The sequence below is a fragment of the Vanellus vanellus genome, assembly GCF_965231255.1.
Source record: "Vanellus vanellus genome assembly, chromosome: 9".
NCBI lineage: Eukaryota > Metazoa > Chordata > Aves > Charadriiformes > Charadriidae > Vanellus > Vanellus vanellus.
The window spans coordinates 23,216,824-23,288,912 of record NC_138914.1 but is presented as its reverse complement, the minus strand read 5'-3'; the positions used below and the strand labels follow the sequence as shown (position 1 = coordinate 23,288,912).

General features: G+C 36.8%; 1 protein-coding gene across 1 annotated transcript; it reads right to left on the bottom strand.

The window, feature by feature from the left end:
- Nucleotides 1–35,077: 35,077 nt before the first annotated feature.
- PPARG (peroxisome proliferator activated receptor gamma) lies at nt 35,078–61,263 on the bottom strand. Its single transcript, XM_082487681.1, has 6 exons — nt 61,038–61,263; nt 59,032–59,201; nt 57,966–58,104; nt 47,211–47,410; nt 42,932–43,382; nt 35,078–35,536 (listed from the first exon to the last, which is right to left on the bottom strand). The coding sequence occupies exons 1-6, from the start codon at nt 61,255–61,257 to the stop codon at nt 35,289–35,291; spliced, it is 1,428 nt and encodes a 475-aa protein (XP_082343807.1). The 5' UTR covers nt 61,258–61,263; the 3' UTR covers nt 35,078–35,288.
- Between the last annotated feature and the right edge of the window lie 10,826 nt (nt 61,264–72,089).

Sequence of the window (72,089 nt, the reverse complement as noted above, 5' to 3'; positions counted from 1 at the left end):
ATACTCAGCTGAATTATTATGTTGCTCTTTATTAAATTAAGGTCCAAACCAATGTCAGCTTTCTGAAAAGACTAATATGACCCTCTTTTCCAAATCATGGTGGGAACAACTTCGTTGTAACCCTTCAGTCCTAGAAATGCATTGTCTTAAACTATGACACAGTTGCCTTTGCTGCACAATTCTCGGTTTTCCATTGCCTGACTCTCAATGTCCCGATGTTTACATTGCCATCCCCAGAATTTCCTACAGCATGGTCCCATTTTCGGACACTAGTGCATATATAGCAGTCCCTCTGAACTAGCAGTATGTCTTTCCAGGGGGAAGTTGCTAGCTTCTGCTATGTGTTGTTACAGGATTTTTCAGTTGGTGGTAGAGGAGTAGAACTGAAATATGGTTACAATGGAAAGACATGCTCTCACCATCAGGCTTATTAAACTCTTCCTGTGACCAAGTACACAGTAATATCCATTTAAATCTACATAAGCATTTGCAATCATATACTCTCAGCCTTTCTGCGGTTTATTGTGTCCTTTTACAATAACTTATATTACAAAGTTTGTCTGGAATCATTTAGATGAAACATTCTGTTTATACAATAAAAGCTCATTTAACATTATATTAACTAATATTTAACAGCTAATATTAACTGATTTTCATGCTAGGAAGATTCTACTGCCAGTAAAATTAAGTAGCCGTATGCAGGCAAGTGCTAAGGAGTTTTGTTATCCAAGGTGGTTGTTTTCTGGATGTTTTCTGGATGTTTATAGGGAGAGTTAATTCCCAGTCCTATCTCAGCCAAAACATACAGGCCAGGTACTCTTTAAATACATATTTTAGATTCTTGGGCTTATTAAAAGAAACAGAAATGTCTGCCTGTAAAACTATTTGCCTATGTAGCACTCTCAAGGACATTAGTAATAAAATCATAAAAGAATGACCTATTCTTGTACTGTCTTTAGGTAATTTTGGATTGCACACCAAAAAAAACCATTTCGCGTAGAATCCCATGAAATTCAAGTAATGATTCATCATTAGGTTCATTTCTATCTCTGGTTTCCACAGAACGTTCCTGTAAAGTTTTCTTATCCCATACTAGTTGTAGTCTGCAAAATAAACATGATTACACTTTCTTTTCAATAGAGCCCATTCCTTTCTTACAAGGTGATCTGAACAGTAGTTGGAGGATGGGCTGTAGTTATTTACATTAGCTAGTTCCAGTTTCCCCAGACTGACAGAAATTCCCATGGAAATTCTGGTTACATTAACTTTGACAGAGATACGGGACTGTTTTTGGAAACTTAAAAAAAAAACAACTAGGGAATAGTTTTCATTTTTATTAATATGCAGTATCTTCATTTTGTTTATTAAAGAAATAAATCAAGGTTAGTTTCTGCTTAGTTTCAGATGTTTTTCACAGGAGACAAAAAAAGACAAGTCAGACAAATATTGGCCAAGCATCAACCCAGTAAGAAATCCCATAATAGCAGAAATCCCGAGGTGGACAGCAATAAAATGAATAGCATGAGAAAAGAGAGCATTAAAAATGTGTATGTAGTTGGCGTACTTACTTCAGACACGGAAAATGATTTTGTGTTCTTGGAGATTAAACACATTTTGATAAGGAGTTCTTAGAGGACTGTTTGATCCAGCTGACATCCCGTCACGTCAGTGTCTTTCTGCAGACATTGCAGTGCACAGTGTCACTTTTTTGTCCTCATAGCTAGCTCTCAATTTGTATTACAAACCATATGCATTTGAAAACCTAAACATTAATTTTCGCTGCATCAAAGCTTTCAACACCCCTGAAATTGTCACTTTCCTTCTCCCCATGGAAACTAATGCAAAAGGTCTGAACTTGCAAATTCGGGGGAAATTACGGGCACTTACAGCCTCAGATTTTTGCCCATCCCTTGAGCTCCCGTATCAGATCTATTTACCTTTTGTTGAAGAAACTTGTTCTTTCATGGGTCATTAGTTTTTCTGCTTCATCAATCACCTAGGTAAGTGTTAAATGACGCACAGCTTGTGTTTCGCCAAATTCTGACTGTCACCTTCACCTCATGCAACTAAGCAATGAGCCAGGCAGTGAAAAGCAAGGACAAAACTCCAGGCCCCAGCAAGATAATCAGTAAAAGTCCATTTCATTTTTTTTTGTATTTCCATTGGAAAGAAAACTGTAATAATTGATGTCTCCGCTAGATGTCCACATTTCAGCAATTTTCAATTACAACTGCAATGAACGTAGCTGCCCTGTGCAAAATGCATAAAAAATCCTATGCTCCATTGAAAGATGTAAATACGAGATAGATTTTCACATTAGTGAAGTTGTGCACCTGGCTTTTTGTGTAAAAAGGCACCGGATCTAGTGCAAAACACTCAAAAACCACCTTTCGTTTTGTACATCTTATACTGTCAGAAGAAAGTCCTTTAAGGCTAGCAGATTTTTCAGATACTGAATATTGTCTCTCTAGTTGTTTACAATCTTGCTTTTCTTATTATTTCTCAAATTATTATGTGCTTTGTATTAAATTGTAGGAATAAATAGCTGGAAAAATCTTTCAAGATTTTGAGTGTTTTTTTTTGTTTTTTTTTTCAGTTTGGCATCTAGTTTTTCTATGCACAGTTCTTTTTTGCATTCAGATGCGTGCAGACTCCTAAAACAGTGGCTCAGATTTTTAGATACTCCTGCATAATTGTTAAATAATTGCTTTGCTCATTACTTTTCTCTTCAAATATTGATGACTAATATTTACCTACTTTTCTGGTATCTAATGGATGTTGGGAAGCACAGTTATGCTCATGTGCACGTAAGTACGGTGACTGAGAACATGTTCTTTTTTATGCTCACTATTTTAAATAAACTGTATGTAGACAGCCTTTTGGCCTTGGTATTTGTTTGCTGAAGATGCTTTTCACTGCTTTGGCTGGGCAAGGGAACCTTATGGAAACTGTGAAGAGCAAGGTTTGCACTCCATTTTAAGTGTGTGTTCATCTTCTGCCAAAGTGGTGAACGTCATGGCACGGGAAGCGCCAGCCTACAACTCCAAACATCTGTTTGTATGCGCTGGCAGAAGAGTGTCTCTGTCATCACTCTGCTCATTTGCCTCAGCAAATCTGGAGTCATCTTTATCTTGCCAAATTGGTAACATTCTTACTCACTTCCTTGCTTACCTGTAATATGGGAAACAGAGATACTAGTTTATGCCCTCTGTGATGTTTTTGTGATTTGCATACCCATTCATTAATAATAGGTCAGAGAGAAGCGATTTAATTCAAATACTAGGGAATTCCAAGGAGCTGAAATGAAGGCGTTATTTAAGATTACTGAATTCCATTCAAGGAATAACCCAGAAGAGAGACTGTTTTCAACCTTCTTCTTCTGGTTTCCCAGGCATTTTCAGTTTTGTTAAAGGTAAGGATAGAATAGATTTTAGAGAATGCTATGTGCCAGACCATTTTAAGCCAGCTTCCAGCACCAGATGCAAACTAGGCACTAGTGATTTATAATTCCCATAGGTGTGAGTATAACATCTAAAACTGAATTTGTCTCCAACACTTTACCTCATTTACAATATTAAGGAAACGGAATAGTTTTTTTTTATTATATAACAAAATGAAAATCTGGTGTCACTCCATTTAATCTAGACCATGCCTGATGCAGGAATGTGCTTTAACATGGCTGTCTGCCTTTAAGCACATAAACAATCCTACTGGATTCAGGCATTATCTGAAATGTGTCTTAGAGCTCATCCTAAATGCTGTCTAGGTTCATGTGTCATAGTTGACAAAAGGACAAAATGACAAACAAATCAGGATAAATCCTTAAATCATCACATTCTAAGAACTGAAATAAAACAAATAAATCAATTTGTTGCCAAAGCTATATAAATTTTTAAATACAAAAAAACCCACCCCAGAACATCCTCTTATGGAATATATCCCAATCTTGACTATTTACTTTCCGTTTGTTTAATAACAGGAAAAGGTTTGTAGCTCTTTTGTTGATTTTTACGTGTCAGCATCTTAATATTCCTATGGTATTCTTAAAACTTTTACCAGGAAAAAAAACAGTGCCATGGCCTATACTAGGAAATGTTCTGTTTATTTTAAATGCGTTTATGAGCATACAAAGGCAAACAGTTACCTATCATAAACCAAGGGAGCAACTTATAATGGCTTGGTGTCTCATTTGTACTTCTTTATATAGTTCCTTGGCTCATTTGTCCCTGCCCTTCCTGTGTTCTGCTCATTACCTCTCTCTCCACCTTTTGAACTCAAGTGTAGATGAAATCCTTTTTTTCATTTCCCCATTACCTGCTGGGCTCTGCTTCTTTTGGTGTCTCAGCCATAATGAACATTGGGCTAAAGGTTCATCATACATCTCTTACTGGATCCATAGCACAAGGATTGTGACTAGCATGAAAAAGGGAATCCTAAAACTGAAGGGCTGCTTTTTGAGTACATAGCCCTTAGACTGGACCCTGAAAGAAAGTATGGCAAATAGCTTTCAAAGGTTGTTAGACTTCTTACAGAAGTACTTTAACCTATTGTGGCCTTGCCTGTGCTATTGTGGCAACTGCAATAACTACAGCAAATTTTGGCCTAATCATGTTAAAAAAGCAGGAGAGTTCTACCACTGTAGGATAGACCAAACTATATCAAATAGGCTAGTTCTCTTCACATAGTTATAACATGATGTGGCCTTGTTTAAACAATGAGTAAGGTACAAACAGCGAGTGGCTAGATTCCCTAGGAGTATAACTGTGGGCACAGTAGTGTTTGAAATCCAGGCTTCAGATAAAAAAAAAAGTAAATAACTCATAAAAGGAAGTGCAAACAGTAGGGAAATCTTGTTTCCATCTGTTAAGCTGCATAAAGGATAGTCATAGTGGCAACAATGGTTAGCTTCATGGAGGCTACTGGGGCTTGGGCATTGAGGACATCTTATATACTGGAAGGAGTTGGAGAAGGATATGTGATCTTCACCCAGTTTTTCTGCATCTTCACTAACTTAGCTACACAACAGATCTCTGGCACAGAAACCAAAGTTTCAGAGCTAAACCTCAAGCTCAGAGACCCAGGCTTCATTGATCCTATCCATCTCCTGATTATTGTCACAAAAGTGAGATTCAGCAGAAAACTAAGGTCATTACAACTCCTTTAAAAATGACTGGTCTCATAGTCATTGAATAAAAAAGCAGTGCTGTTGGTCCAAGGTAGTTTACCAATAGTTTATCTAGGAAACACCTTCATAATTCAGACAGCTATGATCAGTTATAACTAGAATGTATCATGCTAATATGGGCATGCTGCTTCAGCTAAACTGGAAGGCTTTATAGCAAGATGCTAAGTCTATCAAGTGGAATTCAAACAGTATTTAGTAGTGAGGGCTCTGTAAGCAAGACATCATTTGGAAATCTGGGGATGAAAAAGAAGACGGTGTTCCAGAAAGACTTTCTACGTTATGCTAAGAATTGAAAAACATAAACATATTAACCCTGATCATAAGCATGGTCACTGAAAGAAGTGACTGTGTTAGTATGAATATGTTAATATGATACTAATAACATGAGCAAATTAAAGAGGTTGGCACAGGACAGAACTGGTTGGTCAGGAGTTTTCTGAGTTGTACGACCAGTCAGCAATACTTCAAATCCCAGAGGATGCATTGTAGGTTGAAAATGACCTCTGCTAACCTGTTGAAAGAGTGGCATTCTATGTGGCACTTGACTTGGAAATGGATGAATACAGAAACTACCATATTACAGAAGGCTTTGTTTTCATTGCTCAGAATGCAGGCTTTTACACCTTGGAATAAATAACTGTTGGAACTATTCTGAAGTAAAAAGTGAAGACTAAGCACTTTATTTTTAGCATGATTTAACTGTGCTATTATCCAAGCCCACACTTAGAGCTGACCTTGGTGTATTCAACTCAAGACTAAACTGAAATGCTTGATCTTCACTGTCCTTTTACCTCAGGATTGCTTCTGCACGTTAGTTGCCACAAAGTAAAAATCATAGCTTTTTTATCAGCCAGTTGTGTGTTTCTGCAAGGTTATTTTCACACATGATAAAATTTACAACAAGCTACAATTCTTTTGCTTCTTATATAAATCTAGAACGGAGACATGTGGCCAAGCAATATGGGTGGCTGTATTTGAATATGAACAATCTTGCCATCACATTGCAGCATGTTATGAAACCTACTGTGCAATTTATAACATGATTGGATTTCATATCACAAGGGAAGAAACTGATTAACAGTCACATGACTACTAGATATTGGTATTCAGATTTGTAAAACAATACATACAAAATGTAAATCATACACATCTAATTGAAAGTCCCGGCAAAACTGTACATAAACACCCGATTTCTCATATCCTTTCCCTGACAACAGCAAATAGAAATTACACACATAATTTACTGATCTAAAATGTATTTGCTTTCAACATCTATCATATTTCTTATAAGTGGTTTCCATTCTATTGTGTCCTGAAACATTAGAGAAAAATGAGGGATATTTGAATTGTTTAACACCTTCAACCTGTCACAGATGGAAAACTGCATCTATAGATGAATATGTTCCATTCATTGTATTATACCCACAAAGTCCCGTAGGAGAATCACAATTCTGCATAATGCCTCTAGGGCACTGGATTATATATTTGGATCTTGGATTAGGAAGATCAGTTGTAACCAGAGAGTACCCTGATGAATACACCTCTGAGAAGGCTCACATTTATGCTTTTTTAAGTGTTTAAGGTCTGGAACAACTTACACTTACTCAAGTTGTTCTAGATATAATTTTATGCATTTAATATACAGGCTGCCTAGAACAATGGGATAAAACTTCCTGGTTTGTCACATCATTGTCCACCCGGGGTGAACAGAGAATCATTGTGTGCTGATACAGAGAACTTAATCCTTTGGGGAATGATAATAGAATAATGTGAACGGACAGTCTCCAAGACACATGTATTTCATATTTGCATTTTGCATGTATTCATATTACATGCAAGTTGCTGTTAAGGGGTAGCTGCAATTTTGGACCCTAATTCTGCAGTCATATAAAGAGACATTCGTTACATTTAACAGACCACAGTCATGTAATGACATCTGAACTTCACTACCTGTATTACAGATGGCTGAAAACAATTCTCTTTAGTTTTCAGATATAAATTTCTGTGCTTAGTTCTAAAGAATGTTACGGTTTAAACCATGCATGCTTTCCTCACTCTTTTACCAGATCCTAGAGGTCTGTAATAGCTTTTTTCCTGAAAACTGCTTCTTTAGCTTTCTTTTCACTTTGAGGTATAAGTTTTCCAATTGTGATTGCTTACTGATACAAGCATTTTAGATATATTGACCTTTGTAAAAAAATGTTTTTCTATAATGGTTGAATTGTGGTATAAATGGCTATATATTTCTTAGTAATGTAAGGGTTCTCATTCTTTATGTTCTTCATTCACTTATCTTATAATAGCTACTCGTGTCTTGCCTTAACCTTTTCTAGGGCAGGGACTGTTTTCAAATGCAGCCATAGAGCAGCAAAGTAAAATCTTGTTCCTGCTTGAATCCTCAATACTGCTTTAATGCAAATATTGTGGCGGTGCGTATAATTTTTTAAAGCTAAAGTTACTCAGTGGAAAGTCTCACGGGTGCCAAATTAGCAAAACTTTTGTAAAGTTCATATTACTAATCTATGGAATTTATAACAAAGGTGTTGAAATCACTTACGCTTTTGCTGACTCATTTCCCCCACGGGATAGCTGATGACCCTCACAGAAGTTCAGGGCACATAGTTGCCATCTGTACCATAAAGAACATAATGAACTCTCAACTCCAGTTCATCTTAAAATTTTTGCTTAATATACCTTACTGCACTGCAAAACCAAGTCTATTTCAAATGCCATTTTCTTTTATAGTCTGTTCTGACTCAGATGCTAAGTTAGTATGGTATTTACAAAATATCTGTATCACCATGAATTTATCTTGCCAAGAGAAGTTAAATGGTAACATATTAAAAAGATTTTATAAGCATGATATGCCACAGTAAACATTAGTAAAAGCTGTTCTAAAACTATTTCTGTCCTCTGTTGGGAAACAAATTATTGAGGCTTGAAGGGGAAGAATGCTTAGTAAAAGGAAGGAGAATTAAACATACTGAGGTTTTAAAGGAACTCTGGTTTGCTGATTAAGTGCTTTCCACTGAAATGCAACTAATGTTTCCTTCTTTTTTAATTCTTAAATCAGGCCCAACTGCCAGTAAATGACTTTCTTTACTGTGGGTGGAGGTTTATTTTTAGTCACAAGAACAGTATAGATTAAGACAGCAGGCTGAAAATCAAGATGTCTGCATGCTAAATAAACTACCACACATTTGAACTCTTGGTGTCAACTCATTCATCTCACTGTGGCTCAGCTTAACGTTCTGTTAGAAACAACTTTTCAATAGCCATCTGCCAAGGCTATAAAGCTGCCTTACATCTGAGTCCCTTTTGTTATCTTTCTGAAAGCATCTTTCAGTTGTTAAGCTTCACGCCTTTGATTTTACTGGGGTTGAATTTTGCAGTACTTTGAAACTCAGAGTGGAGCTGGAATTTCATCTTCTTGTCTATAAACTTGCCTGTCAATCTAAAAGTGGGACTGCTTGGGAACTAGTATTTTTCCCTTTGGAAGTCTGATGAGTGGTGGGCACTATAACCACTCTGCCCTTTTAAAACAAAAATAGTACTCTCTATGTGTGATAGATAAAATAGTGCAAAACAAGTCTGTCATGAAATGTTTAACGTCACCAGATGACAACCTGGTAAGCAGCTGGTAAAAGACAGAATTAGATTTTTTTAGATGCCTGCTGGGCTGTTTGTGCAGTTCTTGTGAGCGGGTTATGACCACCTTCTAACTTGAGAGATCCAAGAGATCCAGCTTTTAAATGAATGAGTTTCCTTTGCTCTTGAAGGTATTTTTTTACCAAACTATAGTTTATGCTGAGATACTACTTTTCCCTCCTGTTCCCATCTTGTTGAATGTAAACATCAATAGAGAAAGTAATTCTCATACAGTCAGCATAGTGTTCGTTAGCTTATTAAAGAACAGATCATTCTCATCATGTCATCTAGCTTTCAGAAGTGTTGAAAGACTAAATTGGTTAATGCTTGAGAAGTTCCCTGAGATCCATACATAATCTCTGGTAAATATGCTGTTTGGTTTAAATTAAGTACAACTCTACTCTGAAAATCAGAGTGCACACAGTGCTGCTTCTTCTGTAGAGTTGTACTTTGTTCATATCAGCTGACTGGTTAAAAAACTTGTTTTTCTCACTCCTCCTCGTCCTGTAGAGTTAACACAACTCCAAGCGAGTAAACTGCTGATTACAGTTCACCTCCTGACACTTCAAACAGAATTGTTTACTGAGTTTCAATCACAATTACACCTATACAAAGTCATTGTAAATGACAGGTGAGGGCATAGTTTGCTGATATGATATATAGCATGGATGAATTTGAAGGCCTAATCTGACCTCTAGAACTTTATGCTTTTGGACACACACAAGGAACCTGAAAGACTCATCTTGTGTTCCAGAACCCAAGTTACATTTGCCAGGCTTGTAGTTAGCAAAAAATGTTTCTGCGATGTCCCCTATCCTAGCAACTGTAGTCGGTATAACTTCATATACACATAATTCTCCGTGCCTGTTGTCCTCAAACACATGATAAGGTCATATGCATGTATCAGTCCTCGTTGCTTGCTACTGAAGTCACACAAAGTAAATACACATGGATTCTTGCAAAAATCTTAGGATTTGAGAGTGCTGGATACTATATGTACTAAAGGCATGGTTATCCAATGACAGCCTGATGTCAGTAATGTATATTAATGGAAAGTCTTGAGACTACAAACTATTAACACAATGCATTGGAAGACTGTAGCACGATTGCATCAATTCTTGCAATGGGTGTATGAATCCCCTGAGTCAACACTGTCTGATTAAAAAATGACTCGTGGCTGGATTTGAATACTTGGAATAAATAAAACAGCAACTGACTATTATGCAAGGTCTATATACTTTCCCCATAGACTTTCACAAAAACGCCACATTTCTGACACCTTTCCAGCAGGCTATTTAGAGGCACCATGGTCTAGGCAGACAGGATGCTAGACTACAAATATGAGTACTGAATATTCCCCATTCTGACATGCACTTGGCAAATAGCACATCAGTTGTTCAGTATCCCTCTTTCCAAAACAGAAAGAAGCCACTTACATACCACTTACTTTGATATTAATAGAGAATGCTACTGTTGTTTAAGACCTATTCTTTCTTATAATTCCTTTTAAAAATCCTTTAAAAGTAATTCTTTTACAAAAAATCATTTAAAAATGATTATATATTCATAGAAATTGTAGCATCTATCTAAATGCAAATTTACTCCTTCATCCTATTAAGTATCTATAATGCATGTTTAAAATCTCCATAAACCTCCTTATTCCACATGGAATATTCTGGTCTCATAGGTGAGCAGCAGGAATTTGAAAAGGCTTTCTAACACACACTCATGGTCTTTATGCAGGTTGCAGCAAATTGGAAAGAGCCAGAAAATGGGGATTAAAGTAAAACTGCTCTTAAGGACAGAATTTAACTGTTCATTCACCTCTACCACTCCGAACCAGCAGTAATGGCACAAGTTCAGATTCTGAGCCATAGAAAGGCCCTCTTCATCACATCTGATAAAATGGGAGTCTTGTAGGTGTTCATGTAACATCAGTTCTAGAGGGTCTGAGGACCATCACTTGTTCACATCGCTGAGGAATTATTATATCAATTAAAACATGAAAGGTATTTACACAAAATTAATTCCTTGCTTCTGCCTTCTATTGTTTCTGATTTTACATAGTCAAGTAACATTGAATCAGAACAGAGAGATGAAATAAACCCATGCTCTGTTAACCAAAATCTTCTCGTGTAAGTCCGTACATATTTTTATGGACAGCAAATTTAAGTATAAGTATACCCTAATGTGCCAGAAAAACAGTAATTGCTAAACTGTATCAGACCCCAGGTGCTGTCTTTTCAGAGGTATGCAAAATAACCACACACATAAGTGCTGAAAGGCTAAATGTTATTCAGGTCGTTTCTACCTCTCATTTTTTAAATAAAAGGTTTAGGATTAGGAAGGATCTGGAGCTCATCATTGTAATTTAGACTTCTGCACAGAATATCTGTGTAGATAAGTTCATCAGTGTTTCTTCCACATATCAGAATCTCAAGGCAAACTCAACTGTTTAGTCTCTGTCACATTGCTGCAAAGTTAAATAAGGTCAATGTACATAAATAACTTATATATATGTACTCTGCTACATACAATATAATAACTTCTGTTTGCACCACAGGATACCTAAATTCAGGCTGCTATGTGCTATTTGAAAAGAACAGTTAAGAGGTGTGATCTATATTACGTTTCTGTGAGGCAGTATGTATTCAGAATTAGCAGATTCTAATTATCAGTGAAGAAAGGAGGTAGTGAATATCAACTTATTTCATAAGAAAAACAGGAGTCTGCTATATCTTATCATTGTATAGCCAAAACAAAAAGGACATGCCAAACTACTAGCTTTCTTCAGAGATACTCCACTGCTATCTGTCTAGTGCCATTGAACAAAAAGATCCAATGTCATTTGGGTCTGACTGTGGTATATAGTATTTTGGTGACATTATAAGGACATGTAACTCTATGGAAGCCAAGGGGGTTCATAATTTACTACCGGTTTGCAGCCACTTTTGGGAGAAGAATTTTCAGTAGCAGTCAGTTCATATTGGCAATGAAACAAAGGAAGTCTTCTCGGATGAAGGGAAGCTTCACTTCATCAGCTGCAATGGAAAATAAAGGCAGACACAGTAGAATTAATATTTTAAAACTGGCTAGGAACAATGTTAATATCATTAATTCTAGGAGGTTTTTTTTCACATGACTGGCCAGAATCTTCATTTTATGAAACCAGTACTACAGTGTTCACAACCTTAAAAAGAAGTGGAAGGGGTAAAACGGACTGTTAGCCCACACAGAATTGTTTTCTACAGTAAAATTACTAGTATTTTATTTAATCTACCTTTAGGTTGGTACTGCCAGTTATTATTAAGTACATCCTCAACCTAAACTTTCTGATGATCCTGAAGTAAATTCCTCCATTAAGTTTCAGCTGTCTATTAAAACTGAGAAAACTTTGGGTTTGAAAGAAACACCACCCGAGTCATCTCCCAGTCTGCCTTTGTGCAACATTTTTAAGGTTCTTTCAAGGCTAGAAAGTCCACAGCAGCAACTTTGATTCAAATGGCTGAACTTCCCATAAAGCAAGAACAATAACCTGTAAAATAAACCCTAGAAGAGCTCCTCATCATAAAGAGACAATCAACAATTCAGTGTTTCTTAAGCTTTTTAGAATTTGTTCCCTTCTTCCCCATAATAACGTGACCCAGGCAGACAGTCATGGCTATGCTGTGTATTGTCTAAGCTTGCAGCCTTTGGTCTCCTTTACCCTTCCTGGCTCAGAGACATTAATTCACTCTTCGCATGGTTGCCAGAAAGGAGAGAAGTTTCAAAGGGAAGAGAAGTGGGTAGAGAAAAAAGGGGGAAAGAAGAGGGACAAAAGTCAGGACTTCCTGGCAATTTGTCACATTTGTACTCCTCCACTCCTTACTCCTCCACTAGGGTCTTCCCTGGTTTTGAGAAACTCTTACATAAGTGAGAAAGAGGCCCCTCAGGAAGATTAAGGTACTATAAATACTAGGGTAAATTTGCTCTTAAGATCCCAAGAAACGGAACTTATCATGGAAAAAATATTCTTCCATTATGGTCTTTCAGTTTTCCTTAATCATTTTACCAAAGTTCTTTTTCTTAATTGTGTTCCACTATTTCCAGTTGCAAACACACCACCTGCTCATATGAATGCTCTCTAACATCGTAACATAGACCATTTGATCATCGTACTTCATCCCCATCACTTTAAAGGCGTGTGAAGGGCACCTAGGGCAAATAGACAACAAGCAGGTCTTCCCGTTGCAGAGTTGTGCCAAATGTCTGCTGTTCATGAACTTCATGTGGCTTTGTCTGGTACTGAGATGAGGTGAAACTTTTGTTGCCTTTTTCAAACACAGGCCTATTGCAGCACTGCGAAGTCCTGTTGCATCAACATAAGGTTTCAAAATATAGTAAAACCAACTTGGCCCTAGATTATTTATTTATTTATTTACTTGGTACTAATGTCTAAGAGAGTAGCAGCATTACTGACAGCAAAAGGATTCCAAGCATCTGTCCTTAGCTTTCCAGTGACCCTAGGGAAACAAACCCATAATCCGCATATTTTAATTGCCACAGGGGTTTGTGGGCTGTGGAGGGGTGGGAATGTGGGCAAGCATATTTCTGGAGCTATAATTAATCCTACTTGTTGTATGTGTGTGATTTATGTGACAGCCTCATCATTGCGGGAATAAAGAAGTTGTTATAAAGAGATGTGGAGGTATATTATTTGAAGGAAGAGGAATATATAGCAATTTCACTGTCTTTAATAAACCATGCATATTGGAAAGGCTCTCTTAAAATACATTAGCACACTGCCAAGAATTATCCTTTAGTTTTCTACAGCCTGAGGATTATTCCAAGAGCGTCCCTAGAGTTTTTTGGCTACTGAGATCAGGATTCACCAGGAATTTGAATTAAAGGCTGCAGCAGAAGTCAGAACTTGCTAAATGACACAAACTGGGCCTTCCATATCTTCTGACAAGAAATGTAGCAGAAGCACATGATCCCCTGCTCACCTCTGCTCCTTCACAGAACACTCTGCCGTCAGTGTTTGCCCCACTCTCCCAAAGGAGCACAGAAAGGAAGTAACAAACCATTCTGCCACAACTTTTTTTCCACTCTGGCATAGGCAGATAAGATAAAACCTGGGCATTATTTAATGCACAATCTCTTCTGAAACTTAGTCATCTTTTAAAACAGTATTGGGTATTTTAAAATTTTCCTGTGCTAACTCTTCGGTTTCATCCAGGATGATTCTGCGTTAATACAGACTCTGTATCATATTTCAGAATAAGTTATTGCACTGAAAAAGATCAGCATACCAGAAGCATTCTTTTGTCACAGCATAGAGGTTTATGCACATGCTGACCCACACATTTCGTGTGACCAAAAGCAAATGTTTCTACAGAAGTATATAATCTGACATCTATATCTTTTTCACCCCCATCACTTCCTCTTTTTACGTACTGATGCTATGAGATGATGCCATGCTGAGTCACCCATGTGATGACAAGACACAGCATATTGTTAGTAAACAGGTTTGACTTACATAATTGCTTGTAAATGATTAATTTTAATTTCTAGGTACACGATATGGACCAGTTGCAAAAGATAATCCTTTTCTATGGCTAGTCAGAATACAGTAATTTCTTTGTCTGTATTCTTTAGAAGAATAAGATGACTTACATCCTCTGTATTTAAACTGCTGGGTAAAATGTAAAGGAAAGAGATTTGTCATTTCATTCCCTCAGTTAGCATCCCCACACATTGCCTCGTAGTTCAGGCTGTATTCAAGTTACTAATTTGGATGTGAAGCTACCCTTAACACAGTTGCATACAAATTGATATCATTTGCTCAGACAAGAAATTACTCTATTTCTTCTCCTGTGAAAGCATAAAAATTGCTATAGAACTTTTCTGGCCAATATGTAATTATCTATAATCATCAGCAGCTCAGCTATGGTATTATCTGCAGCTTCTAGTATACAAAATTTCAGGGTCCAAATTCAGTGCTAGTGCAAATGCCTATGGTTCCCATGAGAGTCTGGTAAGCTGGTAAATGCAATACTGGCTGTGTTCATTTACAAAAAGATTTCAGAAATAGCACTGTGTTAAATTACAGTAATTCCAGAACTTAATCCTAATGTTAGAAAATATGGTAATGCTAGCACAGTTGAACCTTGCATCGTGGAGCAGGTGTTATTTTTGCTTTATACAAATGTTATGTTCCTTGAAAAATATTTTGTATTGAACACAAATCAGAACTTTTGTATGCATCAGCAAAACTATCGAAAAGCGCAAAGGTAATGGAATACGGAGAGAAGCTGTATGTATTGCATAGCATTTTACAGGAAATAAATTGGTTTTAGCCCTGTTCATGTAGAAAAGGACCCAGTCAATTAGTAAGCCCTATTGTCAATTACCTCAGCAAAGATAAGGAGTGAATGGTTACAAATGCGAAATTAAGATGCACCCCTAGACATGGCTTTGCAGGCTATACTCTGTAGCCATGGGTGACTTCACAAACAGGTACTTACAGTCTTGCTGCCAGAATTGTACCCTTCTGTAGGTGAATAGACTTTATTCTCCAGAGATTTGATTTATCTCATATATATAAACAGAGGAGGAAGTAAATGAGTAAAAAAAACCCTAGTAGGATTCCATAAATCCAGCCATTTTTTTCAAAATCTTGGAGGAACGTGACAGAGGAGCAGATGATACAGGCTGTTGATCCTACCTATTACATTTCATAGAGTTACTGCTTGTGAAAATAAAATAAAAGTTCTTTCTATCTAATATCCCAAGCTACCGGGTGATTGTGAGGTAGAGTCAGGGTATTAAATCTGACATATGAGATATTAGGTATTAGACTCTCTGTCAAAGATGTGGCTGCCAGCCGCAAAGGGAAAACAAGAGAACTCTGCATATATCCTATGGTGGTACATGTGTAGCCATTCCCAGGCCTAGGCTGAAAATATCCCTCATGCCTCCCCTGCCATTTCAGAAAGCTTGCTTATCAATGCTGGCTCAGACCAAGGGCCAAAACCCAAATTCCTTAACAGGAAGGACCCTGTACACTCCTACCTTTGAGCAGCGATCGTAGGAAAAGGTGCTGGCTCAGAGGCAGTGTGGACAGCACAAGAAGTTTAAAATGAGTCGTAATTTTGTTGAATTAGGAAACATAGCAAATATTTCATGAAGTAAATGATACTGTTCTCATCTTCATGAACAGACCAGTGAAGTATAGCCATAAATTCAATGGTACTCACTTTTCAATAACTGCAGGGGCTTTTCCTGTTCAGAGGCAGCCATAGAACAAAGTTAGACTTAATGATCAGCCACCAAAAATTCATAGGCCTCCGAGACAAGGAGGCAGGCATGGAAGTCCAGGGAACAGAACAGTTTAGCCCATTTAAGATTTTCGGATGTCATTTAGCTGCTTGCTGAAACAACTGAGAGTGAAAATGAACAGTCACAAGTCAAGACGGGTAGCTGCAGAGAGTTGGTCAGAAACGTGAGTCCAAACACTTGATCAGTATTTTTAAAGCCCGTTTATCCAAATACTGTTGAGATTTCAGAAGGATGGCAATAATTCTTCACACTGTGATTCTGCTTACAGATCTGTCTTAAACCACTTTGGTATGGGTGATTTCCAACTCTCTCACTGATGGCTGGCATGTCGCCTCTCCTTTATGTGAGCTCAGGCTCTGCTGTCCCTTCCTCTGCTGTCAGGACAGCCTTTTCTCTCATGGTGAGCAACCAGGCAAGGCCACTGCCCCATTAATCTTTGCTGACTAATGTGTGGGGAAAGGAGGTGCACAAATTACCTCTCTGTGCACAGAAAGCATCAAGGGAATTCTCTTGTGTGGCTGCATTTGAGACCATTTTTCCCCACTCTGACTGGTGTACAGACAGAATATGCAATGTAGCCTCTCTTTCTGTGAAAACGACTCACAATGACTTCTGCTATCATCTGAGGATGTTCAGGCAGAACAAATAGCATGTGACCTGAGGCAAATTACAGCTGGGAATTTGGATTAAAAATAAAAGAGGAATGAGAGCATTTGTCACAGAATACTCCATCCTTCAAGGAGCAGAAAATTTTCTAACGGGGAATAAAAGCAGCATTTGTTTTTATTAAAAGTGCTTCTGTTTCACTAGTTTTTTCTGGTCCTAAGAACACTCATATTTTGATGGAGAGCAATTCTGCGTCATGAGTTTGGCTTAAGGGAGCAATCTGTGAAACAGCACAATATATGTTCTGTCTCAGACTGGCAAGAGAGAATGGTGTGCCTGTGAAAAGCTGCCTGCACCTTGCACTTCTGAACAAAGTGAAAAAAGCAATCAGATTGGGATTTTTTTTACAGTAGATATATGTGGGGTTGGTATCCTACTGCCAAATAGGGTCAGAACAAGGAGAAAAATTTACACATTTGTAGTCTGGAACAAATGTTTGGGGAGTGTCCAAACCAGATTTTATAAGGGGATTATCTACTTTGAGTTAATTGTCAGTCAGTTAACCAGAGATGAAATACTCATGCATGGATACAAGGTCCAAGCAGTATTTTGCTCTGAGCGTTCACCTTGTTTTCTGTAGAACTACTGATGAAGGAAGGTATGTTGCCACGTATGTGACAGGAGTGTGCACACAGTGGATCACCTGTTGGCTTTTTTTGTTTGATTGGATTTGTTTGTTTGTTTGTTTGGTTGGTGGTGGTTGTTGTTTTTTATAAGGCACATTTCTGCATTGCTTATTTCAGAATAGGCAGGGGACTGTGACTGACCTTAGTAAATACAGAGCTGCACAGTGCAGTCAAAAACATAGAAAGAGGCCATTCTATTCACTCTATGCTATCTGCTTTAGCACGGCATTTGCTCTTCAGTTAATCAGTCACTGACTCCTTCTAGATGGCCAGCTTCTCCAGGCTAGCGCCAAGTGGTTTGGTTTGATTCTGCTGTAGTTACACATTTACCCAATTCTGTATTCTCCAACTGGAGAAATAATCAGGCATCAGTACAGTCTGTAAGTCACAAAGTTCTCTTGCTGATAATTTCGTCATTTCTTTATCATCTGGCAGTGAACCGCTGCTATCAATTCGGCAGAAACTGAAGCAGTGGTATTCTGCTTACAGATTGTCACTCCAGTATTTTGTCTATATGCCCAATCCTACAAAAGCAAGCCAAGGAATTTTGCTAACTCAGCTACAGCACTTACACTTTGCAAAGCTCTGTAAACATAAGTTCCCAGAGAAGAAATCCAAGAGCATGTTGTGGCAGGGAAAAATATGTTTTTAAATACATTTAGTGAGAATTACTTAAACAGTTCATCAATCAAGTGACAAACAAAAAGTAAGATCTTATTTATAATCCATCTTTGCTTTGGGTATAGTAAAAGGTTAGTGTATGGCAGGAAATTAAAATCGTATTTTATTTTTCCACCTGCTTCTTTCTATTATACCTTGGCCAATGGTGTGTAGTCTTACTACATTCCATAACAGACCTCAGGGCAATGTGGGAGCAATAATGAAACATCATTATATTTTCTGGGAGCAACTGCAAAAGCTGATGGTAAGATTGGAGGCTCGCTTCAGCTATAGGTTATTGCACACATTTTTCAGCCAGCTGATAACAAGGAAAATAGCTATGCTGAAAAACAGATAAAAGCTGATTTCTTTGATTTGCTTCAGGAACAGATTTCCAAGAGGACCTAGATTTTTCTTATAGTTGTATTTTCTTTCTTAAGTGTTGAAATTTATAATCTAAATCAAAGAAAATTTATGGTGATTAGTAGGCTGAAAGCTTCAGTCTCTGCTAAACTGTGTATTGTAAACTGTAAACAGTGTGTATTTTTGTCACATTTTCTGTTACTTTAAAACATAAATTACATAGAAAACTCAGTAAAATAAAGGATTTGAGGAAAGACTGTATTTGCATGGTGTCCACTTTTACTCCAGATAAAATTCATAAGTTGTTCTTAGCTCTGAAGAACAGGAATTCAAAGAAGCAGTAGAGAGCACTTGTGATCTTGAGGTTAGATGTTGCCATTTAAGGAAAGCGAGGTGGAGGGATTGGAGAAGCACCTGAATATCACAGTTTGAAACAGAGAAATAGAAGGATAGTTCTAGAAGGGGCCAAGAGATCTTCTAATCCATTCTGTTCCAAGGCAGGAGCTGGGAGTTTTGAACTATTCCTGGTAGAGTGAAGGGCAAAAATAAAAGTTGGTGGTAGAAGTATCTGAAAGAGCAACTGCTGTAGAGGACCATTTGTGTATAGTTTCCCTTTTTCTGAATTAGGTTTACTTGAGGTTAAATGTACAAAACTTTGTGTAACAAGATGCTGTTGTACAGTAGCAAGTGTAGCCTGTGCTCCTGCAAAATCTCTTGCTTTTATGAGCAAATTTGTGAATTGCACATTCACTCAGGTAGGTAAACATACAGTTAGACTGTTTGTTGTCTCAGAGGTGGGGTTTTGTGGGCTTTGTTGGCAGCTCCAGATCTGAAAATGCTCTTAACCATGAAATGGAAAAACCCCAGCACATTTAAGCTAAATCAAGGAAACACTTTGATGAAACACAATTAACCTGCAGGTCCTGTTAACACAGGACATTGGTGAGCACATTTACATAGTAAGCTCTTTCTTTCAGTGGATAAACCTTTGCTAATGAGAACAGTATGGACATATGTATAAAATAAGAATTCCTCTCTTTGAAAGTAATAAAAAAATAGCTCATTTATAGGGATAAGCATAGTAGCACTAGTTGCATTAGCAGCAGCTGATCACATGATATCTGTTGCTCAATTCAACCTGTTAAAGGCATTTTATACTTTCTGCTAAAGGAGCAATTCCCCACATTTAAATACTTGGATCACACTTAAATGAAAAGTCTGCCTTATAGACCTTCCTGCTTCTGTTCTTGGATGCACCCACTAAAAATTTTCACCTCACCCACCCATAGTTTGCAAACATTGCTGCCTCTTCCAGCCCTGATTGCATATTATCCCCATGGCAAATACAATTGCCTAATAGAAACAAACATTAAGAAAGCTTTTAATGTATTGTTGCTTGTCCTCTAATAATAAATGCAACAGCTGAAAATAAAGAGGAGAACTGTCACCCGGAACAGCCAGGTCTAAGCACCAAACATTTTGGGAGGGGCTCCAGTAACATGCATGGTGCATTTTGAAATGGGCTCCCAGGAAAGATTGGACCATGTTTTTCGAAAGGCAAATTTGAACCTTTTTTCTTGAATATTAAGAGAAGTATTATCATCAGATCACACCTGTAACAAACTCAATCTGATCCTCTTACAAGTGAATGGATTCATAACGAGAGGTCTAAATTCAAACTTAGAATAGTCTTTGAGAACTTGATCCTTCAATTATTTTTTTTTTCTTTCTGAAAATACTGAATGCCCTTTAACATAATCTTGTGCATATAGTGCAAATGAATGACTCAGATCCCCCTCAAAGAAGCTCAGCACCGTGCAGGACTGAGCATATATTCAATAAAGCAAATTTCTCAACTCTTTCAGCAAGGCAGTGTCAAGGTCCCTAGGAAAAGCCACTGACAACTGACTTCAGTGAAGTGAAATCATTGCAGCACTTGGGCACCCTGAAGACTTGGAAACCATCTTGTCAACAACATCCCAGTACGGGAAGAAGTATATACAATCACATCAAGTGGAAGAGATATATAAGAGAGTAAATTTTTAGATTTTTTCGGACAGACCCCAAATTTCTTGTGCCTGAGGTTTCCTTTGCCTGACACAAAATAATTGTGTCCTGGTTATTTTACAAGTCTCGTGTATGTGAGGTGAGAAGGAAAAGAGGAGACCATAAGAAGAAGAGGAAGAGAAAGGGAAGAATGAACTAATGACATCAGCTTTGCTAGGTTCCATAGATATGTGATATTATCTAGTTAGTAGCAGACTTTAAAATTTCATATATTACGTGAGAGAAAGAAGCCATCTGTATATGACTGGAAAGAAGATATAGGGTGTCACATCATTGTAGAGCGTATTATAAGCTATGATTTGTCTCATTTTTATTTAGTCACCTAAAATTCACATTCATAGCCTTTAGAAGGAGCAGCATCTCCAGAGTGCAATCCATATCAGAGCCTGAAACATCGATCTTTACAGGAGATTAATGCCATGCCGAACTCCCTCTTTTGTAGAATGAGACTACTTGGATGGTTGGCTTTTAGACAGTCTTAAATTAAGTAATATGAAATCATGCCATAGCATACATGCAGGTTTTTGCCTTGTAAATAGTAAAATAGCTAGAGAAGAGGATCTAGAGGGAACCTAGAAATCCATTCAGAAACAGATGTTGACAACAAAAAATAATCTGAGACTTTTTGGTGTAATTTACACATCCTTTTTTCCTACATAAACAAAGCCCTGATAATTAGCCAAACTATCTTTCCTGTGTCTTGTGCCATAGTTTTTTCTGCAGTTTTTAGATCATTACTGTCCATTAACTCCTGAAATATCAGAGAGAATGTTAAAAAAAAAAATCTATTACTTCTCTAAAAGGAAAAGAATGTTATGAAAACAAACTGTGGCTTTTTAGGACTTTTTGCAATTTCCTGAGGCTTTTTCTTGAACTGAGGAACATCAAGTCCTCACTCTCCAGCAATTCGTGGGAACAGTAGACTATGCACGAGAGACTGGTTAGTGTAAGCCTATTAGAGAGAGAGAGATTAATACAATCGTCTGGTTTCAAAATGTCTTTCGAAAGAGTGCTGCTGTCTGTAAAGTGTACCCTGGATTTGAAGCATGCATTGTCAGCCAGTGTTGGCATAGATATATTTGAAATGCCATCAAGAAAAGACTCTAGTGAATGTATTCAGGGCTGGTTTGCTACTGGCTTGGGAGGATGACTTTCCTCACAAAGAAATAGGGTCTTCCTATGGAAAGAAGTTCACGTCCTATGTGAGAAATGAAATAAGGTGTGGTTTTTTGTATTTCCCAGTTCTCCTTCCCTGTCTCCTTTTCAGGCTTCTTAGGACTGTGCCATCAAACTCAAGGCAAGGACACAGCAATCGTGGATAGTGGCGGTAAGAGTCACTTGTCAGCCAAACAGATGTTTTGGCTACCAAGATGTCTCTGCCTTTTTTAGCAACAGCAACATAATACTGTTGTGCTTTGGGATCACGGTTTGCTTTATCCACATACTCATGTCATGCAGTAACATTACATTGCCAATTATTCCACAGTTTGTAATGGCATGTCAGAGTTTTTTCTTGTGCAGGTAAAGCTTCACGTCTATGTTTGCTGAACCTTGCTGTATTGATTCCAGACACTTATTCCAATATCTCAAGATCAGGTTGAATTAAATTTTTTTGCTCCAGAATGCTTAAGTCTCTGTGATGCGGTTTAGAACCATTCCAAATGCACTGTATGTTTTCTTATCCTAGTCATTAAGCAAAACTGCACCCAGTTTTTCTAGTACCCAGAAAAATTCTTGCACATCCCAGCTGCTATAATTTCTAAGTTTGACAGCAAACTATTGAGAAATACTTTTTCATCCATTTTTGCACCTGTGATAGCTTCACCTTTCAATGCTTCACTGAATGTCACATTCAGTTGTGCAAAGTCATATCATAGCATATCTACTGCTTCCCCCTTATTCACAAGGCCAATTATTCTGTCAAAAAAGGAAATTAAATAAACATGTGTGATTTTAATCTTGACAAAAATATGTGGACTGCTTATTATCTTGCTATTGGCTGGATATTCTAAGATGGATAGTGACTTGAACAAATTAATAATGAATTGGGCATTTGAAGCTACACTAACCTGTAATTCTCCTGGTCCTTTCTTTTTCCTTTAAGAAGGAAAAAAAAAAAAAAAAAAGGAAGAAAGAAATTTGTCCTTCTTAAGTCCTTTGAGACTTCACTTCTCCATGATCCATGAGTTCTTAAAGATAATCATTTAATGGTTCAGATTGTTTCAGCTATTTCCTTAAATACTCCAGGGTAAATTTCCTTACAGCTTGCTAATTTGAATATATCTAACCCAGCTGAACATATTTAACCTCTTCTTTTCCTACACTCAATATTCCAGTTTGTTGCTAATTTTAATTATTCTAAGCATCTGGTAGGAATTAACCTTTTACTGTGAAGACTTAAGCAAAGATGACATCGAAAAATTGATCTTTACTTTGTCTTCTGTTATTTCCTCATCTTCCCTTGGTAGTACTGGACCCTTGCAATTTCTTTCTGTTATTTTCATTTAATGTAGAGAATCTTTTCTCATCTTCTTTAATGCCTCTTGCAAACTGTAGTTTTCTACTTTAATATTATAACACCAATGGATATTTCCCATCATGGGTGGATTTAATAAGTCTGCACCAACAGAAAAGAAGCACTTGATTTTAGAGCCAGCATATAGTAGGGAAAAAGATGTCCTGTTGAAGTCAGCTCCAGTCATATGCTCTGGCCCATTAACTGGATGCAATACATTGCTTAGAGAATTTATCATCAGATAGTTTTGTTTCGGTTTAATGTATATTAAACAGCTACACTGACCTGAGGTGATCTAGAGTAGTGGTTCTTCACATGTGATCCCGGAACCCCTGCTCTTCTATGAGCCATGAGAAAGTAGCACACAAAATCACTAGGAGGGGAAAAAAAAAAAAAAAGAGTATGCTCACTTGCAAGCAAACACATAACCTGGAAAATAAAATTTTAGAGGAACAGTCCTTGCTTTGCTTTCTTGTTCTTAAATTAAAATCTTTCTGGTGGTGTTTTATAAGAAAGCCAGTTGGATTTTTCCTCTGAAAAAGCAACATTTTCAGCAATACTGCAGAAGATACTGTAGCAGGGGGATTAAGAATGCGGCTTAGTATGCAGCTGGCTTTCTGGATGATCTCAGGCTAATCAGCTACCTGCAACCCAGTGCTCCAGCTTCCCCCATCAGTAAAATGAATTTAGCTGATATGGATAGGTATAAAGCATTTTGAGTTGTTTGCTGAAAGACCACTCCTGAACTAACCTTCTCCATTGGATTGGTCATGCATAGTGTTGTAAAACTAGAGAGCTGAGAATGGCTTGAGTAGAGCAACATGTTTTCTTTGGTAAAGGTGGAATTCGGAGGCTGAGATTTTATCTTTGAAACCACATTTGAAAGACGTATGAAAATGCCCAATAAAACATGTTGGATTCTTAATCCATTGAGCAATTACTCATTTGAAATTATAGCAGCAGCAGCATTAAAACACAGCTGGGGTAATTTCTAAGAAAATTAGAAGATATAATCATATGACAACATTCTTGTGCCCTGCAGTCCTAACATATGTGGAGTGGCTACTGAGCTCGAGGAGGTCTTGTGTGTCTAAGCATAGTGGAATAGGCTTTATTTTGAATAAGAAGTTCTTTACCATGCAGCTACCAAAGTGAAATTTTGTTCCTCTGGATGTCAAGCAGAATGTACCCACTGTCTATGATTTAAGACTTACCAGGCATGCCAAGAATATATTAGCTTACTCTTGGCAGTGGGAATTGCATTTGTGTAACAACAAGCTTTAAAACCCTGTTAAGAAACATTGTCTGATCTGTAACATGGGACTCATTCATTTGGTTGTTGTTGTCATTTTACTGAAAAGAAAAAAAATGTGCACAAGCCATTTTTCCAAAAATCTGTAGGGTACTTTGGAATGTCTTTTTTTTAAAAAAAATACCCACAACAACCAAAACCAAACACCACAACAGATTGGGTAATAGCTCCATCTACTACTTATTTAAGGCTTGTTTATAATGTAAAGGAGAATGTTTGTTGTAAATGTCTCCTAGACACACTACTGTCTCTACACTATCTCACTAAATAAATTGCACAAGAATTTCAAAACCAGTGCCTAAAGTTAGGCCCTTAAATCTATATTTAAATATTCAGAGTCCAGTTGCTTGTTGCTCAGCAGTTCTGAATACCAGACCTTGTATTCATTTGACTAAATGCAGATCAGAGAAAGATCAAACAAGGGACAAGGAAAGGATACTGAGTTAAAGCACTCACCTGTAACGTGAGGGACACTGCCCTCCAGAATAATACTGTAACTTTCCCTGCCTATTTATTTATGCAAAGTAGAAGAGGTCCATCAGAAAAAAACTGGAGGAGAAACTGACTGCAATGGCTAAGATACCCATCAGAGATTCCAGTACTAGCCCTAGAAGACTAAGAGTCTGAACCTGGGTTTTCACAAGGGCTTTTCCCGATATAGTCATGGAAGTTTTGAACTGCCTCATTTTTGTCCCAGTGCAGACTAGAAGCTCATTTTGTGGATTACATTTGTGTTTGCTTTTGCAGAAGTGCACTTCTGTTTTCAGCCCCACTGCAATAATTTTAAAAACCCTTGATCGTGTGTTCACGGTCAGCAGGAAAACTGCCTGTAAGTTCTCACTTAGTTCTCTCACAATCAGAGCTGTTGGGCAGAAGGTTTGCTGCCTTATGGAATTGGCAAGATGCTCCTTCCTGAGATGCCTTAAGGTTGCCATTGACCTCAGGATAGCTGCAGAAGGCTGGAACAGCTGGGTCTGCATAGCTCCCATCCCCTGGCACAATGGTTTCTTGGGAAGGAAATGCTATTATAATTTGTATCCTCAGCCCCTTGGCTGCTAACCAAACTACCATAACTCTGAGCAAGACAGACACTCACACCCAGCAAGGGCACAGGCCGGATGCAGGGAACAGGAACTGGGGACAATGGGAAGAATCTGGGGTGCAGCAGCAGCCACAAGCTGTCCTCAAGTTTGCACTCAGCGTCAGCTCCTTGTGCAGCTACTTCTTTATGGAAAGATATGAACTAAGAAAACCAGTTAGACACATTCCTTTGCACAACAAAGTCTCCTCTCTTCCTCTTGTTTGAATAATGCCCGCAACTGAATATTAATGTTCCCGCAAGTGGAAGTTAGAGGATTCTTGCTGGTACAGAAGGAAATTTCTCAGCCACTGAAAATCAGTCAGGTCAGCCCAGCCCAGAGATGGCAGAGTGCTGGCAAGAGATTCACATTGTGTTTATTATTGAGCATGGATGTATTGCTTCTAAGTGGGCAGTAATGGCACCGGCAATCCAGTTTCACTATTTTTATTGTCTAACTTCTTTGTAAAAATACTTCACATTTACTGTTCTTTGCAAACGTCTTTTCTGCATATTTGGGACAGGTATCCCCAGTATTCTATTTAGTATCGAATCCTGCTCACTTTGGGTATTAACACTACCCAAACTCCTCACTCTATAGTTATATACTGTTGTATAGTTACATACTGTTATATAGTTATATACCATTAAGAGTTTTATATATATATGCACACACACATATGGGGGAGTACCATTTGTGAGCAGTCTGACTGTTTGCCGTGTGCTGTGGTGCAGTTTGGGAGGCATTGCACACAATACCAAAAAGCAACAAGGATATTAAAGAAAGCTTCTGACACAACTTGAGTTGAGATTTGCCCTCCAAACCTGCTCTGTCCTGCTTGCACAGAAAGTATTTCTTTATACATGACTGAAGAGTGAGTGGTAATGGTCAAGGGCCTGAAACTCATTATTACATTTCATTCTCTGGAGGCCAATTCTACATGTAGTCCTGGTTTGAAGGTCATGTCACCTGGACTGTGCAACGGCAGAAGCACTTTTGTGAACAGAAACATAGTAGAACTGAGTAGAGACAGAAGTATTTCAAAAAGTGTTATACTTGGAGTTCTTTTGTATTGTCTTCTCTCCTTTGCTAGCAGACCCTTTCCAATACTCAGGCGAGCTAATCTGGATAGAAATGCAAAGTGGGATGTGAGATAAGGAAACATGCAAATGAGATTGAAGATGTCATTATACGAGTGAGCTGAACATGCCCAACCTGTAAGCATTGAAGCTAACTGGTGTAGAACAGCCCATGTCTATTCCACTAAACTCAAAATCTTGCCTGGTTGAGAGCTGCCAGAATCCAAACTATGAGTACTGAGGTCATGTCATGTATAATACAAATGTGATTTTTCTCTAAACATGAACAGCTACTACATTCTAGGCTTGGTCCCAGATTTGGAGATTTTTTCCTTGGATTTAGAAGGTTTTCAGTCAAACTCTATATAACTTGGTCAATTACATTCCAGGCTTGGTATCAGTTAACGTATATAGCTTTACTACGTACAAACGGAAGTGCAGTGAAGAGCGAACAACTATGAAAGATTACCTGTAAACATCATAAGCGGATACTTTACAACCCATTGTTTCCTCCCTTGTAATATATGTATTAAGTTGTATAATGTCCAGTAATGACAATTTATTATGGTAGCACAAGGTAGAAGTACACTGCACTTACATTGTACCTTGCAGGTAAGCACCTCACAGTCTTCAACAAAGAGCAAATTAAAGTTTATGCTTATGGGCATCCAAAAATAGCTTACATCAGAAAATACCTACTGTATGAGTACAGGATTTTTATTGCTGGGTGCCAAAATTACCCTCTTCAGAACTTAGACTATCTAAATAACTCCTACGTACCAACTTTGTTAACTCTGTCGTGTTTTCAAAATCCATTTTTTAGTATGATTTCATCCATTATGATTTCATTTTGGTGTAATGCCATTGCCTTTAAAAACATTATATCAGATTTGAATTAAGCAGACTCTGGACCTTTGCATTACAATAGTAGATGCAATGATCACTTCTTGTAGAGTTCACCCAGAATTGAAGGTAAAGAACTTCCAGTGACTTAGTTTTCCATTATCTTTGTACATTTAATTTTTCCCAATAACAGCTGAAAAATAAAAAAGATGTTAATTTACTAAGTATTTAATATGTTTTATTTTTCACAATGAAAAAAACCCCTGTGTCTGATAGTCATCTGCAGTATCGTTTGCCACTGGACTGCCAGTGCAAGCTTAATAATAAGACTTGGGGACTTTTACTCCATAAATCGATCCTGCAAAGACAAAGCACCTTGAAAGTCGAATTTTCCTTGAAGCTGGAAGATTGCCCATCTTTACATTTTATTGTAAAAACACATAGACTACAAATATCTGATGTTTATACCTCAAACTGTATATGCAGGGTCTGGATGCAGAAGAGCCTGCATAACATCGTTATCTTGCATGTAAGAGCACAGCTGTTACATGTTTGATTGCCTAGCAGTCTAGAATTGATCTGGCAAAAAACCCACTCTTGTAAAATAAGGAAAAATGTGAAAATGAAAGAAAAAGGAAGTAAAAAAGATGTGTAGAAATGTTTAGCTAAATAGCTACTAGATCTTTTGATTAAAGTTCAGCTAAGAGATAGCAAGTATAACCTGGATTCAGACAGACTCTAACAAAACTATTTTTTGCACATTAGGGTGGACTGTTGGACTGGGCACATCAGAAGCCACTTCTGATTGCATGCTCTAATCATTCCTTTCCTTTCAATTTCTTCTGTTTTGAGGCTGAACTGTGAAGGAATTTGTGAGATAATTTTCTTTCTAAAAGGACCTCCCCATATGAATGGGGACATTCTCAACTTGGAATTTTGAATTTGAACTGCTTTGAATTTCTGTGTGGGTCCACACAAATATTTGGAACTCTACATGTAGATTAGCCCCCATGGTTTTGGTTCTGGGTCATATACATAAAAAGAAGGAAAACTAGAAACCAAAGCTTCACAAGAACATCTGATTTGGAGAGATTTCTTTGACCAGTCCGTGATACCATCCTGCTATCAAATACAGACCCAAATCCTTTCTTTTGGTCTAGAACCCAAATCTTATCCTTGCTATGAGAGCTATCTCCTTTGCTCTGCTGTGATTTTTTATTTAATATCACAGGAAGAAGAGAGATCTGCTTTGCCAGCAAGCAGATGTCCACCAAAAAGATTTTACTAACTGATCAATTGCAAAATCCCTCACTGCAATCCTTTATAAAATAAGATGCCCTCTGTCCTTCCTCCCACCCCAAGCTTAGTTGCCAAAACTTACATACAAAATTATTACTGTAATGTTTTATAGTCACTGGGAAAAAAAAAATAATATCCATTTGGTCTTGCAGAATGATGTGAAATGAATCTCTGGCCTCAAAAGAAAAAAAAAAAAAGTCTATTAAAAGTAGCTCTTTTTCCTCCCTCCTCCCTCTCCCAGGCCCCTTTTGCTCCCCTCCCCCAACAATAAAGGATGTTTTGGAACAGCCTTTTCAGGAAACATTTCCACAGCAAAATGCAGCATCATTTATAATATTTAAAGCTACATTTTTGTTGAGATGGCTTGGCAGGCTTTGCTTGCAAATCTGGCAGGATATGGCCAGCTGAGAGTTAGCACTAACAAACTGAGGATATGCTGACACAACAGAATGCTTTAATCATCATTGCAGCAAGCAGGACAAGATCTTCTCCTGCACTGCCAGCTCTTCCCAGTGTGAGAACCAATGGTGCTGCGTATTTCTCCTTCCCTCCCCTGCCTCTAGAGAGTACAGTTTTCCCTTGTTGTTTCCACTGAACTAAAAAAACCTTGTTGGGTAACAGCATATAATATAATGAGCAATGGATATTCCTCTTGGCCAATGCTGTTATGAAAATGCTGCCCATTTCCAGCACAATAAAGAAGCTTAATAATTAAAAAGAAAGTCCTTAAACAATATGTGTCTCAATAGAAAGGCTATTTTCATTTGCAGCTAAAGCTCTCTTTCTGCTTTACCATGCCCTTTTCTAAAGCAGAGCTGAAAGTTATATTCAGTTAGCAAAATCATAATTAGAAACTTGTCCCATTTGAGAGTTGAGAACTGATTCTAGCTGTTTGCAAAAATCTATTGAAGTAAATCAATTTCACATTTAAAAGAAGTCCAGAGGAATTTAACCCTGAAGATCTAAGAGTCACTGCCTTGAGTAAGGCTTGCCCAGAGTAAGGCTTGCCCAGAGAATTCCCACTATATGATCTAGATAAGCTACAGTGTAGAGATTGTGTCCTTGCAATAATTAAGCACAGGATTTGATACATGAAACAATAAAGACCTGGGTTATGAAAGAGACTGTGCATTGAATTCACCATGCATATTTTGGGATCCTATCGATGTATACATACTGTTTACTGGCTTCATTAGGCTAAAACTTCTTACAAATACAAAGTCTCATAAGGCAATTGGCTGTTGCAAAGTATAACTGTAAAAACCTGTAAGAGGCAGCCTAAGCAATCGGGCTGGGTACTAGGCTGAGTGTTTCTTGTCTGCGGATCCTGAATAGGACAGCATAAAATTCCCTGACTTCCCTCCCTTTGTCTGCCTTGTCTTGCTGCATAGGCTACGTGGAACAGTGCTGGTGTCTATAAGGCCAACTATAGCAGGACTCTAATCTCGTTTAGGAACTTTAGGTGCCTCACATACAAATAAGTATGATTAGGATACGTTTCCAAGATTACGTACTGTACGTGTTGGGAAGAAGAATTGATATCTTCGCAAGTGTGCAGCTTTTATAAAGAACATTAAGGTCCGGGGACTAGGGTACCATAAACAGGGATACTCTGTATAGTCCTTGAAACAGAGTCTGCATTTGCCAGGTCTGATGAATGAGCAGATGTAGTGAAACGACACTGTCTCCATATCCCGAGTTGCAGTTGCTCATACCCGTCTCCAACCCAACACTGAACCTTGAGGTTACAGGATGTATATATCAAACAACAGCTCACATACCGAGGAGAAATCCAGCTGAATTCATATGGCTTGAAAGTGGGGGTGTGGCAAAAGAGGACTGATGAAGTAGAGGGCCAGATGGCAATGCAGGTTGATCAGAAGCAAAAATACTTATATTTAAATATTCTTTTCAGACCGGAAAATGAGCAGGATATATTTTGAGGCAACTCTCAGAATGTGTGAGCAAAAAGGTAACATGTAGCAGTTATTTTTTACTGGTTGGAGTTCTTCCACCCACAGATTACTGGTAATGGTTCCTGGTTAGGAGCTAATACTATAAACTAATGTCATGTGTGTCCTTGCTTACGTGCACACACATATATAATAATATTATATTGCATCTGAAGTCTTGGAATCCTTTCCTTACTTCTTTTTGGTTTGGGTCAGTCATTGGCTACTGAGTGTTTTCTTAAAGCCAGTGAGCAATATTTAAGGTGTGCTGCTTCACCACTCTAATTTCATATCTATACCCTGTATCTCAAAATGAAAAATAGGAAATTCAGGAATTGTTTTTGCTACAATTATCAGTGTTTTCAGGGCTAGTTAGTGCTGATAAGCATAAAAGCACATTGCTGTATTCATGTAGTTGGAGACACACCTATGCAGCTGATTTTTAACCACCATAGGCAAGGCAGTTGGAGTGGGATTTAAGATGAGGCACATAATTTTTTCCAATGCTTGAATGAAAACCTGAAGCATTTGACGGTTGTATGGTTGAGCTGGTGATCCAGGAGGCTAGTTTATTGGGGCTTTTTTCCCTCTCATTTTTGTTTTCCTCCTTCTGTAAGTGTCTAGCTGCAGCTTTGTATTGCTTATGTTTACAAAGTCGATGTTATGTCCATTTAAGGGAGAGGTATAACCTCTTATTTAAAAGGAAAAGGTCCCATTAAAATGCACTCAACTTCAAGACAGAGTTTACAATTGTAAAACAAATATTAAATCCTGATCCCCCAGGGCTTAACTGTGCCAGTGGTGAATTGAAACCCAGGGCAGGGCAGGTCTGTGGCACCTCTAAAGCTTTGTAACACAAGTTGTGACAACACTTATCAGGAAGTCCATTTTCTAGGCTTCAGTATTTTAGACTAATGAAGAACTGTCGATGTTAGGAAAAGATTATGTTAGGAACACACAACTCAACTGCTTCCTTTCATGCTGTGCTAAAAGGCAGTTAGTTACCTGCATTAGTGGAATAAACAGTTTTTCATTGCTGTTATGGAAACAGTGATTAAAATGGTCTCAGCTGCCTTTGCTGTAATAATGGTGATGCTGGAAGTGTTTTTCTCTCATCTAAATGTTCATTTTAGGCCACCGACAGCAATATTTTCTGTAGAAATGGTCACCAGTGAACTTTGAAGAGTCATTTTTCCTGTTAAATAGAGACCTTTGAGCTTCTACAAGAAATGTTTTGATGCATAGTTGATGCTTGACATGGTGAGGGAAATAGACAGTTGCTGGACATGCGCAAGTATACCGAATTACTTTCTCTGGACACGATTTACTCCCAGTGTTTTTCTAATGAAGCAGCAGTGTAAAATACAAGACAGAATGACAGCTCAGAAGTTTTAAAACCTATGGGAATGTACCGGTGTCCCACTCAGCACATCCCTTCTGAAGATGTTACGATGACTAAGGAAGGACAGTAAAACACAAGCAAAATGAAGTTCTTCAAAGGAAGGCATATACCAGCTGACTCTTTCTATTTTTGAGTTGTTAAATGTTTTTAGTAGCACTGAAGATCAAAAAAAAAAATTTATTCATTTATGGCATGGCCCATTCTAACCAAAACTCCAGAGAGTCTGAAAATATTACAACCTACTTATAAACTCCCATTAGCAAGTTTTTTGTTTTTAATAAATAAAGTCCCATAGAAACAGAAAGTATTTACAATTAGATCAAAATTCTGAATATAATTCACAAGAGAAAATGCTATTTTTTGAGAAAATGTTTTCATATCCTCAAAACAGTCATTTGCTCTAAATTAGTACATAGCAATTGTCCATTAAATAAGCATTTTTCCCTTAAGACCTATTCTTGTAGCAAAGTATTTTAGGCAAAACTTCCTAACCATGATGTAACCGCTTAGAATCAGAACATTTCTGTGATTAGTAATTCACATAAAAATTAACATTTTCCATGGCTTGAGGAAAGCATGATGAATAACTGTCAAAATGTAAGAGAAGACAGGACGTAGGGAGAACAATACATTTTATTAGAGCAGCTTGTACAGTTGAAAGAAAAGTATAGGCTTTTGGGCATTCAGTCCCTTGGTCCGAATAAAGGGTAACACCTGTTCCCGCAAAACTCTCTTCTCTTTTATCCTTAGGCCATTATGACTGCAGTTAAGCTACCACTCTCAAAATACACGGATTGTATACGTCCACATTGGACTGAATGGCTTAAACACTGTCACTGCTAAACTGCTACTTTCGAAAATATTACCACTTGCAATAACGTAGAATTAAGCTCTTGGAGTTAATGTGCTTCTTGGTTACACAGAAGTTTTTCCTGTAACAAAGTCATGAACTTAATTTCATTGTCATCAAGTGCATCTCTTCCACTGTCCTTTTCAAATAATTTTTAATATTACTTACATAAGAACATGCCCTAGAATTCTTCTTCATTTAAAACTAATTCTGAACTCTCATTTCTAGTGAAGCCAATGTAAAATTGGATTGTATAAGAAATGCAGGCTCAGATTAATAGTTTTTGCTGTGTGTTACTATTATAGGAATTCAGTGTTGGAGCTGCTGTCCATCTCAGTGCCAGTTAATCTTTGATACATCCTCCTCCAGAAGAGGATGAACCCTGCAATTAAATAGAGGTTCTCTCACTATGTGATAGATGGCAAAATATCAAGTGGCCAGTGTCCAGTGGAAAACAACTTAAAACAAGGAGAGGGAGAATATTTGCTTTTGAATTGTAACATGAGCAAATTATGTGTGTATGTAATTCCTGTCAGAATCCGACGCTCAGTGAGCACAACGTGCCTATCTTGAAATGTGCAGGAAACATGCAGTCTTGAGCATTAACATGCAATATTCCAGTTGCTTTAGGCAATCATTTCTAAGTTACCTGAAATTATCTCATTGCGAACTTAGTGAAGATCAAAGCTGTTCACTCATGCTGACTTCGTCTCGGTGCAATTTAATCTCTGGGTTTTAAACCCTGAGGCTGAATGATTCAGTTCTCTAAACTTCCTGGTGGGCGTAATGCTTACTACTGACCATAGGCCCAGAGGTTATCTGAAATAAGTAGCAGGAAACATTTTCAGGTGTAGAAGGCATGACCTTAAGTATTTATTTTAATATTTGCCTCTGTCAGCCTCTTTATTGCATAATTTGTACCATCTTAGATTTTCAAGGTCTATATTGGGAGTAAGGCCAATTTCTACTCCTGAAAAATCACATATACATTTACATCACCTCTTGGTCCACTTATATACCATCACTGAACTTGTCTCACTAAGTTTAAGGCACATTCTTTGCTACATAAATAAAACATGGACATGGTAAGAAAATTAAGGATATTCAATTGAGGACCTCTCCTTACTTCAATACATACGTTACAATTAGTGGCTTTTTCCCCAACATCCTCAAGTGGGATCACACCTGCTTGACTTTGTCAGGATCACATTCCCAAACAGTAAATGAAAATGTAGGGGAATCTCACACCAGTACTGAGAATACCAAAAGAAGATAGTGTAAGTAAGTTTACCTTCTGTTAAATTTATTCACTCTCCTATGCTTTGCTCCCAGTGGAAATCTTAGGTGCCATTATAGGGTAACATATATAAGACAATTAACAATCTTAACAGCAGTGAATATCTCAAAGCATTTTTGTTGCCAGTGACAAACAATGATAGCTCAAGTCAAACTTACATAGTAGGGTTTCCACAGGTTTATGTTTTAAAGAATGAATCCGAACCTTGCTTTTGTTTAGGAGGAGTCACGCTATTCCAATTCTCCATAACATTTTTGAGTGAATATGTTGTTCAATGGTAGTTCGTCAAATAATTTGGGAGGGTCTCAGACCAAGTGGTTTGTCCAAACCTATTCCAACTGCAGACTCAACAGAGTAACTGAAAGCTGCACGAGCACTACCTGTCGTGGCATGTACCTCGGAGCCAGGGGGGACAGCTCCATGCCGCCGCCATGCAGGCTGCTGCTCCACTTGCATGAGCAGTCATTGAAAATATTCTGCTTCCTAAGTGATGAGCAGTGCATATTCCTTAATTAATTCATGAAATGGCATTTTGGGTTTGCCCACAAATGATGGGCCTAATTCTTACTTACACTAAGACCTCTTTACAGAGCTCTATCAGTGTAAAATCATGTTACACTAGGCACAAATATTGTCAGACCTGACATTTCTAACTTTTGGCTTTTAAGCTCTCACAGGAAGTTACACTAATCTGTGATTCAATTTTGTTGTTATTTTGCTGCTGCCTTGGGAGCACAAAATCAAACATAATACTTAAAACATTTCCCTAGAAATGTTTGAGGAGAAAGATTTTTATTTTTAAGTTGAAAATTTAACTGCCTGCTTAACCAACTTCAGTGAAGCATCAATCATACTGGACAAGCAATTTTAAGAAATAAGATAGTTTAAAAAATTAATTCTGAAAATACTGCCAACAATTTCATGATATAGATATTTTTAATATTAAAAGTAAATTGTAAATGTGTCTTTATAAACAATATGCATAAAATAGATCTACTATACTAAGCTCTCTCTCTTTAAATGCTGTTTCACAGTAATTTCTTAGGTATGCAAAGTTTTCCCTCAAAGAAATAGTGCAATCTGAAGAACATACATTATGTCAGCGGATTAGAACTACTATGGTCATTAATATAAGTCTTTATAGATTTCTTGTAGGAGTGGATGAAGACTCATATCTGTCTCCGTTTTCTTTATTATTTGCAACAGCTGCACGTGTTCCGTTACAATCTGTCTGAGGTCCGTCATTTTCTGAAGCAACTTTGCAAACAACTGTGATGATTCTGGATGATTCAGCTTTAGCTGGAGCTCCAAAGCTTGCAAGAGATTGTCTTGTATATCTTCAATGGGCTTCACATTTAACAAACCTGGGCGATCTAGGAAAAAAAAATTGGGAGTTTTAAGTTTAGGAAGAATACAGAAACATAGATCTCGTATTATTTTGTTAAAGATTTCTCACTATGTTAATCATTTACATACGGCACTTCCTGAGAACTGTTTGACAATTTCTCAATATATTTATTTGTAAGATTTTACTAGAATTTGTTCCAAGAAGTTTTAGAAGTAGTCTTAGAAACAGCTCAAGCATTTGTGTGGTGCAGATATAGAGACAGGTTTATACAATACTACAATGCATTTTCCACAGTAAACTGGGAGTGTTTGTGGAATGGGAGAGCGAGATATAGTTGGGGAATAAACAGTCTGTATCAGGTAATTCACTTTTGGAAAATCAACTTATACTCAGATGGATTTGCATGTAGTTGCTACCATTAAAATTTTTGCTGCTAAGGTGGATGCTAGCCTATCCAAATAAAGGCACGAATTCAACTTCTGCAGTCGTACTAACCTGGGAGATTTAGAAATCACAGGTTCAGTTTTTCAGCCAACTTCCAGTTGCTATTAAGAAGTCTCAGCTAAGATTTTAGCATCAGCTTAGCCACAGATTCTTATGGCAGTGGAAGACTGCTAGATGTGGCTTCTACAGAAAATGCCTTTTCTGGACTTGTGCCAAGAGAGAGTTCTCCTCCATATGGAGGAAACTGGGATGGATGTTTACAACCAAAGTCAGCTGCAGGCACTGCCACAGCTGTGAGAGTCCAGGATTATCTTTGACATATCTTATTCTTTGGCAAGAAGCAAAATCTTTCTTTTCTAACCGTTATTATCTTTCATAATAATAGCTGTTCTGTTATTTCTGTCTGCCCCCAAATACCTTCTTAAGTGGCTGCAATTATTATTTAACATAATTTGTAACACTTGCTTTCTAACTTGAGGTAATAAATTATTTAATTCTACAGCCATGAAAATTAATGAAGTTTCTTAACATTATTAAATCCTCACATATGATAATGTCCACCAGTAATTTGTTACTGCTAAACTACTTTATTACTGGGTAACCATTCTGATTATCAGAATGTTCCATGAAAAAACAGTCAATAATTTCAATAACATTTGCTGTGTTGCTATGAATTTAATTTCATAGGTTGATCAATAAAAAGCGGTGCCTATAGCTAGCCTTAAATTACTTCCCTAAGGCAATATTTCAATTTGAGAAAGGACAAGAGGTTGATCTATATTAAAAATTTAAAAATAGGCTGTTATTTCCTATCATCTTAGTAACCTTTCCGTGCATCCAGTTCTACTAACTCAGCTTGGCTTGTGTTGTATACTAGAAAAAAGGCTGAGAGAAAACAAAGCTCTTTATAAATACATCAGGGTTTTACTTCACGGGAAAAAATTGCAGTGTAAACTAAAAGGCAAAGTTGGCATGAAAACAAACGAGTACACACAAGCCATGAATATATGTAGGTCACTGATTAGGACAGGGTAGTTAATTCTCAAAGAGGTGAGGTTTGGGGATAGCTTTTCAGAAACAGGAATAACGGCAAGATTGAACATGGAGCTTGATATTTGTTTGATGGTGGTTTTATGAAGCGACTGCTTTCAGTTGTAGGTGACTGGACTCAGTGACCCATTTGGCCACTCTTTCCATTTGGTATTCCATGCTAATAAGCTGTGCTTGTCTTGCAGAGATCACTTACTTATACTGTTCAACTGCCAATACCATAAAATATGGTTCAGAAAGTCTGTAAGTAAATATCTGCGAGCAGAAAATTGTCTCCAGGCAAAAAGCTCCTTTTTATAATTTCTTTCGGCTATATCAGCAAGTCATTTTTAAAAGATACTTAGAGAAATTTTGATAAATTGTAGATATTTCTTTTTAGATTACGTAAGTACATTACATGTGCTGCAAAATCTATCTGCTTTCTTTATATCTTTCAGAAACTTCCCAAATTTCAGGACTTCAAAGCTGTTAATAATTTTGGCTTTGGGTTGCGATAGCTTTAAATTTTACTTCTGTGTTGCAGATGAACTCTGAACTAGCTGGGTATGACTCAGTGTACAGTGATATAAAAAAATCAAAAAGCATAAAGACTGTGGCCTTGATTTCCTCTGAGATTAATCTCCATTTGCTCCCTGCTTCTTTTATGGTGGGAATTTTTAGGGTGTGAGTTTTTCAGAAGTGAAACCCAATTCAAATATTGTGCTCCCCAGTGCAACTTTAGAGTCCGGGAAGCAAACCCAGGAGATCAGTACTGAGGCTGGAACTTACCAAGGAGCTCCCCAAATTTGGGTGCCCGAGGTCAACTGATGTTCAGTGAGACTTAAGCACCTAAAATCCTTAAGCTCCTTTGAAAAACCCAGTCTAATGGTTTTATAATGACCCAGTGGAACTAGAGTCAGAAAAGATGACTACGACAAAAGCCTAGGAGATCATAAGATGTTATTTTTAAATAAGCCAATTCAAGGGGAAGGAAAATTCCCATTGAAGGCAAGAGAGATTTTTCATGAATGAGAACTTCAGGAAATGGACATTATTTTTTGGGTGTTGACAGTTTGCTGTACTTTCTCAGTAAAAATTTCTTACAGAGGAAAATGCTGTTTCTGTTCCAAGAAACATATCTAAATCAGAAAAAAAAAAAATGAGGCAAAAGCTTTAACATACAGGTATTGTGGTATGTTTCAAGTTGTTAAGGTGCTCTTAAATATCTACGCTCCAGACTCATTGGGTTACTGTAGCAAAACGTGTGTTTTGTGCAGTGAGGAGCTCCAGATAGATGTGGCTTGTGGAAAAAAAATACAAAGCCTTGAGAAAAATTTAGATAGAGAATAGGAAGAAATAGAATGGGAGTAAACGAGATATGACACCGTGGTGGAGGCCTTTGAAGAGGCTAAGACAGAATTGCTCTTTGAAAGCTCACAGAGAAAACTGCAAAGGGAACTGATGAGGGAAGTGAAAGACAAAATCAAATGAGTTGTAGCAGGACATTCTTATGATACAATGAAATTAAGTTACAGAGGGCCAAAGAACAGAGAGTTGAAATTATTAAGGTGAGAGATGACTAAAAGCGAACTGGACACCTCTTTTACACCTCTCAGATACAGAAGTTTGTTAATGAAAGTTTAGCTTTTTTAATGTGCTATTTGTGACCTGCCTTTTATCCATTCAGAGTATGCCAAGAGACTACCACATTTCTCCTTTTGCTATTACTTTTCTTTATTCAGTTTTTCTTTAGGTTTTCATTCATATGGCTGTTTCATTTGGTTTGACAATTTTGTAGGAAGCTGTTCTAAGTAAGAAAATGATCACGGCAACAAGGATAGGCTAATAGCCCCTTAGTTTGGACTTTCAACAGTATGACTTTGCATAAATTGATGTTCTGTACTATCTCCAGGAAAAATATTTTGTTTATTTACTTTCATATTTGGATGCTTCTTTCATGTTCCTAACAATAATTACAATTTTTTTTCTGTTTCTCACAAGTTGTCAACGGAATGCCTTTACCTGTGCCTTTATATTTTAATATCTTTGATTACATGCATTTTGCATTTTTAGGTGCATATTCTAAAATCTGAATACGATAAAGCAGGCAAAGATATGGCTGGCTGAACAACTGTGCTACTTCTTTTGCTGAGGCAGATATGACTCAGCAGTTTGAGGTTCTTCTTCTGAGACTGTCACATGTATTATAGGCATCAGGGTTTCGGTTCAAAGCCCACAGTGATTATCTGCAGTTCTTGGTCTGATTAGGAAGCTTTTCTGTGTTCTAACAGGTTTGTTACAGCAGTATTTGTGTAGCAGTCAAATATGAACTATTTCTTGGTACTATTCAGTGATAAAACTTCAAATTTTGCTGAACTCAGATTGTAGCAAAATTATTGAATATAGTGTTTAAACAAGCAGCAGGAATTCACAGCTCAAAAGTTACTGGAAAGAACACACTCAGAAAACAGAAGAAGTGGATGTAGCAACATTTCTAAATTCAAATACTAGTTTGATTCCATGTCAACTAACAGATTCTGGGTCTTTACAGGTATAGCCTGCTACAATTCCCAAACACCACTGTACCCTAAACACTGCAGAAGATAAATTACAAAAGTTCAAGTCCATCCACCATATGTAACATGCTACAAAAGTAACTTTTGAGCTTTTTTAATTGACAACAATTGGCTTGGGCGAGTTTGATCTGTTTACAAATGTGGATTATCCCAATAAGGCTTGGACTATTACCTTTCCTGCCCAAATACAGACATCTGACTTGTTCTTAAACCTTCTTCTTAGGATAGACTTCATTTTCAGCTCAGGTATAGTTTGTATTTTTAAAGATGCATCAAGTTATTTAACATATATACCATGGCATTCACTAGTGGCTGAGGATATGCCTTAGTGGCACGGAGGAATACAACAGGGAGAAAGAATATCTCCTTGAAAAAAGTTTTCCAAGTCTCATTTTACCAAAGCGTAGTTTCCAAAGTTACCATAAGTAAAAGAATGTTGTAATGAGAGTTTGGCAGTGCTGTTAACAGCATAAAGCATTTCTTTTGTAAAAACAAGGTAATATCCTACTGCTCACACACACAGTCTCTCTGCCTCATCGGCATTAAATTCAGAATAACAGAATTTTTTTGTCATTTACAGTATTATTTTAAAGTGCAATATACCAACATTAAGAACAACTCTTCAACTTTGTAATAATGAGTTCAAAGTAACATTTGGAATCATTAAGACAGAGTGAGGCTGCACTGAGCAGCTCAGAAACAGTACAATGATTGACTGTGGAAGTGGGAGTACTTTCATTTTGTTGCTATTATAGCTAATTTGTCAGCTTCTTATTCCTGTTATATAGGCATTTTGCCTTTTTACATATAACGCAAAAGCAACTCGTCCAATATCAAGCGGCTGAACTGTTTTATAGGATTTCTGGCAAATTCCAAACACTTAGTTCACAATGAAAAGCTTTCTACATGCAACGTTCCAGCTGGAATTATCTTTTTCTTTCCCTTCTCTCTTCTTTTAGAGCTGCATAAGAGATAGCAACGAAGGAGCCAGCAGAACTAACGTAATTTTGCTAGGCAATGACAGATTCACTTAGAATTAGAGTGTTTGGCTGGGATACTTTTTTGTTTCACAAACTGGTTTTCTTTTAATATATTTGTACACAGGATTTCTTAAAGTGACTTAAACGTTACAGTACGCTAGTAAAGTCCTTGAGGTAATATGAGCTGGTTTTGTAATACTATTTTCAATTAAATCATCCTGGTTCAATATTCATATAGTTCTTACAGAAGTTAGGTTCATAGAATCATAGAATGGTCTAGGTTGGAAGGGACCCTAAGGATCATCTAGTTCCAACCCCCTGCCATGGGCAGGGACACCTCCTGCTAGACCAGGTTGCTTACGGAAACAAGAGCACCTGAAACATCTGAGAAATAGGATTTCAGTTCCATATCATGTAAGATATTATAGTCCCACAGAATGCATACAGTTCAATTTATATCATATTTGGCTGTAAATACCATGATACTTAATTGTTTTCAAAATATAAACTATTTTTTTATAAATAACTATCAAGCTTTTTTGGAAAACCAAACCAAACCAAACCAAACCAAAAACCAAACCAAACCGAAAAACCAGTTCTGAATAAAGATAGTGAGAGATCTTTGTTATCAAGAAATTAAAGGATTTTTCTAGAAAGGACTGGTTTACATTTATATGGATTTATATATTTACATGGATTTGCTTCAGAGTTATTTAAGAACTAACTATTCAAATCCAGGTAGTTCTTTACAGATCTCTGTTTACAAATTATTCTTAAAAAAAAGACGTGTTGATAAATCTGGTTGAGTGTAGTCATTTTTTTTGGTGTGGATCATTGTCCTCCTGAGATCTAAAATGTAAGATTAGTTACATCATACCTATTTCCTCTAAGGTAAACCAAACATCAGTGAAGCATAGCAGACCTAGCTTTGCAGATTGCAAGTTCCCTTTTTTCAATTAGGAGTGGTTTTTGAGAGGCCTGTTTCTCATCTGTCAAATTTCATTATATTGGAAAATGCAAAATATTGGCATGGTTTGTGTAGTGCCCTAATAGGCTTGTATAATTTCTCCTCCCCCATCAAAGCCAACCAAAAATATACCAGTAACATATTCTCCCTTTCTGAATTAATTCAGAGTCCTCAGGGATTATTGTGTTCAAAGGTTTGCACAAGAAAATGTCTTCTGGGAACTGTACTTGTTTGAAGTGGATTTAGTTAGTCTAATAAACCATATTGTGATACCACATTTTTACTGAATGAAGCACAATGCCATAAGTAATTGTACGTGATTTTAAATGAAGCTATACGTAACAATGCACTCTCAATGGAATGTTTGTTTTCAGAACAATAGCATGTGGTTTTTGTGTTTGATTGCTTAAATATAATTTAATAACAAAATACTCCGCATCGCTCTGTGGAGGATCTGAATTCAGAACATTCAGCACATTCCTCCCATTGATATCTGCAGTACTGTTCTAAGCCAAAATACACACAAATCAGTATTGATGGTATTGGCCAAAGTAAAAGACCTTCAGTGTGACCTGAAATGTATCTCTGCTATCTCAGCTTCTCAGTGGAAAGGTTTCTAAGTGAACTAAACCTGGGTAGCAGTCGCTAATTCACAAAATATAATAGCTACATCACCTCACACTCAGACAGACCATACTGACTGTCTTCAAAAAAGCTGAAGACTCAGTGTCTTTTTTAATCAAGTGTTAGAATGCATGTAGTCTGATACCTGGGATTTCAGATTCATGCTTTGCTCAAAGCATAATGCATAAGCATTAATACAAACAGAACAGCTTAGGAAATCTGAACAGACACACAATGCCTGTTTTTCTGAGGCATTAGGAGACCATTGTTTTCCAGAGAAATGCATTCTTTTTCCCCCTCTTTTAAAGGCAAACAAACCCTTGCATGAATGAAAAAATAACAACAAAAACCCACCATAAAATCCTGTAAGCCAAATGCCACATGTATTTTGAAATTGTTATGGAGTCAAAGCTGTTTGTGTACAATTAGCAAGCCACACAATCTAATTGCAGGTTTAAAAAATCCTCATGCAGAATTTTAACTTTTAGAAGCTCTTGCCAGTGAAATTCCACCCTTCCTATTTTCAGAAAGATAGTCCCGATTTTGTTTTCTAACTAACTGAACTGCTGATTCAGCAGGTATTTCCAGGTCCATCATTAATATCAGGTCATTTACATTTTCAGTTTCTGCCTGAAACTGAAAAAAAGACAAACAACATCAAGAAAGCTGAAAAGTAATAGAAAAAAACCTATGTGTAAATAAACTCAGTTCCATCCCACAGTGCTTAGAACTTTCGTGTTTGAACAGGAATTAAGTGTCAATTCTATTAGATTAAATATATGAAATAAGACAGCACTTACCTCCACTTAGTATAATGACAGCTATAAATATTGCCAGGTCACTGTCATCTAATTCCAGTGCATTGAACTTCACAGCAAACTCAAACTTGGGCTCCATAAAGTCACAAAAAGGTTTTCTCAGGCTCTTCAGAAACTCCCGTGTCATGAATCCTTGTCCATCAGATATAAGAACTCCATCTTTATTCATCAGAGACGCCAGGAGAGTATATATGATCTCATGGACCCCGTATTTCAGGAGAGTTACTTGATCATTCAGGTCAAGATTCACAAAACCTGGAATGTTCTTGGCAAATTCTGTAATCTCCTGCACTGCCTCCACAGAGCGAAACTGGCATCGCTGGAAAATGCGAATTGCTACCTCTTGGTTCTCCTCCTGCAGTGGTGACACATGCTTGCACTTGATCTGATCTTCTCCCATCATTAAAGAGTTCATGTCATAAATAACAAAGGGCTAAAAATAAAAGGAAAAGACAATGTACTTTCAAATGTGCTTTCTATGAAAATTTAAATCCTGAGAAACTGAAGTAACACATAGAGGTACAACTCATCAGAAAACACTTAGGAATATATCAAGTATAGTTGACCCAAAGGCCTTAAATCATCATAAACCTATTAATGCAAATATTCACATTTTGATTACTTCACATACTGTCATGTACTTTTCAAGTTCTAGCCCTCTAGAAACTGCTGCAAGTAATATCAACTTTATGGTATTGATTATCTGATAAATTTAACATTTTGCTGTTAATTCCTTTAAAATAACCAAGTTAGGATGTATTTAAACTCAAGCAACTTGTCAATGGGAAAGAAAACACAAATAACATGATACAAACTGCAGCAGCACAATTCAGAACACAAGAATGAGTCTGACTGTGAAATAAACTCAACTGGAATAAATCAATTTTGAAAGCAGATTAGAAAAAGTAGTGCCAGGAAAACTTTCGTTGGGATCTGGAAACAATCTGTTTCAGAATATGCAGAAGAAGCTTCTGGTTTTAAAGAAGTGGTTAAGTGAGGATTTCTTTAATATATCTGAAGAATCTTTTCCTTAGAGGGTAAATACTAAATAGTTCGTTGCTGCACTGAACAAGTATCTACTGATATTAATAGGTTTGTTAACATACTTGATTAATTAATTAAAATTCAAGGAATTATACACCAACAATTGGACTAGAGAAATGCATTTTTAAATTTAAGGTCTTTTATGATTACAGATTTTAATGCCTTATTCACATGGGTTCTCATTCTCATGGTTTTATATTCCCTGTAAGCTGCAGACCAGATTCAAAAATAATCCAAGCCTTCCTATATGTAGTCAGCGGTCCTCTCCCACAGAATCAGATTCTGGAAACTCCTAAAATTCTATTCCTATTTCATTAAACCAGTTTTGAAGTCTATTCAGTGATAAACTATTACGGAATTTTTAAAACTGGAAATTGCTACTTTCTTTAATGTCTGGTGGTGCCTTCTGAAGAGGATACTGCCCGCAGCTGCTTATCACTACCCACCACCTAGAGGTTACTACTCCCACCTCCCATAGTTCTGCAGATGGAGATTGGGAAAGTGTTCGCTCATCTGTTCCAGGCTGTTGAATGCAAAGCTCCGATCCTCTCTCCCTAGGAAGCGAGGGAGGGATGACAGCTGGCAGTTTTGTCTTTAACTGATCCAGCTGCTTGGAAAGCAGAGGCCTATCTGTGAACTGAAATAATGGTATCCACACAGGAGGATTTCAGCTTTCAAAATGGTTTAGTTAAATCAATATTTTGCTGCTTACAAGACCAATTAAACTTGTGCTGTCACTTTCACAGTAACCACGGGCAAACAGAGCTCCAGAACATGAGATTCTGCTCAGTAAGTCTGAGATATAACACTATTTTTCCACTTGCACTAGGATTTAGGTGTGAAATGGAAAAAATAAACACTGCAAAGCAAAAAGCCAGGACGATAAGGTATTTTTCAAGATGCAATGCTATTTTGGCAGCAGAAAAAACATTTTATAAATATCTGTACCTATGTATATGCATGCATATGCAAAACAGTGGAATTTATGAGACTGTAGAGCACACTTTTAAAATGCATGTTTTAGGTCATTCCTTTCTTTTCTTTCTAGAAAACGTTAAGCAGGAGCACCAAGTACAAGAAAAAGTTATCTGTTCTATGCATGTCCATGTACATGTACCTTAGCAAGACTATACTATGTCACCAGCCTACTGACATTAGAAGATGAAAATCAAGAAAGAGTTCAAAATAGCTAAAGAAAATTTTAATATAAAGATTCAGATAAACATTGTGAGTAGAATCTTATGTCAAATGAGCACTGTATATCCCAGAAGAGGGTGAGTTAGTCATTGTAGTTTTGACACACCCATTTAGCATATCCAATCATCTTCAGTTAATGCAGATGATATAGCAATTAAAAAATAACATAAATTTAAACTATGCCCATAGTAAGCAGTTTGATATTCCAAAGCACAAAGTCCATTACAGCTCAAATAACATAAAAGCTGTAACCATTAAATACCGAGTGTCACTCTTTCAGTGTTATTGTTTTTAAAAAGACTTGAAAATTTACAGCAATGAAAAGCTGAATCCTATGTCTATTGTTTTATTGCTATATTCTAACATGGCAAAGTTTTAAAACTTTCAGTAAAAAAGTAGAACATCATTGACAGCATACTATATATTTACTGCACAAGTATTGCATTAGTGTAACTTTCAGACATGACCAAGTTACATCAGCCCGTTCATTTAGTACCCAGTACAGCAGAGCAGCAATCCACACGCCAATTGGTTTATAGCACAATTTCATAGAACCTTACAGAACAAAAGTAGGACTTGTGGATGCACTTGGGACCTCCGAAACAAACTTCCCAGATTTCTAAACATACATCTGGAAAAACGGAAGATGAGAGGACTATAGGTAACCCTGCTCAAGCTTCTGTTACATTCCAGAGTGTGCACAGTGGGCAGCTGTAGAAAAAAGGAGCAAGCCTCCTGATGACATTTTTAGGATGAAGAGGAGTAAACAAGATATATAATTACACCCCCCACTTCTGTTCTGTTTCCCAATGCAGGTCCATAGTTATTAAGAACACAGTTACAAAAACCTAAATTGCTGTATTAATTCTTTCCCAGTAACCTATGTTTCTGATATAGAGAGGGAACTGCAGAGAGACATGGAAAAAGCCATGACCCTTAAGTGGACTTAGCATATCATCTTTCTGCAGAATAAATAAACTATGCTAGTTCAAACTTGATATACTCCATGAAAAAAGTTACTCAAATTGTAAGTGTGCACCATATGTCAAATTTTTATGACGAGGTTACAACCGAATTAGGGACAATATTTAAATTATGATTTTAACTGCCTTTAAAGAAGGAAATCCTAAAAAACCCTCTAAATTATTTCTTGTCTTTGAAATTATTAAAATAAAATACAATCTCTGTTGTAATCTTGACAATAAAATTTCTGCTGATCATTCTAGAAAATATACCAAATTTATAGTTATTCGGGAAACTATTTTGTTCTTTAGTGCCAAAATTTAAAACCTACCATAATTATCAGATCTTATTTATCCTCCTTCTCACTGATATAGAAGATTTTTATGTATTGCCAGTGAAGTTTCCAAAGCAACCATCAAATACACACATTTCTATTCCTTACTTTTGAAATATTGTCTTGTACATTCTCCTAAAATTGAAGTTGCATTAACACAGGATACTGATCTGATGCAAGATAACCCAGTTAAATGCAGGAAGTCATCAGAGCATCGTAAGAATAAGCATCATAGTTAAGGCTAACCATGATGTTGGTACTGGGAATCATTGACACTTGTGAAAAGGAATATTCCTTTGGGTACAGCTAGTACTGATAATATGCTGAAATAATGTGCTGTGATAGGGATGCTTGAATAGCATAGCAACCCGTTCCTGACAGCTAGATAGCCACCTCAAACAGATGGTGTGGAAGATAACCTTTGGTGAAGGAGAAGGAAAACGGGAAGAGTGGATGAGAGAATACAAAAAGGTTAAGATGACCTTCAAATTCTTGTACCAGTTTCAAGTATTTTATTAGGTGAACTTGGAGTTTTTTCAAATAATGTTTACTTATCCTATCTAAAAACATTTCCTGTGTTTCAGACACAGCTTGAAATATGTGTAACTGCCAAGAGCAGTTGGTTGTTTTTTTTTTTTTTTTTTTCAATATGTGTTGTCAATGTTGTAAATCATTTACTCAAAAGAAAAAAAAAAAACACAAAACAAAACAGAGGGAACTAACTGATTTGTCTGTCGTCTTTCCTGTCAAGATTGCCCTCGCCTTGGCTTTGGTCAGAGGGAAGGACTTTATGTATGAGTCATACAAATGCTTGGCAAGTGCTCGTAGATCAGCAGATTCAGGGTTTAACTGGTCGATGTCGCTGGAAATCTCTGCCAAGAGCTTCTCCTTCTCCGCTTGTGGCATTCGCCCAAACCTGATGGCTGAAGAAGATGACAAGCAGTTACTATAGCTATAGTTGCACCTAAAAAAAAAATCATATTTTAATAGCTCTTTATGTCACCTTTTGCTACGAGCTCTTCAAATTTTTATTGAAACAGTACTTGGGCAAGTAAGAGAAAGATGATTTTCTCCAGTAATACAGGCAAAACAACTGAAGTGCTTTAAAGAAATGTAAACAAAGAAATGTCAGAGAGGAAATTTGGAAAGAGTAATATTACAATATCTTGCTTGGAAATGCAAAACTATTATCCGCTCACCTGACAAAGTCGGTGAAAAACACTGATTCTACCCCCAATCTAAATAAAATGTAAAGAATCTTTAAGATATCAAAATTATGGTGGCTTAGGGCAGGAACCACTGTTCCACCTTGTATTGTTTTGAGCAAATCACTGTATGGATCTCAGATTCTTCGTTTGTTTAGAAACAAAATACTCACGTGCCTTGCAGGAATAAATTCCTAAATAGTTCAACAGAATTTAACATAGCAAGTGCTAGAAAATGTTACCAAAAGAATTAAGGAATGAGAAAGAAGGTTGTGCAGGGAATAAAAAAGCCAGAAAAGGCCGAGTTCTTCACGGTAACTCTATGTGCATGCAATATTGAAAGAACAGGTCATATACCTAGTCATATGATCTCACAATTGCTCAATACCAACGTGAGGCAGGCTGTGAACCTCCTGCTTTTACACCTATGTACTTAATATCCAAGACACTATTTAATCATATGGGGACTGACTTGGAAAATATTTCAAATGAGCCATCAAGATCAAGACTGATTTATCATATGATATTTCAGTAAACATAATTTAGTTTGTTTTATGAAAACAGAACAGAAGAGCATCGAAATGAAAAACAGAAGGAAGAAATAAGGGTTTGCATTTTGGCCTTAGGAGGAAATAGAAATATTAGAAATATTTTTTCTGCAGTAAGTGCCTTCCCTGAATAAAGTAAAAGGGCTGTTAAGATCATACGTATGAATGATTATACTAGGGATGTTTATTTTGGAAATGACGAGCCACTTTCCTTTTATGAGGATGCTTGCAGTGTGCTGATGGAGAGAAATGACACTTTTCAGGAATAAATAAATGCGTCAAAAATCATATTAAAAACATTTATCGTATGTTATCATATGTTATATTTAATGATCGGTTCACTTATTTCATGGCTGTAGAAACAAAGTTATTTAGACAAGTGTCCTACATTTCCCTTTCAGCAAACGCAGTCTGCTGAAACGCAGATGCATGCTGTATATTTCTTATTTGCTTGGGTATTCTTAGAGTTCATATGTCAAAATAAAAATCATCATGAAAGGAGAACTAGATGAATAGATAAAATTTAACATATTCTTTTTTTCCCCCCTGAAAATGTCTGTTGCTTGTACTTTTTCATATGGGAACTTTTGAATAATTTCCAACTGATATTTGTTTTGGATCATATATACCATGCCATATTTTTTTTTTCTTCTCTCATGGGGAACACTAAGTATTCTTAATCAGCTACTAACAATAATTTTCAGGGACACATCACTGCCAGCCCTCCTTATTTCTGGGATCAAAACATTTAAAGAAAAATTATTAACTTCGTATTAGTTTATGACATAGTACAAAGAGTCAAAAGAGACTGACACTGTTCTCTAAAGAAGTAATGTGAATGGATGAACATCGGGTAATGTTACTGATGTATAAAAAACCTGATATCAAACTAAAGGAGAGTTCATATTTGTACTTAGTGTAACCTAAATAAAATGACAAAAAAATTCAGCATAACTACAAAGGCTACGTATGCTTCCATGAACATTGTGAATCAAGACCATTTTTGCCTTTTCATTTTGCAGTTAAAATGTATTCTCTCACTATTAAAATTTCTTACTTTTAGTTAACACAAATCCTTTGAGTTTTTTTTAAAAAAACTTGTATGAATGTTGAGAATATTAAACCTGCGATACTAATATATGCATTTTAGACATTCTTGAAGATGTAAAATGAATGAATAATAAAGTATTTAATAAAGTAAATAGAGTGAAAACTCACTGAGAATATTTTATAGCATTTACAGATTTTTTTTGGTGATACTTAATCAATGATTGAATAAAAAGAATCAAACTGTTGTCAAAATAATAAAGCTAAAATGTATTATAACATACGTATTGTAAGAAGTTGTTAAAGGGATGGCAAGCATAACTAAAATGTGGGGTCAAGCAGGTGTTAAAATAATATAGCTAGTAAAAGCGTTAAAGGTTAATTAGAAGTCCCTGTTGAATAGTGCAGCTAGACATTTATTAAATTCACATTTTCATTAAAAGCTATGATGTTCTTCATTAAACCTGGTTTCAGATTTAATATTAATTTAATATTAAATTTGTGGCATTCATAAGATTATGTTTTATGATTAATTTGTCCCCTTTTCAAATGTGCATTTTGCAATAGCTTCATCAATGGAAAAGATCTTGTGATACTTTGATGCTTCTGATCGGGATCTTGCCAACAAAGTCATCTCCTCCTCAACATTTTTTTTTTAGGAAGAATTTGCAAACTGAAGACCTAAGTGAAGTCTAGCAAGGCTTCTCAGACTACAACAATGGACCTTTTAATCTGGAAAGAAAGCAAGGCAAATATTAGCCTTGTATAAAGGACTATTAATAAAAAAGGGAGATCAGAGTTGCCCACGTCTATAAAATGTTGATCACTTCCAGAAATATGTGGAGTGCAACTTATTATGACCTGAAGACTTCTTAACACATAGTAAGGAATACTTCGGAACTCCAAGGAATGTGTCCTTTGAGAGATTTCACAGCCATATCAGGAACTAGGTGCTTTGGACCACAAAAATGTTCTGTTAGGATAAATCCTACTTTGATATTTTTTATGGAATACATTTATAACATTATATATAAAATCTTTATAATATCTTTTCAATAAATTATGCATCCCTAATAGCCTGATATGAATTTCATAAGTTAATTCTGTAAGCATACAACTCTTTAAGCGTTACGGAAATGGAGCTTTACTGAACACCACTATGAGACATGATTCTGTTGTGGGCTTGTTCTTGAGAGTTGGGGTTTACAGAAGCAAGTTTATAATCTGGAATCTCACTAGCGTAAGACTCCCTTTTATCAAGGTTATTTTTACAACAAGGGATAAAAAAAAAGGGGGCAGTATATTGCTTTCCCTTCCTATGTTTTAATATTAACTTAGCTCTAAAATAGTTTATAGACTTCTCCAAGGCATAAAAAAACAATAGGAATTTCTTTTCTCCCCACCCACCCTTTTTTTTTTTCTTCCCCCCACTCTTTTAATCAAGGATCTACTGGAACATTCTTAATAACATACCAGCTATGTCACTGATTACTGAAACAGAATTGTTTAATGTAGAGATTTTATTGAAAAGATCAGGGATTTTCAAAACAAAGATTTATTTTTTTTTTGTCATTAGAGAGTAACTGACTAAGCTGTATAATTGCATTCTTTTAAAGAACAGAAACCAGACAGGTAACAAACATCTTGCTAGAAATTCATAACTGGATGAATAGACTAGTGCTTGTTTTTTTCAAGTAAGTTTCCCAGAACCGAGGGGGATAGATTCTTTTTTAAAACTTATGGCCGTTTTCAACATAAATGTATCTATCCACTGTTGCACTGATACTGCCAGTATAAAATAGGCTTACTTTTAGTTTTGAGTACAAAATGACAGCATAGTATGTATACTATGTTTTCTAAATATGCCCCTTATCTTATACTGGTTCCTGTGCAAAGTCTTTTGTCTCCTGTCCAAGAGTCTCTTGGAAAGTAAATTGCAGTATTTGTGCTAACAATTTGGTAGGTATTGCTAAACAACGTATTGTTGATAGTTGTCTGTTAAAAGTTTACAATAGCACTGGTGTAGAATTTATAATAGATGACAACTTACATCATGTTTATTTTCTTAATGGAAAATAAGATTGACTAAGGGTGTTGCAGAATCACATTTCTGGTGTGCTTATCTGTCCTCAATGAAGGATACCAAATTACCTTGGCAAAGTAAGCCCCGGTGCTTCTAATATAAAATTATTTCCATTCATTTACAGATTGCATTGGAGTTCATCATACTGTTCATATTTTGTTTACTGTCAATAGTTTTAGAGTAGATGCCTTCTTATCTTATCGTTTATTTTTATTTTGCTTGTGATGGTGATACTTATTTTCCTGAAAAGTTCTTTGAGATCTCTGCATGAAAAGTGCTATAAAATTCACAGAATCACAGAATCATCAGAGTTGGAAGGGACCTCTAGAGATCATCTAGTCCAACTCCCCTGCTAAAGCAGGATTGCCCAGAGCACATTACTCAGGACTGCATCCAGGCGGGGCTTGAAAATCTCCAGAGAAGGGGACTCCACAACCTCCCTGGGCAGCCTGTGCCAGTGCTCTGTCACCCTCACCGTAAAGAACTGTTTCCGTGTATTTGAACGGAACTTCCTGTGTTCTAACTTGTGCCCATTGCCCCTCGTCCTGTCACTTGGAACCAATGAAAAGAGCCTGGCTCCATCCTTCTTCAACCCACCCTTTAGATACTTGTATGCCATAATAAGGTCTCCCCTCAGCCTTCTCTTCTCCAGGCTAAAGAGTCCCAGCTCTCTCAGCCTTTCCTCATAAGGGAGGTGCTCCAAGCCCTTAATCATCTTAGTTGCCCTTTGCTGGACTCGCTCCATCAGTTCCCTGTCCCTCTTGAACTGGGGAGCCCAAAACTGGACACAGTATTCCAGTTGTGGCCTCACCAGTGCCGAGTAGAGGGGGAGAATGACCTCCCTCGACCTACTGGCCACACTCTTCCCTATGCAGCCCAGGATTCCATTGGCCTTTTTGGCGACAAGGGCACATTGCTGGGCCATGGATAATTTACTGTCTACCACAACCCCCAGATCCTTCTCCTCCAAGCTATCTCCCAGCAGGTCAGCCCCTAACCTGTACTGGTGCCTAGCATTCTTCCTCCCCAGGTGCAGGACCTTGCACTTGGTTTTGTTGAACCTCATTAGGTTCTTCTCTGCCCAGCTCTCCAGCCTGTCCAGGTCACGCTGGATGGCAGCACAGCCCTCTGGGGTGTCAGCCACCCCACCCAGTTTGGTATCATCAGCAAACTTGCTGAGGATACACTCTGTCCCCTCATCCAGGTCATTAATGAATATATTAAACAAAATAGGACCAAGTATTGATCCCTGGGGGACACCACTGGTTACAGGCCTCCAACTAGACTCTGTGCCGCTGATCACAACCCTCTGAGTTCTGTCCCGCAGCCAACTCTCAATCCACCTCACTGTCACCTCATCTAGCCCATACTTCCTCAGCTTCCTAATGAGGATGTCATGGGAGACAGTGTCAAAAGCCTTGCTAAAGTCAAGGTAGATGACATCCACGACTCTCCCCTCATCCAGCCAACCAGTTATAACATCATAGAAAGCTATCAGATTGGTCAAGCACGATTTACCCTTGGTAAATCCATGTTGACCACTTCCAATAACTTCCTGTTCCTCAACGTGATTGGAGATGACATCCAGAATGAGTCGCTCCAATACCTTCCCAGGGACAGAGGTGAGACTAACCGGTCTGTAGTTCCCTGGGTCCTCCTTCTTGCCTTTTTTGAAGATTGGAGTGATGTCGGCCTTCCTCCAGTCCTCAGGCACCTCTCCTGTTCTCCATGACCGTTCAAAGACGATGGTTTTATTTATTACTTTGCTACTTTGCTTTGTTTCAGTACTCTTTCTTGTTGGAATTATAGCTAATTTTTTGTTTCCATGTGTTTGAGAATTTGTGCTAAATTTTATGGACACAAGCACCCTTATGTATAATCTATTTTGGAGTTAAAGTGCAACGACGTGGAGGAAGACTACATCAAACAATACATGATTAAAGCTGCATAGGAATTTGCTGTATATTTTTAAGGAATATTTGGCATAGGTTTAGCATGGGGTTTCATGATACTAATTTTTCTATGAAGATCAGATGCCTGGTTTCTTTTTAAAAAGACATTATTTTGAATTCCTTTTGTGCAAATGAAAAAGGAAAAAACCCGCACAAACAGCAAAATAAGTAAGTTCTACTGCCAAAGGTAACACTGAATTATAGGCAAGCCTGTTAAAATGCTGAGATTACTTTGAAAGAGAATTAGCACATATGTTGTTATATGGTAAAATAGGTTGTAAGCATTCACTTCTATTCTTGAACACTTGCATACTGCATTCAGAATTGAGTTAGATATAACAAAGCTTACTCATAGCATGAAAAGCTATTACATCAATGTCAAATCAGTCCAAACTACCTGTTGTTATCAAAGAACGCACCAGCTGATTAGCTAATCAAAGCAGTATAGCGGGGTTATCTCTTACTGGCCTAGAACACCCATCGTTGATTCAACCACGCGCTTGAGCGGGATTGCCAGCTATCAGATCACGCCAGTTCTGCAAAACAGCCACTAATGTTAACAGAGTTTGCATTTAGCAAATGGGACCGAGTCTTCTAAATTCCTGAATTGACTTCACTAAGAAGGGAAATGAGATCTCACAGGTCTTTCTACTAGATAAAACCGTAGGGTGTATCTTGTTGCCTAGCATCATAATATCAGAATTCTACATAAAAGAATCTGGCAATAATGAAATCTCTCAGGAATCTCACAATATTTTCTTGTGTTTAGAGTGTGAAAACTGTGCTTGGGGTAAAGTTTGTTATGCATCTTTATTTTTGTATGGATTGTACATTTATTAGCAGTCTCTCATTCCTGCATATGTTTGTTTCTTTCTAAATGTATGGTTTTAGGATGGATTAATAGCATTAGATCTTTCATGATCCACTTTTAAACACTGTCCCTATTTCATGAAAATATGTGACTTGGAAGATTTCTGACGAAATTCATGAATTATGGGAATAAAGTTTCCTAAATATGAGGTGATGAGGACCCAAAAATAGATTTTTAAATAAACAATTTGTTAACAACATAAAGTTAGAGTTGTGAATCAAACATTCCTATCTTATAATTTGATAGGCAAAAGGATAGTTTTCAGGTTTTTTTAATGCTTAGAATATATTTTTAAAAACATTATATTAGTTGCAGCAGATTCTGTTCAATGTTTATTAGCATTGCAGGCAAAATTTGGGTCAAAATTCAATTTTGTCATACTATCCTAGTAGTTTCCTTTTGGAGAAGTCCTTGTCATTTTCAGGGGACTGAGACAAAAGTCAGGAAGAGGTCAGGCACCAGGAGGTTTACAGAAGGAATCTGGAAAGTGGGATTTTGGGTGAGAGAAGAAGTAGTTGATTGGTGATACTTACAGAGGTTAGGGTGGAAAAAGAAGAGTTCACAGGGTGGATAAGAGTTCACAGCATTTCTGGTGATTGTGGAAAATGTAAAGGACGGGATCTTGTCCCCTTTCTGCTTCTCTCTCCACATCCCTGCTGTGACCCTGGCCTCGTCTTCTATTTCCCTGCACCACTTGTCCTCCTTGCTACTCTATCTTCTCTCTCCTCCATCTACCCTCACAGCAGGCCCAGCTTCCTTATCTCCTGGGAGCCTGAGAAGGGGACTGAGGCAGGATCTGTAGGGGCAGAAAGGGCAGGGACAAGGCAGCGAGCTGGTATAAGAGATCTGGAAATATGGTGGTGCTGCTCATGCTGCAAGGGTGGAAGGGGTCCAGGTGGCATTTTCTTTCACAAGATTGTGCCAGTTTGGGCATATGCCTGCAGCTGGAAAGTATGATCTCTCTTTCCTTCCTTGGGCCATTTTTTATTTACATGCGTTTACAGCATTCTCCAAATGTCAGTGATATAAAATCAATAGTGAATATAGTAAGACACTACAGGCTAGCTTGTATTCTGTGCTCTTTTGTGGAAAAACTAGAATATTTATCCTCATGCCACATTTTATGGCTTGGAGTCATTGCGATTGCTTATAGACTATTCTGTATAGCACTCTTCTGATTGTCTAGATTATTTCTGAGCATAAATGAGCCCCAGATAGACTATAAACACAGTTTCTTACACTAGAAAATGGAAGATAGAGCCAGGGCAGATGCCTCCAGTAAATTCAGACAGGTATGTGCCCAGACTGAGCAATTCACTGGTCTCAGAACTGATAAAGACATATTGCCCTGTGTGCTCTTTTTCCCATTACAGCAGTTGGTTTTATATAAATAGTACTTCTAGCAGAAGAGAAAAAATTAATCAAGTTTCTAAAATTAAAGAACCAAGCTTCTGTTTAGGGGTACTTCAGAATACAATCTGAGCAGTTAAGGGTTAAACTTCTCTAGCACTGCGGCTAGAGAAGGAAAGGAAAACAATATTCAAAGCATGAGAACACTACTGTCTTTTCTAACCTTCAGCCAAGTGGTATGTAGCGTTTATACGTGAAAAAATGTGGCTGTAGCTGCTAACTACCTCCTTGCATTCCCTGTTTTTTTAAGTGCCCTATTCATTTTGCAGTAACACATCTATGGCAAATACAGCTATAGATTGGAATCCTCAGACATAAATAATCCACATTATGATTCCAAGCATTTAAAATTCAGATAATTTCACTACCCAAGTGGACGTACTTTAACCTGCAGATATAACATAAAAATGTCTCAGTGTCGTTGACAACATCCAATGTTGCATTTCTGCATGCTTCTTTATATAGGCCTGTGTATTCAAAGACAAAATGTAGTTCATTTTTATAAATCTGTTTGTTTATAAATGATGGAGGAATGAGGGTGGTGTTTCATGAAATGTAATGTGACCAGAGTGGGCAAAAAAGGCAAATGTAGAAGCCAATACTTGAATATAAACACTACTAGCTCCCTGTTAGGTGAACTCATGGTGAGAGCAAATGAAAGCATTCCTCCAAGCCCTGGGACAAACAGCTTTGCCCTTTCCCCCTCCTCTCTGTGCCTCCCCCTGACACCCATAATAACCATGACCCCAGGTGGTGCCACAGTTTCTGCCTTGGCAGTGGCTGAACAGGAAAAAATGGCAGGTGAAATGTTAATTTTAAAAATATTTCTTGGGCCCTTTATGTTGCTAAGCCAGAGAGAATGGTCTTGGCCTTCCTTTCCTTCACAGAACTGCACATGGTTCCCATTGACATAATTGGAAGCCGTGTTGCTAGGTTATGAGCAAATTTGGCATGCACCTTGAAAATAATAATAATAAAACCTCCTGAATTACTATAAAAATACCCACAGTAGCATTTCAAAATTAGATTTATTTTTAAGTGTTACTGTTGCATCCCAGGAACTTGAAAACCATATTTTCTATTAGCAAAACATTTCCCATACCAATTTACATTCACTGCATGTATTAACTTTGCAAACCACGGTTAAGCTTTCCTCTTGGGGACAGTGCACTCATTTTTTTTATAATGAAAATAATGAAAGTTCTAAAAAAACCACAGAGAAATTATTTTCCCAGTCATGTTTGCAATTCTTTACCCCTAGAATTACATAAGTCTCTATGTTATGACATTTAATTCCTGTTTTTACTCAACTTTGCCAAAGCAAGGCAGCAAAGAATCTTCATTATGTCTTTCTCTCCAAATGTTCGTAAGTATTTCCACATGAATTGATATGTCAGTTTTAAAGTTTGGAGGGACTTTCTTCTAAAATCTACACAAGAGAGCAGTATCACGATATGCATAATGCTATCTGGTTACCTACAGCAGAGAAGGCAATTGCAGAACCATACACAATTGCAAACACCTTTGCAATCTAAGACTACAACATATTCAAAATGGAAACACTGCTTACAGTTCACAGATGGGACGGGAGATGCACCTATGGATGGTGGAGATCTCAGACAGTGCATATTACACAGGAATCACAGCTATACACACTATACAATGAGAGGCCGACAGCTGAACGAGCATGCTAAGAAACACTACACTCCTACTTACCACACATTGGAATCTATGCCCAGATGTGGGTATCCTAGGAAGGAGGAGGACAGTTTTTTTTAAAACAGTGCAGGGGCTGGCCCATTCATTTAACCTATGTCCTGTTCTAGTATGAGGAAGTGGTAACTTAGTGATGCTAACAGTCCTCAGTAACTGTCCAATGCATCAAATTCAAGTTGTTATTATTCACAAACTTTCAGTAAATTCTGTAGTCCATTTTTCATAATTAAGTTTTCCACTTACAGGAAAGAGATATTGAGCTACACCATGCAAAACAGTCTTGTCAGAAAATAAGACAATGACCTGAAAAATAACAATTACACTAGGAATATGTTCAGGAAGAACAACCAACAGCATAATGAGCAAGAATGATGGAGAGTAAAACCAACTCATACGTTATATCATGTATTATATCAATAAGTGCAGATCTGTACCTATCTGATTTTTATACTGAAAGTAATCTCCAATCATATACATAGTCTCCTAAACTCAGAGGCAATCTCTTGGATACGTATTTCTAAACTGCCTGGTGTAAAGAAACAGAAGACTCTAGATGTTAAAGCAGCACATTCAGTAATCAGATTAATGTTTCATGTTATTTTTCAGATGAAACATTACTGTTTTAAAACATGCTATGTGCACTTACCATTATGTGACATTCCAACAGCGAGGCATTTCTGAAATCTGCAGTATTGACATTTATTTCTGCTTTTCTTATGGATGCGACAATTAAGATCACACCTGTCATAAATTAGCTTTAATCTGATTGTTCTTCGAAAAAAGCCCTGGAGTAAACATAAAAGCGTGTAAAAAGATGCAAGAAACTGCCAGTGTCATTGGCTCACTTCTCTATACATACAAAGTACCTTTCCGTAGACATGCTGAACCTAACTTTGTTTTTGACAGATTTCCTAAGGAAGCAAGACTCATGTGATCATACTGTCTGCTTATCGCTGTGCTCCTGTTCTGATCTTAGCACCACAGTCAACCTAGCTTGACAGAGGGGGAAAAAACTGAAATATCCGGGAAGCTTGTGGGAAGCAATGGGGTTTAAGGGACGCTAGGGACGTAAGCTGGGAACCCTACAGACATACTGAGTGTGAAGAATGCTATGCCAAAGGAGGCAAAGCTCCATTTGTTCCACTGCTCATGGGACAATTTGTTATAAAGTGAACATGACATTTTAAAAATTTAAAGTTCACTACCAATGCAGAAATATTTTTTAAAAATTGCAACAAACCAAAAATTCTGCCAACAGCAGTTTGATCTCAAGTAAGTAAAAAAGGTTATGGGTTATCTGTTTGTTTAAATTTTCTTTCCCAACTAAGTCTTTTTTCATTCTATGTAAAATATTTGTTTTCCTTTTTGAGCCTGAGTACTTAAAGAGAATTTATGTTCTTTCATCTATTCTATTTCTTTGTTTTTGCAAAGTGCTGAACTAATTTTGCAGGAATGAAATATAATTGCACAACTGACAAAAGTAGAAGAAATACACAAAAATATTAAATAGATCATTAACATAAATAATAAAAAGAGCAAATTATATTTAAAAAATCTCCCACTTATTAAGTCATAAAGTATTTGTGGAACAATTTACTTAAAGACCTAAAATTTTTTTTAAAAAGCACAGATCTCTTATTTTACCAAGTGATTATTCAGATGAAAATAGTATCAAATCTTACTTCAGAAAAAATCCATTTGTGACAGCTTACCTTACAACCCTCACATGCATGCACACCGTAATGAAATCCAGAGGCCTTGTCCCCACACACACGGCATTCAATAGCCATAAGGGAGCTGGAAGACTCCTCATGTGGTTTATTGTACAACTGAACTTTTTCCGAAAAATAGGGTGGGGAAGGAGGCTCCAATTTGATTGCACCTGTGTATAGAGAATATTTAAATGATAAACTCAAAGTATAATGCAATATATAGAAGAAGAAAAATCAAGGAATAATGATAAGCAATCACAATAGACAGCAGGATTCTTATAGTCTGCTTCATAATACACAACAAAGGATGTAAAGGGATGTAGGCTGTAAGCAGCTATTTCACTGGCAGTATATAGGCTGAAAAACCTTAAAGAGGCAGATTCTGATGTAGAAAGTGTATTACAGATTCAGTTTTCAGCTCCATAGTGTGGAATGATTTGAAGATAGGGTTATAAAAAATTTACATGTGGAGACCTCATACTTGAAAGGCCTTACTTTTCTCAATACCTGATCTGGTTGTATTACTTTAAGGTGTTCAGAACTACTGCAGGGAGATGGACTGGAGTTTCTAATCTAGTCTAAAAAAAAATAAAATTAAGTACCTAACAGACCTATACATTGAATAATATATTATTGGATTATATAATATTGGATATTCAAAGAAATTTATCTCTCTCCTGGGGAACACTGTCCAATTCTGGTTGCAGTTAGAGATTAATTTTCTCTTCAGAAAGTTTCTAATTAAGAGAGCAATTTGTAAAATTGAACAAGCTCAAACAACCAAATATGGCATCTTTAAATCAATCGTTACTGGTCAAAAAAGAAACCTGTAACAATTGACACTCTAACATTACATCAGATCATGTTGCAGGAGCAAAGTAACTGACATAGTGTTACAATAAGGTGAATGTTTTTCTTTTCCAGACTGGCTACACTATACAAACTAAAAAGTTTTCTTTCCTGTATACACTAGGAAGAAAAGAGAAAAGTGGAAAATTATCTAAGTAAAGACAAAGAGGATTTATCCTACCTAGACTCTACTGCACTCTCTAGCTTCTTATTAAAGTGTTATGGACATTTCTAATTAAACAAAAGAAAAATAAATTATTAGCTGGAAAAATGTCTTTTAATTTATTTTATAAGTACACAGCACCTGCTTCGCTGTACAACCAAAATTAAATACCACAATTTTCCTAGCAAGAACTCCCAGGAAGAATTCCTGTACAGATTACTACCAACAAAAGTGATGTCAGATCTAAGCAGGCTAAGCAGATCTTTAAAAAGTTCCAGGCACGGCAACCTCACATTCCTAATTTAAGCAGGAATGCAGTAACAACTTATTTAAGAATAGGTCACTTCCTTTCTTAAAAGGAGAGTTCTGTGTACTTTTTTTTTTTACTGTAACTGGCGAAACAGCAGTGTTTTTCATAGTATATAAATAATACTAGCCCATGAAGCTCCAAGGTTATGCCGGCATTAGGAACACTGATAAAAGTTATACCAATGTTGTGACCCAGATGTAGCCAGTATTTCTACTCCATCAGTTGCTTAGGCTGCTTGAAATTTAAAAGCTACGCATATTAATAATCACTATACTATGCATGCTGGGGCATTTTTTAACATCCAGGATATTTATTTTGCATTGTGTGCATAGAGCTTCAAAGGACAATTTACACGCAAGATACATGAATAGGAGACTGGAGGTTTCAGAAACAAATAGGTGGGGTTCATGTGTCTAATAAGAGGTGTTTAATGTCATTTTAGATATTTTATGATACCTTGCCTAATCTCCAACTGCTGCTCTGGAAGGGTGAAGGTCTGCTATGTGTATTCTGTCTTTTCTATTCCCCATGCAAGAATATCTTGTGGACATCTCTGATGACACAGGATACCAGTGTTTGGGACCTGAATACTTCTAAATCCTTATGCTGATAGTACACTTTCCAGAGAATGAAGCAAATATGAACATGAAGGAAATATAAAAAAAAAGAAAATGAAAAGCATACTTTGGCAATCCTGGAGCTTGATATCATATTTATAATCAATGCTTGTCTGATCAGTTCTTGCAAGAGGAATATCTTCATAGTGCGGTGAAGAAATGCTTGAAAAATCGACAGTGGTAAATGGCTTTATGTCAAAGGAATGTGTATGGTCATCCATCACAGACAGATCTACTGGACTAATTCCAAAATTAATGGGCCAAAACGGCATTTCTGTGTCAACCATTGTAATCCCTGAAAACAAAAAAAGAAACAGACATTTTAAAAGAAGCTAGTTATCTTTGTAATGAGTTCAGGCCCAAGCTGAGGTCCAGTTGTCTCGTGTCCAAAGGGCTGAGATGCAAACTCATAATCAAGCGTAGGTTTTAGGGGAATGTTTAGGCCCCATCTATCATTTGGCTTGAGTTTGTCACCATATAATGCATTACGCTGTACAGTAACATTGCGTGGGTAACACTGTGCAGCTAACCCAGCTTCAAGGTACTTCTTCGGAAGGCTCTGACGTCTCATGTCGTAAAAGCAAATGAGATTTTCTGGCATCCAGGACTCAGGCTAACCTTAGACCAGAATAGCTGTCTTTGGTATGCTACTGGACTGAACTGATCTGATCTGTACTTCAAAAGGCAGCAGAGACAGCTAGTGGGCTCACACAACAATGGTTAGATGAATGACTGACAAAAATAACCATCTAAATAATTATGAATGGCCGGATGAAATCCAATTGCATTTTGATAGTATATTTTATAGAACATTTATGTGCTTTAGTAAGCATGCAAGTCATTAAAAAAACCAAGCCAATGAGGTGAAATTAAAGCAGCATAACTGGAAAAAAAAAAAATCAGTTTTGTTTTTTTAAAACAGACAGATAACACTGACTTTAACTGCATCTCTCAATAGCACACAAATGAATAGAACTAGAAGTCTTTCACAATTAATGTTTTGATTTTGCAAATTCTAATCATCATTTTTCCCAAGTGCCTGAAAATCTTAAAGATTTTCATATTAAAAAAAAAAAAAAATAGCTGGTATTAAATAGTGGTGTCTTTCCTCCAAATAACCAGAAATATTTGAAATCTTTACTCATTCAAGTATGTCAAAAGTTTTATCCTAGAGTCTTAAATTAAATTTCCTTAAGCCTTGGGTTTATGACTTCAAATTCTGCATATATTTATGTAGATCTTGAAAGTAGCAAACAAAAAAAGCTTCACTGCAAAAAACTTCAGCAAATTGAGTGAATTTAGATTGAAATATAAAGTATTTTTCTGAGTCCTCTTCTGACAGCTGAACAAAACCCCTTGATTTAGACATATTTCAAATATGAAAGAGTCTGTAACAGCAAGTGTAAAACACTTACTGTTTTGTAACTAGGGTCTGTCTTTAATTTTCCATCATTTATAAAGAGAACATTCTAATCTAAAAATAGAATAGATGTTACGGAACTAAAATAACTTGGTCAATTTGGCCATTTAATTTGGACTTTAGACCCAATCAAGTAAGTAGCCTTTAACCTCTAGATAACGGGAACTTTGATTTGATCTACTTTGAATCAAAACTACTCTGTCACACTGCCAAAACTGTTGTTGCAAAATGAATATAATGGGACAGACCTGCTCTATAATTTTGGCATCATCCTGTGTTCTGACAGGCCTACAGGTAATGGCGACTGTCCTGCCCATCAACTATGCAGAAATGCTAAGCTAGTAATGGCTAGAAACGGTTACAGTTCTCAATCTTTCCTCAGGAAAGTCACCACCATTCTTCCACCTTTTAGGACTCACAGTACAACCCTTTAGTTCCTCTACCTTGAACATTAAGAATAATATCTCACAGCCTTTGTTGTCAAATTTCAGATAAGAAATTCTCACTGCAGTGGGAACAAAAGAGATACTACTGTATCCCATGCTGCACAACACACACGTTGCTCCTAGTAGAACAAAAAGGGAACATATAGCTCCTTCATACTGCCACTCCTATTACTTCATGCCTGATAAAGCAGAGCTCTGTGAAGCAAACAGTTTAAGGGTGACCTCTTGGCAAGGTTAGCTTAATGGTCAGCCAGCCGTCTACCTTCCCAAAGGCTTCAGCCCTTGGATGGGATATACAGACTCATATTATCCTTAAAGAAAGTAAGATCTGCCTACGAGGAAACAACAGAATTTCTAACAGCCACAAGTGAAACTTATCCGGTGAAAGTACATTAGAGATTGTCCGAGTAGTTTGGTGTTATATGGTATCTCCTAAATAGCCAATTTTTCTGTAAGCATGAAGTGCAAATCCCTAGCCATCAACATTGGGAACTGTCTTCCTTAAACAGAGTTCCAAATAAAGCAATAAAAGAATAGACTACTTCTTAAGAGTCCATTTTTGTAATTAACCAGACACACCCTTAAAAAATAAAATAAAACTAACAGTCATCTAAGATTTAAACATTGGTTAATATTCCTTTAAGCAAGTGACATTGAGAATTATGCACACTTTGTATCTGGAGGGCTGCCTAAAGGGTGAAGAAGAAGGATGCCTACAGGCATGGTCCCAGTTATAGTCCAAGTTCATCCGGTGGACTCCATAGGACTCACTATGCGCAGGTGCTGTGTGGCCAAGAACCAAGTGCAGGCAACCATGTCATCAGAGGGCAGGAGGACCTGTACTGACAGCTGCCCTTGCACAGACACCTCCCCGCTCTAGAGAAGCAGCTGAAGATGCTTCAAGGGAAGTGCAAGCTTAAGTCACTGATTGAATAGAGATATACTTAATTGCCACTGATCTCAATTTTTGTATTACACACAAAGCAGATGTTAAAATTAAACAGTTTTCCTGCATCATCCATAAAAACGCCATAAAAATATTCTCATAATCTTGAGGTGTTATCATTTTGTATTTTCAATTTAAAAGACTTCGGTTTGCAAACCACTGTAAGCTAAACAGCAAGTTAAAGCTAGTCGATATTTCACTTTATAACAGTGCATGACTGTGATGTTTTGGGGAATTTGATTATGCATAATGTAACTAATTCTATGAAACTCCTGAATCATTATAACACAGTGTATATGAAATTCATGATGTACGGACATACCACAGCTTAGAAAGACTCAGATAAGCGTGTAAGTCCAGAGGCCTGGCTTGGGAGGCACAAACTCCAAAAGCTAAGAGGGTATAGTAATTTCTTAACAGGAATTTTCTGGTTTCACAGTCAGCACAGCTAACTTGTTTCAGCAAAGTCTACCAGTAATGCCAGAGCAGTTTCATGGGAAAAGTGTTTCTAGCCTAGAACTGTGACGGTTTTGATTTTTATTAAGTTTTAGAAGAAGCAAAATAAAAATAAATAAATAAATAAACCCTAATCTGTTATTTTAGTAATAGCTTAACACGAGGGACCGTGTTCCATGCATGCTGCTTTTTTCTTACTAATTGGTTTGGTTTTTTTTTCCCTGTTCATCTATTCACATCACACACATTCTGTATGCTGGGAATAGAGGAAATAAAAATGCCAAGATCACACTAAAGAGAAAAACAGGGAATTGTGGGTGCACCTATCAGCTACTACGGGTCACAAAGTAATTCCATTTTATGCTACTCATATTTGTACTGTAAGGTAATAAAATCTGGAATCAACAGCCATTTACAATTCTTTGAGCAAAAGCCTATAAACTCCACCCCTTCCAGAGGTTAACATCCCCTGACTAGTAATACCAGTTCTTCTGAGCTACAGGCAACTAAAAAGGCATTGCTAAATCCTTCCACTACAAAAAATGTCTACTTTTAGTTTCAAAAGATCGTTATGTTGTCTATACTATAATTTTGTCCAAGATGTCCACAAAGGTACCTAGCAATGACACCTAGCAATGACACTATAAATATATACTCACACTTAAGTCTGTATTTCTGAATTATTCTGTTGAAGTATGAGGTTCTGACACGTTTAAATGCCTTAAATAGACAGGATTTATTCAACACAAAAAAAGAGTTTTGCACGTACATATTTATTTAATTTAATTTCCACTCCCAGTCTTGCACGGACCTAGAACTCCTGAACACAGAACATTTAAGCTAACCACAGTTGAGAAACTTGTTGCCTCTAAGGTCTCACAGTTAAGGACAGTACATCTCTTCTGAGGGGTGTAATATTCTCCCACAACAGCACCACCAGACAGGACACAATGACTGTTTATGTGCATATGTGTCTACATGGGGAGAAATGGAGAATGTGTGGCTTCTACCTAATCTTGGCTTTCCTTATTGTTGTATAAAATAAAGCAAATTCTGTGCTTTCCCAGAGGCAAGGACTATATTTCTACTACTTACTGTGACATCTGTGCAAATAGGTGGTAAAGGATTATTTTCTTACTATATTTCATGACAACAAAAGGACTAAAATATTTTACTTTCTCTCATCATGCGCATATTTCTGATTTGTTTGATTAAAAAAAAAAGCAGCAATGTGACCTGGTATACAGATATAGCAATCAATAGCTATTTTTCAAAGACGCCAGTAAATTCAAAGTTACTAAAAGGATCTTGAAGATGTCAGGGTACTAGATTCTGTACTCTAAGAATATCTAAGGTCAAATCAATCACAAGAGAGCTGTTTTGTGCTTCCTTTCTCTTTTTCTGGATAAGAAGATGCATATTTTCTATAACATTTCTTTATACAACAAAACAGCTAGGCATCAATGATCCCATATTAATATTATTCATAAACATTCCTGAATTATGAGAATTTTCAGGTTTGCTCAGGTTTTGGATATAAAAATCAAAGCATTGTTACAGTTTTAAAGTTTGAATCCACATATGACTGCTAAGTCTTAGTCAAATGATGGCTACACTGTTCAACTTAATAAAATTGGTTATTACACTGGAAACAAAATGAATTTTACTGCTCAGTTTTAATTTATATTGCAAATACTAAAATGAAGAAAGCCTTTTACGTGCTAGTTTTATTCTTGCATTATTGAAAACTGAAATGTGAAAACTGTTCCTATGTTTAATAATTAGTTTACAAATATTTCTATTTTGCGTGTAACTATACTTGGCTTCTGCTGTGTATTTTGACTTTTTTCCTCCCCATATTCACTCTGTGGTCTTCTCATGGCTTTAAAAAAAAAAAAACAAAACTAAAACCACCAAAACATCCAAAGCATAAGTCCAATCAACAGACTACTCCAGGGTTCTTTAATAAAAAACACGATCTCATATGAGATCCAGGTAATAAAAACATAATTAAGATTGGCTAAAAAGATTTACATGTGTAAAAGTCCTTCTCAGCCAGCAAAAGACTACGCAGAATAGCAGCAGCGATGTTATTCACATAAAGTCAGGTGAATATGCTCTAACAGTTAATCATAAAAAGACCAGAAGTGAAAGAGAGAATGCTGTTGAGATACCATTGAACACTGAGATATGAAAATAGTTGTTATAACTCCCTTTACTTGCGTTTAATCTCATGTAGCCAACTGCTAACTATTATCTACAAGGAAGTAAAAGAAGGCACATAAACTCATCTGTACACTTCTGTATTGACTATCAGCCATAGTAACAGCTTACAGTTAGTTAATCTAGTACCAATTGTGAGAACTATCAGATCATTAAATTACTTCACTCAGTAGCAATTGCAAATTGAATGGATTTCCAGTTGCTAAGAAAGGTATTCATTGCATTTTATATATTAGGAAAACATAAAATATAACATAAGAGATTACCATGGTATGAAAAACATCTTGGATCACAAGCTACTCTTTACCATAAACACTACCTGTGCTCAGTTAACCTGAAAGGCCTGTTGCACTACATTCTAGACACGCTCTTTCCAGACAAAACTACCAAAATATGACCCTAGAGGTATTTAATGAAGCAACCAGAACATCCTCACCTCATACAAGTCACAGAAAATCAGAAGGAAAAAAAATAGTTAGAGACTCTCAGCTTTGAAACGTTACTAAAATCAAGGCAATGGTGTAATTTTACTACATGGACAGGTATAAATATGGACAAATATATACATGATGTAAATATTGGTTTGTTTGGTTTTTTTTTTTTGTTTTTAATTAAAACATATTTCATGGAATAGTTTGCATTTTAGCTCATGTAGACATGTGTCAGAGTTTGTCAAGTAAACTTATATGCAAGTGCTGCAAAACTTAATGGGACTTCTGCAAATTAATGTACTTAAAGCATGCCAAGATCATGTCTGAAATAATGTTATATATATGTTGGTTAAGATGACACAACCATTCCTAGCTTTTAAGAAAACTTTAGAGATGGTGAAGGGTCAGCTTGATATCCCCATATATTTAATTTATTTATCTACTTAAGGCAAACAATAAAATGTTTTACATGGGCCTTGCAAAAATACATCTACCCTAAATGATGGAACCCCATACACTGAATTAAAGACCTTTATTGATCTTTTAGAAGAGAACGCTATAAAAGTACTATAAGAAAAGAAGAGAAAGAACAGTCTTGTGATGAAACAATTGCATCCCCCTTTCAATAACTCTGTTCTTTCTTTGCCTCTGACACAGAAATTCTATGTGGCAATAGACAAGTAGTTCAAGCCAACATTTTCATCAGTGCTGTTTTCAGGTCCTAAATGTGAGGCATAGGGTCTCGTGATACATTGTGTTCAGAAAGTGATTAACTGATGTCTCTGGAAGGTGTAGACAGTAATCAATTCTAAGTAAGACTCGGAAAAATGGTATCACTTTGTCCTATTCATTGTTCTTCTGGTTATTTAGAGAAAATTGCCTCATCTTACTGCATTTACTTTTTCCTGGAGAAAAAAAAAAAAAAAGATGCTACTATTTAGACTTCTGTCTCAGTTTGCTACTTGTCCAGTGAAAGAATATTATCTTCCCTTCCTCCCTCCTCTGTGTTATCATTAAAACAGCAATCTTTTTCAGCAGTGACTCTACAGATTTTTAATATTTGTGATTATGTCCGAGTACAATGAGGCTTTAAGCTTAGTTTAAGCCTTTAGGCGATCTTCAGTCAGGAAAATGATCTATTTTTCATTCATAGGAATAACAGACTTTATCTAGTAGATAACTTTTGCATAAAATAAAGGTAATTTGGTTTTGGATAAACCAAAATATGTGAATTTTTTTAATATATTGCAAACAACCACTAAAGCTCTTGTACATAGTCCAATACATTAAAACAACTACTGTGTGGTCTGCAGGTTCTTAATCTAACCGCTCGATAATGTAGGACCCCTACGACTTCGTGTCCTGTTGCTGCAGAGTCAGCAGAGGGAGCACAACATAACTAAAAAACCCCCTCTTTCCAAGAACTCTGCTGACACAATCAGTGATGCTCTTAAACAAACAAACAAGCAAAAAAGTGCATAAAAAGAGCCTTGTTGGCTGATACCCCCAATTCAGTGTTTGACAAAATCACAAAGGATTTTTTTGCCAAACTCAGTAAGCTTCAAACTGCAGCAAGAAAAACAAAGTAACAGCAAAAAGCTATAGACTTGCTTTAAAAATCTGATTATAGAATTTTGTATTTTTACGTTTGCATTGCCAAGAAGCAGAGGGAAAAAAAGATTTATTTTTTTTCTTTTTATCCATGGACATTCAAAACATTGGTATAATTCAGGGCAGAAATTGTTTAATTTATGTGATGATGCGTACACTGAACAGCAATATATTGCTAGGACATAAAATAGTTATCCAAAGCAGTCTTTTCCCAAGCAAATTACACATCAGAAACCACCGTGATTGTGGGAAAAGGACCCAGGCTTACTTAGGCAACTGATAGAATAAGTATTGAAAAATTTTTGTATTGTAAATTCAAACTGGTTTTGAAAACTCAATATTGCTTTTTAGCATTCCTACCCTAGAACTGGGTATTGTAGCAGGAACAAAGGTACTTCTGCATGCACCCTGGAGCCAAGCACACTCCTGTTCGTGCCAATGTCTCAGTAGACCTCCTACTTTTCAAGTATGGATTTATCAAAAACATTTACAGGAATGAAAATTGAGCTCAGTGCAGAACAAAAGAACAAAACTTTTATGGATTTGTTGCCATTAGAGAACTCAAAACTAAGGTTCCTCACCTCCCTTAATTTACCTGCAAACCCAAAGAAAACACCAAGTGTCCACTAGCAAATGTTGAGCATCAAAAATCAGCTCCATAATAACAAGTGACTTAGTGAAGAAGTTAGTTCATAGATGACTCGGTGTACTGCTTTTAGCATCAGCCCTGACTCTAAGCACGAATCAAGACAATGGATGACATTTTCTTCTCTGTTCCTCAGATCCAACCCTCAAGCCATCTAAACATAGCCCCAAAATGAACATGTCCATGAGAAAAGATACCTGACAATACCAAAAAGATGGAACATAGACAAGATGCTTTTGTAAGCATTACATATAAAACCAAGCCTAGTGGTTGTAGGGAAAATGGTTTTGTTATATCTTTAAGCAGAGGAGGAGGGATGCATCCCCATTGTGGCAGGGTGCAGCCACCAAGCACATCTCAGGGGTTAATCATTGAGTGGGAGTGGTATGAGCTTATGAAAGTCTCCTTTTACAGTCCGCTGTACTAACCTGCGGAACCAGCACGGTACCAAAATTCTGATAGCAAAAAAAAAAAAAGCAATAAGCTGTGGCTGAGTGGAATCTTAAGGGTGTGACAACAAACCAGATACTCCTAGGAACACCTTGAAACATGGCCACCGGATGCAAGTTCATGCCACATTTCCACAATGCAAACCATGGAGGAGTGTTGAAGACTGAATGGCTTAAGAATCAAGGTGAGAAATCCAAGTGATGCACTGTGCAAGGGCTGCAGAGAACAGTGACACTGAGATGCTTCAAAAAGCCAAATAAAAAGACAATCCATTCATCCTCTCAGCAAGGCTGCACAGTAAAACTTCAGAAGAAACTTGAGAAACAGCGTAAATCCAAACACTTGAAAAGGCCAAAAGCAAGCAACTCATAAATCAGTAGGAAATGTATTTTATTCCTATAACTGCATTATAACTACAAGCTGTGATCACTGAAAGCACAGGCCATAAAATTTACTACAATGTTTAGGAGGTAGCTGCTAATAGAAATGGAAAAAAAAACCCCAACATTCAGGGAATAATAGACCTATTTAATTTAAATTATATTTTCTATTTTGTGCCCACAGAGTTCACACAAAATGGTAAATGGCCTGAGTTCTTATTCAAAAGAGCAGCATTTTATGCCCCTGTAGCAACAAAAACCATTGTAAATATAAATGAAAATGAGAAACAAGCTCAAAAATGCCACAGGCTACTCAGATGTGCTACAAATTCTACCATCCTATTTTAATTATTTAATGTAGGGTTTGTTGCATTCTGATACTGCATAGATATCAGTGAAACTAAGTTATTTCAGATATAAAAGTAATCGATTGCAAGGCTGTGCTCAAATAATAGCTTAAATGGAAACGGAGAATATTGGACAATGGAAGACATGTATAAAAAATCCTGATTTATAGATCTGAAAAACTTCCCAGACAGAGAGATAACTCAGATTTAAGAGGAACAACACTTCAAAATCATGGAGAACATAATTATAAATTTCTGGAAATGACATGGTGTTGGGCTCCCGGTGGTAACAGCCTGACTACAATAGGAATGAAAGTGTTCTGCTGCTGTCATAAGACTGACAGAACACTGAGCTGTAGAGACGATTTCTGCCCTGCTAACTCACATTCAAAGTTTGTAGGAAAGGACCATCAAATTGTTCTTAGAAATACTTGAGCAGAAAACCTGCAGTTTTCTAGTTACAGGCAGCTGCAATCTGTGCTTTGTGAGGTGCCATATATTGAAACTAAAAATCAATCCTTATGAAAGACTTATCTTCCAATGCTTTTTGTTCAAAAATGTCTTAAAAATACCTACCACTCTTCAAAATAGAAATTATTATTTCATTCCATTTAACAAAAAAACCCAAACCAACCAAAAACAACAAAACCAAACCACCCAGAAGCATACAAATCTGAAAAATAAGATATCATCTGATTGCTAATATAAAAATCAGAATAAACGTCCACAGAATTCTAATGGGCAAAGATCATATATGGCTACTTATAATATGCCTACTTGCATTAGTAGAGCTCAAATCTGGATTATTTTGGTTTTGAGGGATTTGAGGAAACCAGAAACAAACAACATATCTCTAGCTTGCACTGGCAATATTGTAAAACTATCTCATGATATAAAATGTAGGCGTTACTCTCTATGAATCATTGTGATTTAAAAAAGGATACTGATAGATAGGCAATGAATCACATTTAATTTTGTAATCAGAAAAAGCTGGCTTCTTAAGAGACCTTTGCCCCCTTTTGGCAAAGTGTAATAACTAAATGTGCCGAACTACTAAGAATTAGGCCTTCTCTTGTCGTGCAAGTGGCCTCTAAGACTGAAGGAAGTCATTGATTTTAAAATATACAAAACCATGCTGTGTTGTATACATGATAGCACAGCTTTATCAACTAGAAAGTCACAACACATTTCAACTGACAAGAGCGTTAACACTCTCAGAACTGTGCTTGGCTCCAAGAATCAATGTACCTTTTATAACTGGCACTTATGTATACCAGGCAGACTTCGTATTACTCAGGTCTAGTGAAAGTTTTACTAAGTACCGGAAATTCATACAATTAAGAAACTTCATATTTTTGCAGCTTAACTTACACTATTTTTTTTAATTGTTATTCTTTTTTTTTTTTTTTGCCACTGACTCAATATGAGAGAACAATCTGCTTCCAGATTCTTTGAAACCGGATTCTTGCTGTGCTAAGTAAGGTGACTAAGACAGTGTTCCAGAAATCTTTTCGTCTATCCCAAAGATGTACGATAAGATAATATATTGTTTAATTAATTTAAAAATAAAGTGTCACATCATATAACAGATATAAGCTCTTTTTATTAACAGTAACAACAATAGAAATTACCATGGAGTTAAGAAACCTTTTAATTCTCTAAGTTTTTGGTCAGATGTATAAGTTCAGTGCATGCTATTAGAAACATTTTAAGAGAAAATTCCACATTCAGAAGTTTCACATGCAGACTTACACATTGCCTGT

Excerpts from the sequence above, each read along its gene's own strand:
- PPARG (XM_082487681.1), bottom strand. The coding sequence starts at position 61,257 with ATGGTTGACACAGAAATGCCGTTTTGGCCCATTAATTTTGGAATTAGT. Across the intron at positions 47,411-57,965 it reads TGTTGGAATGTCACATAATG|CCATCAGGTTTGGGCGAATG; the intron begins GTAAGTGCACAT and ends CATCTTCTTCAG. Across the intron at positions 43,383-47,210 it reads GAAAGACGACAGACAAATCA|CCCTTTGTTATTTATGACAT; the intron begins GTTAGTTCCCTC and ends TTTTATTTTTAG.